Below are 60,948 nucleotides of genomic sequence, written 5' to 3'. Positions count from 1 at the left end.
GGATGCCGCCAGCCTACGTCGACCTCGTTAGCGACGACGACGACACCGGCGGCCAGTGAAGACGGCGACGACCACGGCACCGACGGGCGCGGCAGGAGCGCGCAGGATGCGTTTTTTTATTTTGTTTTTATATGTTAATTATGAAACTGGGCCTTTTAAGTGGCCGTGGAAACCGGACCATTTTGTGGCCGACCCCTATATATGTTTCATGTTTTTTTAAATACATTTATTTACTTTTTTAGTTATTTCATTCTAGTTTTTTAATTTTTTTATTCACGTCCACTCCGGACACGATTTGGGATACAACCGCGCGGTAGGCGCATGCACGACCCATCGGACAAAGCAGGACACGGGCGAACCCATCGGCGCCCCAAAGGGACAAAATCCGGCTAATCCGGACGTCTGTTTGGGATCGCCCGGTGGAGTTGGCCTCACGCATGCAAAGGGGTACAGAGCATGCACGCATGCACACATGCACAAAGCACCCAACAAAGCCAGCACTCACGCATTTACGCAAACAGGTTCTGGGCACGACAAGGAAAGTCACGACGACATCTCTTCCGAGCTCCAGATTGCAGCACGCATGAGAGAAGAGGATCAGCATTCGCTACCCCTGTTCGTGCAGCCGCCGGCACCCCAGTAAGTCACACGCCGGCCATACGCACGAAGAAGCAAGCACGTCAGGAGCCCTGCAAGCAAGCCATATGCACACATTCGGCCAACCTCAGCAAGCCGGAGCCCTTACCCGAGGGAGCGTGCATGCAGCACCAGCCTAGCAGCGCCGCTGGCTGCGCTGGTCGGTCTCTCCGCCGCGCGCTCTGGCCGGCCCCGCCGCTGCATCATGGCTCCGCCGCCCGACCACCCAACGTTCTATCTGGCTATGTCTGACTACTGCAGGCGCATCTTTAATCACGACTGCCACGAACCGCAGGCAATGCCGGCGCCGTCCACGGCTCATGTAGACGCACCATGTCCGGGTGGACGCCCAAGGCTGAGCCCGCCTCAACGCCGTGGAACATAACCACTCTGTACCCGCATTCGTGAATGATGAACTAACCAAAATATTGGAGCATACATCCCTAAACACATGGATAAACTGATTGCCTTTTTCTTTTTACTATAGTCAACATAGTCACACAATACACTAGGGGCAAAACGGTCTTTTCGCCTTACGCTTAACACCTTTAGTTTCTAAAATGAACGGAAGTGTCATATAAAGAACAAAAATTATTTTAGGTGTCAAATAAAGAAGGAAATTTTATTTTAGGCCAAATAGAAAACCAAAATTTAAGAAAGGGCCAAATATCGAATTCTCTCCGTTTTGGGGAGTAAATTGCTGAAAACCACCACATTTGTGGCAAAGATATTGCAAAACCACCACTTTTGTCAAAAATTTCAAAAAACCACCACTTCCTCGGCAAGTGAGTAACAAAAACCACTAAACGTGCTGTGAGCCGTGACTAACTGAGAATCTGACTTATCGGGCCCACCTGTCGGAGCCACGTGGCAAAGGGCAAACGGCAAAGCGGAAACGGCCGTTAGGACCCCTCTAGTTAAGCCCAGCGCGCCGGCCCTGGTGCTCTCATCCCCCTCCCTCTCTTCTCTGTTGCGCGCGCAACCATGGCAACTACTCCCTCCGGCGATGTCGAGGGTGGAGACGATGGCGGCTCCAGATCCAGACGGAGTCGCGGGCGGGACCTGCTTGGGGTCGACTATGAGTCCTCCTCCTCAGAGGACAGCCCGCTATCGCCGTGGCGCGGGCAGAGGGCGGGTGCGGCGGCTGCGGGGACGGCGGCGGCGCCTGCTGCTCCATTTGGATCCAGATCCATTCAAGCTGAAGGCGCGGGAGACCAACCCGATGAGGAAGAGCCGCCATCTTCTTGCCGTGCAGGCAAGGCTTCCGCTGCGGCGCGGTCGCCGTCTGATGCAGCAGTCGTCCCTACTAACATCGGCGACGACACATACGTCCTCTATCTCAAGCTCCTTCTGCCTCTGAATTTTCGTTCTTGAGGTTTAGGTCGATCTAGGGTTTTGTATTGCCTCTGAATTTAGTCCTGACTAGGGTTTGAGTACAGATTAGAACCTACAATTATCTTGCTCTACAATTGTTGTGCATATTTACATTGTTAGGATTGCAATGTACTTGTGTTGTACAAATTTAGGTAATTACACTATTAGGATTACATTCCAGTTGTACTATGTGTTGTTCAAATTTATGTTATAGTAACTTGTACATTTTAATTGGTATTGTAGGTCGAGCTATGAGAAGTGGGACGTGCATATTGATTTTGAAGGGATTAAATACATCAGGACAAAGTTCTTTAAGAAAGACATAAGATATTACAATCTTATGTATGTGCTGCTTGACAATGGGTATAGTTTTTCAGACTGCCTATATTACATGAGATGTGGTGGAATAGGATTGGATGGTTTTAAACTGCTTGACAGCCAGATTAAGGTGGATGAAATGCTTAAGCAATACCAGGACATCAGGAGGATAACATTGTCAGTTACTAAGGGCAAGAGGCAGCAGGCAATTGTTTTGTCTCCAGCAAAGAAGGGAAAGAGAAAGGCAGCAGAACCAATTCAAATATCTGATGAAGAATATAGCAGTGATCCTGATATAGTGTTTGCAGTCAGTGAAAATGGTGTGGCCCATAAGGAATTTGGTGATTATGTTGGTTCAAGTTCAGGCAGAGGCACAAATGAAAATTTGTTCCTGGCCACACAACAGAGTGTAAATTTCCAGCCCATCCAAACTATGCCACCTCCTGACAGGGCCAATTATGCAGACATGGATGACATGGATTTGGATTCAGAAAGTGAGGAGGAAAATAGCTCTAATGAAGATAGTGCAGACCTGCAGTCAACTGTAGCAGATATGAAGAAGGCAGCACTGCACTTTGAGGGTGACACAGAACCAGGGGACATCTATGATGTTCCTGAGGAGCAGGAAGAGGAAGAGCACAGTGAACAAGCTCCAAATGTAGCTGAAGAAGAACATTTGAATGAAGATGGAGTATTGCAGCAGCCTGTGCTTAAGATTGGAAAGAGAGTGGGCCCAACAACAAGAACACACTCATCAGCCAATGATCCAATTGAGCCTGACTGGTTTCCCTCAGGTGATGAGGATGAAAATCTTGGTTTTTTGGACTCAGAGGATGATGATGGCAATGAGCCTATGTCTTTTATTATTCCCTCAGGAAGGAAAACAAGAGCAGAGAAGGCAAAGCCAAGAAAATGGTATGATGAAAGCAGACTCAATCCAGAACAACAATTTTGTTTGAAGCTATGTTTCAAAGATGTGTACCAATTTAGGAGTGCTCTACTTAACTTTCACATCAAGCAGCTGAGGTCTTTCAGATATCACAGGAACTGCAAAGGCAGGGTCATTGCTTGGTGTGACCACAAGGACAAATGATGTCCTTTTTATATTGTTGCTTCTCAGATCAAGAATGAGCAAACATTTTGTGTAAAGAAGTTCAGAGCAGAACATACTTGCCCAACTAGTGACAAACATAGTAAAGTGAGCTCAAAGTGGCTAGGAAGCAGTATCTTAGAGACAATCAGATCAGACCCAAACACAACTGTGCCAGCATTGGTGGACAAGGCAAAGAGGAAATTTGGAATTGAAGTTCCAAAGATGATGGCATGGAGAGCTAAAAAGGTAGCAAAGGAAATTGTCCTAGGGGATCATAAGAAGCAATACCATAGGTTGTCTGATTACATTGAAACAGTTAAATTATGCAATCCAGGATCTAGATGCATTGTCACAACTGTCACTCCTAAAAGCACAAATGAAAACCCACATCTAGGTCCTAGGTTCCATGGTCTTTTCTTTTGTCTCAATGCACCTAGGGAGGGTTTTCTAAATGGATGTAGGCCTTTCATTGGTTTGGATGGATGCTTCATAAAGCTTACAACTGGAGCACAAATCCTAGCAGCTACTGGTAGGGATGCCAACAACAACATGTATCCCATTGCTTTTGGAATTGTAGGAGTGGAGGACACACCCAGTTGGAGTTGGTTTCTCACCCAACTTAAGTATGCTCTGGGAGGCACAGAAGAGGGGAAGTTTGGCAAATACACCATCATGTCAGATAGGCAGAAGGTCCGTGATCTATGTTCTCTTTCAAACCTACATATTATCTTTTGTGCCTTAAGTATGCTCTAATTTTTTACTAGTTAGTGATTGTTTGAACTTAAGATTGAAACCTAGTTAGTGATTGTTTGAAGTTAAGATTGAAACCTAGTTACTTTCTTTTCTGCCTTAAGTATGCTCAAATTGTTTTTGTTTATTAGTTAGTGATTGTTTGAACTTAAGATTGAAACCTAGTTACTTTATTTTTGGTTGAAATCAGGGCCTGCTTAATGCTGTCAATGCTGTATTTCCAAACTGGCCACAAAGATTTTGTTTAAGGCACATTTATGCACATTTTCAAAGAGCTGGATTTAGAGGTGAAGATCTGAAAAAATGCATGGACAGTGCTAGCTATTCCTACACAAAGCATGGTTTTGATGTAGCCATGGCCAATTTGAAGAATGAGTGTGAGGATGCATGGAGGTGGTTATCTGGTATTCCAGTACACACATGGGCTAGGCATGAAATGGACACAAATTGCAAAACAGACCTGGTGGTTAATAACATAAGTGAGGTCTTCAATAAATATATCTTGGATGTTAGAAACAAACCAATAGTGACAATGATTAATGGAATCAAAGACAAGTTGCTCGTCAGGTTTGATGGAAAAAGAGAAAGTGCAGCAGCTTCTAGATGGGAAATAGCTCCAACATATGCAGAGCAGCTGGAGATGAGCAAGAAGTTTCAAAGAGATTGCAAAGCAATTAGGGCAGGGCCTAACCTGTGGCAAGTAAGCAGTGGGCCAAAGACCTATGCTGTGAACCTTGAGGAGCACACTTGTGGACGCAGGAAGTGGGACATGTCAGGTTTGCCATGCAACCATGCTTGCAGTGCAATTTATAAGGCCAAGATGCAACCTGAGGATTTTGTAAGTCCTTTCTTGAGGAAAGCAATGTATTTGGAGGCATACAAACCAATAGTGTATCCGGTTCCTGGAGAAGATGCTTGGGTCAAGTCAGGAAAACCTGATATTGAGCCTCCTGTATTCCACAAAGAGGACCAGAGTGGAAGAAAAGAAGAAAAGAGGAAGAAGGGAAGGTTTGAAGTGCCTAAACCAAAAGATACCTCTAGGATGGCTACAATCAGATGTGGCAACTGTAGGTTAATGGGCCACAGGTTTACTAATTGTGGACAACCTTTGAGGCCTGATCTGCAGATGAGGAAAAATAGAAGCATGGTACATATTTTTTCATCATTGTATCTGATTTTGCTTATGTAGATTTTAATTTCTGTTTGTTTTAAAAACTGCAGGAAAAGAGAAGGCAAAAGGCAGAATCCTACACTCCACCTAATGCTACTGCGGCTCCTATGGCACCAAGAGCTGCTCCTATGGCATCAAGAGCTGCTCCTAGGGCACCAAGAGCTGCTCCTAGGGCACCAAGGGTTGCTTTCTTAGCACCAAGGCCAGCAGCTAGGCCTCCATGTGGAGAAGGGACTTCTTCTGCTGCTGGTACTTCTACATCTACATCAACTGTTGTTGCTGCTGCTAAAAAACAGAGGTCAGTGAGAGGTGGAAGAGTTGGTGGAGCATCAAATGCTACAACAGGTTCAAGGAAGAAACCTCAGAAATATGCAAGACTGAAGAGCTACTTCGCAGCAAGTGGAAATGTGTGAACTTTGATATCTGCCAGTGCTTGAAACTTTTGGGGCTATAACCCATGTATCTGTCTTGAGAAACTTGGATGTGTGATGATTTGAGTCCTTTGAACCTGTGTTTAAATTTGAGTCATGTGAACTTGTGTAATTTGAGTCATCTGAACCTATGTGGTAATTTCAGTCCTGTGAACCTATGTTTCAATTTGAGTCCTAAAAACCTATGTGGTATTTATGTTATGTGAACCTCTGTTATGTGTGATCAAGCCTTCATGCTGTTGTGGAGTTATGTTGATCTACCAGAATAGGGGTCATCGAACCCTCGACGACAACCAAAACAACCTTACCCTACATTTGGGGTCATCGAACCCTCGACGACAACCAAAACAACCTTACCCTACATTTGGGGTCATCGAACCCTCGACGACAACCAAAACAACCTTACCCTAGAATAGGGGTCATCGAACCCTCGACGACAACCTAAACTATCCTACCCTACATTTGGGGTCATCGAACCCTCGACGGCAACCTAAACTACCTTACCCTAGATTTGGGGTCATCGAACCCTCGACGACAACCTAAACTACCTACTCCCTAAACAAAAACAACCAAAACCACCTACTCCCTAAACAAAAAACAAGCAAAACCACCTACTCCCTAAACAATAACTAGTACTTCTAATTATACATCTACATCTACATCACCTGCTGATGATGCTAAAATACCTCAGAAATATGGAAGACCTGGAGTACATCTACATCTACATCAATAGCATTATCCAGTAACACAAATTAATCCAGCAACACAAAATAATAGCATTATCCAGCAACACAAATTAATCCAGCTTAAATTCAGTACAAATGTCCTGCACTTTTAGTGCCACAAATAGCAGATAGAGTACTCTAGCAGATACAACTACAATAACATTGAATCATTCATCAACTATCTCTTTGATCTTCCTGATCTTCCCCTTGGTGGCCTCCTTCTCTTTGAACAGATCACCTATAGTGTACTCCAGGTGCCTTTTCTCTTGCTTCCACTTCTCCTTCTCCTCCAACAACATGGCCCTCTCCTGCTTGATCTTGTCCATCTCCTGCACAAGCTTCACCTTCTCTTCCTTCTCTTGGTCTCTCTCTTCCTCTGCTTTGGCCCTCAGCACTTGATGAATGTTAGTGTCTGATTTGTCAGCCAAGTTCTTTCTCTCGATCTGTTCCTTTAGGTCATTAATAACCAACCTTGCATTGCCTAATTGGGTAATTGCATCCTCCTTGTCAGCCACCATTTTGGCAAAGTCAACTTTAAAAAACCTCAGGTCATTTTCCATCTTCCTCTTCTCTTCCATTACCTTCACTACTTCTTCAACATTAACAACATTCTGCCTCAACCTATTGGTCAACTCCTCCTCATGCATAGTCCAGATGGTATTTAAAGCTTGCTTCAATTGGACTGGCCACTCTGGGTCAATCCAGTCCACAAAGTTGCACTTGGGTACATCCTATGAATGTATGAACAAAGGAAATATAATTAAACCAATTTCTAAAAACATTAGTGATAAAAATAAAAAACAACAATCCATTAATTATCCATGTTTCTAGTACTGCATTGCCTACTCCTGGATAGCAAATATAGAGCTAAAATGATTTAAAAATAGAATGGCCACAACCATAAGAAATTGGAAACTGCCTAATCTCAGACTTAATGTACAAAAGTACTCCACTGCCTACTGCTATTGTATCAAGATTTATGGCCAGAGATATATACTTTACTGCCTAATTTCAAACTTATTGTGTCAGTCAACTCAGCACTTCAGTGGATTCACATATTTCAGACCAATTCTATCAATAATGAATTCACATGTTTCACAAAATCACTTCAACACTTCAAGAAGTAATTGAACTGGTCAGAAAATCACCTTTTCCCCACACCCCAGGAACCTCCTGCCACTGTCAGTCCATTCAAAGGCAACAAACTTCTCACAGGGCGCACGATGCTCACAACGTGCAGGATGATTCAAAGCAATGCCGCTCCATTCCGTGCACTCCATTTTGGCAGGTACCTAGGCAGAGGGAAAATGAAGTCAATTGCTATCGGGAAGAAATTCCCCTTTCTCCCTAACCCTAACCCTAGATGCACAAGAGCAGAATCTTACCTGGCTCACATCGTCAGAGGAAGAGTCGGAACAGTCGGAAGGCTCAGACCAAGAAACCATGTCTCCCCTCCCGTCAGCGGTGCGAAGCTGCTCGCGACCGCGGCGGCGGGAGGTGCGACGCGAGAAAGGAAGGAGCAGAGCAGAGAAGAGAGCGGTTGGGGAGGAATGCCCTAACGTGCGCGCGCTGGGCTTAACTAGCGGGGTCCTAACGGCCGTTTCCGCTTTGCTGTTTGCCCTTTGCCACGTGGCTCCGACAGGTGGGCCCGATAAGTCAGATTCTCAGTTAGTCGTGGCTCACAACACGTTTAGTGGTTTTTGTTACTCACTTGCTGAGGAAGTGGTGGTTTTTTGAAATTTTTGACAGAAGTGGTGATTTTACAGTATCCTTGCCACAAATGTGGTAGTTTTCAGCAATTTACTCCGTTTTGGGACGCAACCCGCAGTCCATCCTCTCTGTCGCTCGCTGGCTCTCGCCCCCGCCGCTTTGCTCCGGCTCGCCGCCGCCACGCTCTGCTTCGGGCCGCTGCCTCCGCGCTCTGCTTCATGTCGCCGCCGCCGCGCTATGCTCTGGCTCGCCGCCGCCGTGCTATGCTTCGGGTATCCGCCGCCTTGCGCTGTGCTCCATCTCGCCACCTAAAAGGCTCTCCTTTCGATCCAATAAGCCGATGAGTCACCGGATACGGCGTCAGCGAGGCTGTATACGTCGTCGGCGAGGTCGGACGCGCCGGATCCCGACCACCTTGCTGCTAAAAGCTCCCCTTTGCGAGCTCAAATGAGGAGTACGACGACGGCGATGTCCTGGAGCAGCACGGGTGACCTGGACAGGGAGGAGAGTAGCAGCAAGACGAGGGACACGACTGAGTCATCGACTACTACCACACCCTCCATGCCCCGGCGCTCACAAGGTATGCTTCCTCTATCTGAATCTCTCCCCGCCCTTTATCTGAATGTCCTGTTCCTCTATCTGAATCTGATATTCTGATTACAGATTTATTGTGTGTTCATTGTGCTTTATCTGAATCTGATCCTGTTCCTCAAGTTTGCTGTTCATTGAGTGTGGAAGATACAAGTGGAAAATACAGTCCACTTGGTTTGATTCAAATTCCTTCAAAAATACAGGGGCAGAGCTCTACTAAGAATTCAAATTCATTCAAAATACTGTTCGATTGTTTCCAAAAACTGCAGACAAATTCTAGTTACAGTACATCTAGCTGATACACATCTTGGCCTAATAATACGAGCCCTGCAAAACTAAGTGCAAGTACTCTTCAAGTCCCATTTGCTCTTTTGTAAATTCAGTTAACACATTTAACACTTGGTAAATTCAGTTAACTGAGCACTTTTGTACCAACAGTAAACTAATGCTTGTAAAGAAAAAACTTGCTGCACAAATTTGGCTGAGTTTGTACCAACAGTTAACTGAATTTGACTGAATTTTTGTATCAACAGTTGCACAAACTTGTCTGCAATTTTGGTGCTGCACATACTTGGGGCTGCACAAACTTGGGGCTGTACACTGTTAACTGAATTTGACTGAACACTTTCCAAACTTAGGAGCTGTTCTCTGTTAACTGAATTTGACTGAGCACTTCCAAAAGTCGGTTCTGAGTTTCTGCACAAATTTACGCACAACATGCTGCTACAATGAAGTTGATTGAACTGAACCTATCTTGGAACTGAAATTGATTGAACTAAAAAAATTTCAAATTTTCAGGACCAGTACCAGCTCGTAGAAGCAGCGATGGGGGCGGGGATCGAAGGCGGGGGCAGCCACCAGCTAACAGCAGAGATGGGGGCGGGGATCGGAGGGTGTCGGCGTCGCCCATCACCACCATCACGCGGCGGCCGAAGTGGACCTGCGCGTCAGCGGTGGGAAACGGAATCGGGACCGAAGTGGACCATCGCGGCGACCAGCGCGCCGGCGGTGGGCGGCGAAATCGGTGGCGGAGGTACCGCTCGTGGGTGGGCCGCGGAGGTCCTGCTCGTGGTGGGCGGCGCAGGGCCTGTTCGTGGGCGACGTCCTGGGCGGGCTCTTTGGCGACGCAGGACCGTCTCAGGCAACGGGCGGCTGGCCGTGGCGACGCGCGGGCGATGGGGGCTGGCCGTGGCGACGCCGGGCGATAGGCGGAGGTGGAAGAAGGAGACGGGGGCTTGTTTGTCAGAGCTCTGAAAGCACAATGGCGTTTTAGCAAAAACACGATTGTACTGCGCGCGCGACGAGAATTTCGGGACGGAGGGAGTATGAGATAGTCCAAACCAAAACAAGGAGTAAAATTTTACTCGAACAGCCAAGAAACTGTGCAACACAAATTCTGTAGTCAACAAAACTGAAACTGGAGTCAGTGCTTAGAACTGTAGGAGTAGTCAGTTTTCCTAATTTTACTAACAGCATATCAAAACTACATAAGTTTTGGCACCAACAAAACTGAGTACTCCATTGCTTCCATGTTCCATCACTTTAAAATTCTTGATGATGATTAAACTGAAACATCAGTATATTTTCCTGCTGCTGATTAAACTGTTTCAAATTACAGGAAGATGATTAAACTGAAACTGAGTATTGCTGATTAAACTGTTTCAAATTTTCCTGCACCAACAAAAACTACAGGAGGATGATTAAACTGAAGCTGGAGTACTGCATTACAAATTTTTGCATTAAATTAAAACCGAGTACTCTGAACAATTTTGGACTCTGGAGAAATGATAGGACAGGGCTGTTTTATATATAAAGCAGGGCGAAAGCTTTTTTTGGTAATGATAGGACGCCGACACAGACAAAATAACCATGTCATCACTGGAGTTTAACCTGCTTGTTCGCCCCAATATCCACCAACATGCAGCAGTAGTCCTTCCTCATATCAATCGGGAGTGCCACGAGAGATTGGTACCTGCGCCGATCGTCCGAGGCAAGAACGCCGTAGGCTCTCAACATCTCATCGTGAGTCAACCCGGGTATCTCAAGCAGCGCCGTCAAGACATCCTGATCAGGAGAGGCCACACACTTTGTCGCCGCCGGTGGCATGTCGACAGTGTCGTTGGCGCACCGGCTTTCGCTTGCCGGCAGCTTACGGTTGCCGCTGCCCGGCGAAGTGTTGAGGTAGCCCGAGACCTGGCTGGGAAGGAAAGCATTCCCCTGATAGTGTTTGTCCTTGGAGAGGATGGTAGTTCTGAGCAGCGTCTTCCTTCTCGTGTCGACCATGGCCACCCATGTTGTCTTATCGCCGTCGTGGTGGAGGTGATCGTGCTCGGACACCAGAAAGCAGACTACGTCGGGATCTTCGATGCTCACGACGGGGAAATCCATCGGCAGGCGAGGGAGAAGCCGGTAGGCGTCGAGGTCCCAGAGGTCGCTGCAGTCGACCACGGCGTCCTTCTCCCACCCCATGTCGCGACCCTTCGTCCTCCTCAGGGTCCAGGTGGTGACGGTGAATGCATGGCGAGAGAGCGCGCACTCGGTGGCGCCGGGGCCTCCGCAGCAGCAGCGAGGACAGACATGGACGAACTTCACCGTGGCGCCGCCGTCGGTGGCGGACACGCTCTGGGAGGACTCGGGCCTGTCCCAGTCCTCGCGTTGACGGACGACGGGCTCCACGGGCAGAGGCAGGTACCTCAGCTCGGGGGTCTCCTGTGACATGTCGGAGAAGACGATGCCCTTGTACAGGTCGACCCAGTAAAAGAAACGGTCGCCGACGGGGATGACCCTGTCAGTCTCCCAGTAGTCCCAACAACAGTAAGAAGTCACCTCGCCATTGTTGACGTCGTGGTGGACGCGAAGGCGCTTGATCTTCCTGTGCAGATCGCGGGACCGGAGCACGCGGAGGTCGGCTACCACCACCCCTGCCTCGCCATCATCAACAATTTTGATAAGACGGATCGCCGCCAATACAAAATCCCATAATTTTAAATAGCCGGCTATAGCTCCGTTATAGCTGTTTGAACATGTTGTCGCTAAATGATTTCATGTACAATTTGCCGCTATAGCCCCGCTATAGCCCAGCTATAGTTATTTTTAAGGGTCGCCGCTATATGCCATAGCCCGCTATTTAAAACATTGAAAATCCCCATCGCCGCGTCGCAGGATGCCTGTTGTTTTCCGATCCATATTCAGCTGCTCCCGGCGGCCATGGAACCACATCTCATCACTCATGTAACAAGGGGGGAGAAGCGACAACGACGGCGGTCGGGAGGGGTCGCCGGCATTGTAGACGAAGTAGTCGGTCGCGGTGTTCACGTACTGCTTGTCCTCCATGTGCAGACGTAAGAGTACAGAGTAGCCGTGGGCCGCGATGACGCTGGGGAAGATTCGCGCCCCGTCCGACAATAGGCCGTGGTGGAGGTTCAGGGGCGAAATCGCCAGCGGCATGGCGAGGTGGAAGGAGACGTGGACGGGGTAGCCGGTGGAGGTGCGAGCGTACGCCACAGTCCTGGAGTCAGCGGGGCTGGGGCAGGGCCCCGCTTTCCCGTGGCCATAGATAACGCCGCCATCGAACATCACCTAGCGAGGGTACTCGGCGGCGGCGACATTGTCACACCTAACCAGCGGATTAGTGTGTCCTAGAGCTGGCGGGTGGGCCCAGCCAGCTGGCCGACAAGTGGCTGCGTGCGTAATGATAAAGGGTGGCCGCCTGTGGCTGTGTGAGGATATGCGTATGTTGACAACTCTTGTACCCGAACCCTCCCTCTGCAATTCATCCCTCCTTCTTCCTCTCCAAGTCATCTCTTCCCCTCTCTCGCCCCGATCCGGACCCCCTTCTCTCCTTTCCCTTCCTGGGTGTTACAGTTGGTAATCAGAGCCATTCTCCGCCGAATTTTTTCTTCCTTGCTTGTTTGGGAGTCAGTAACATCCACCGCGCCGGTGTGGTTTGCTCCGGCGAGCCGCACGAAATCCGTCGCGGGGTTCGACGCCCTTTCGAGCAGGACAACGGCTCCTTCCAAGGCCTCGGTGATGACGCGGCAAGTTCTCGCCGCCATGGACGAGGGGAACACCAACATCACCAAGATGCTGGAGACGCTGCTCGCCAGAATCGACGACCAGAAGGTGGCGCATGAGAAACATATCGAGCTCCAGGCCGCCTTCAACGCGCAGATCTCGCAGGAGATGCGCGGCCTCTCGCGGCAGCTTGATCTGACCCAGGCAGACCTCGACCTCACGCGCAAGACGGTGGAAGGATCGGCCTCTCCGTCAGGCTCGGTCACCACGCATCTTCACCAGCCCGCGCAACAGCAGCAGCAACCTCCACCGCCCCTCCTCCTCCTCCGTCGTCGCGCCCCGTACCAGATCCGGCACGCCCGTCGTCTTCGCACGTGCGTCTGGGCAACCACCGCCCACCTCTCCTTCCCGTGCCACCACAGGGCGGATTCGTCACCGCGCCGACTGCGTCTCCGACGGGCTACAACACCAACGAGTACCACAAGCCCCCGAAGCACAATTTTCCCAAGTTCGACGGCACGGCGCCATACTTGTGGCTGGATCGTTGCCTCGCCTACTTCGAACTATACAAGGTGGCTGCCCACCAGTGGGTCGCCACCGCGGCGCTCTACATCGACGGCCAGGCCACGCACTGGCTTCAAGCGTTCCGCCAGACGCATCGCAACATCACATAGGACGTCTTCACATTGGCGATCCTGGAGGAGTTTGGCGCCGACGAGTTTGAGGTGGTGATGCACAAGCTGCTCCAGCTCCGCCAAATAGGCACCGTCGCCGAGTACCGCGCCGCGTTCGACGAGTAGATGTACCACTTGCTCGCGCTCGATCCGTCGATCAACACCAAGTTCTTCGTGACGCAGTTCCTCCTTGGCCTCAAGGACGACCTGCGTGCCCCGGTGCGTCTTCAGGCACCCTCAAGCATCACGCGCGCCTCGGTGCTCGCGCGCATCCAAGAGGAAGAGTTGGGCACGACCCACGCGCGACCCCGCATCACACCCGTGGGCCGACCACCACCAACGACAGCCGCAGCGGCACTGCCACACCGCACCTTGGCCGCGCCGGTTCGCGCCCAAGGAGACGAGTACGCGCGGGAGCGGCAACTACGCGATTTCCGTCGCGCGAACAATCTCTGTTTCAAGTGCGGCGATCGCTACTCCAGGGAACATCGCTGCGCCCAACCCGCGCAACTGCTCACAATCAACGTGGGAGACCACAGGGAGGTGCTCTCGGACGACACCATCCATGCCCTGCAGCTGCTCGACGACCCGGGCCCGATGGCGCAACCCCCTGCCTTGGCCGCGGACGCACCAGAGTGCTGTCTTCTCTCGTCGCAGGCGCTCGACGGCACGGACTCGGCGACGACGATCAGGTTGCGCGCACTGGTGGGAAACCAAGTCATGCTCCTGCTGCTCGACTCGGGCAACACCCACAATTTCGTCAACAAGGCGTTCGTTGATCGCCTCAGCCTCGCCACGGAGGAAATGCCGCCGACCGAGGTGCGAGTGGCCGACGATGACAAACTCAACTGCAACCGCATCGTGCCCGGCCTCAAATGGTGGATGCAGGGCCACACCTTCGAGACGCCCATATGTGAGCTGGAGATCGGCGCGTACGATGGCATTTTGGGCATGGACTGGCTCGCCCAGCACAGCCCCATGACATGCCACTGGCAAGACAAGTGGGTGAAATTTCTGCACGACGGCGAAGAGGTCACGCTCCATGGTGTTCCAACCAAACCGGCCACCACACTCATGGCAGTCAGTCCGGAGGAGCTGCGCAAGATGATCGCCGGCAACGATGTCTAGGCCATGGCCATGGTGGACACCTGCGGCCCTCCAGTGCGCCAGGTTTGCAACGGCCCAAGTCAAACACCACTGGCAGATCTGCTAGAGGAATTCGCCGACGTGTTTGCGGCACCGCAAGGGCTCCCTCCCCATCGCCAGTACGACCACGCCGTCACACTGGTGGAGGGCGCGATTCTCGCGAACACGCGCTCGTACCGCTACTCGCCGCTTCAGAAGGACGAGATCGACCGTCAGGTCAAGGAGATGCTGGACTCCGGCATGATCACGCACAACGTCAGTCCCTACGCCGCGCCAGTGTTGCTCGTGAAGAAGAAGGACGGCACCTGGCGATTCTGCGTCGACTACCGTCGCCTCAACAATGCCACTGTCAAGAACAAATTTCCCCTCTCCATCATCGATGAGCTGCTGGACGAGCTGGCCGGCACCGCGGTGTTTTCCAAACTGGACTTGCGGGCGGGCTACCATCAGATCAGGATGCGGGAAGAAGATGAGTCCAAGACGGCGTTCAAGACACATCATGGGCATTTCCAGTTCAGGGTCATGCCGTTCGGCCTCACAAACGCACCCGCCACCTTTCAGTGTCTGATGAACGCCATCTTCGGTAAGTATGTCCGCAAGTTCGTCATCATATTCTTGGATGACATCTTGGTCTTCAGCGAGACGATGGAGGAGCACCTAGAGCACTCGCGCATCGTCTTCGAGCTGCTCCGGGCGCACCAGCTGTATGTCAAGGAATCCAAGTGCACGTTCTCCTACGATCACATCGACTACCTCGGCCATGTGATATCCAAGGAGGGCGTGGCCACGGACAAGGAGAAGACGCAGGCCATGGAGCAGTGGCCAACGCCGACGAACGCCACGGAGTTGCGCGGGTTTTTGGGCCTCACTGGCTATTACAGAAAATCCGTGCCGCACTACGGCATCATCGCCAAGCCGCTCACGCAGCTGCTCACCAAGAAGGGCTTCTCCTGGACCGAGCAGGCGCAAGCGGCATTCGACATGCTCAAGAGCGCCATGGTCACCACACCAGTCCTGGCGCTGCCCAACTTCGAGCGCCCGTTCACGATCGAGATGGACGCCTGCGACACGGGGGTTGGCGCAGTGCTGGCGCAAGATGGCCACCCGGTGGCCTACTTCAGCAAGGCGTTGGGCGTGCGCAACCAGAAGCTCTCCACTTACGAGAAAGAGTTCCTCGCCGTGATGATGGCCGTTGACAAGTGGCGCCAGTACTTGCAGCGCGGCCCCTTCGACATCGTCACAGACCACAAGTCCCTCTGCAATCTTGGGGAGCAGCACCTGGAAACCGAGCTCCAGCGCAAGGCCATGGCAAAGCTGGTGGGACTCCAGTTTCGTTTCCAATACAGACGCGGGCTGGACAATGGCGCCGCCGACGCGCTCTCCCGCGTGGGCAAGCAATTTGAGGTGGCCGCGCTCTCGGCGTGCCAGCCCGTGGATCCACGAGGTGGTCAACTCCTACGCCACCGACGCGGACGCTCAAGAGCGGCTGCAACAGCTCGCCCTGCACAGGCCCGACGAGCATGGCTACGAGCTCTACCGTGGCACCATCTGACGCCAAGGTCGCCTCTGGATCGGTGCCAATGCCGCTCTGCGCACCAAGCTCATCGCCACGCTGCACTGCAGCACCGTGGGAGGCCATTCTGGCAGCACCACCACCTACCAGCGCGTGCGCAAACACTTCGACTGGCGCGGCCTCAAGCGCGACGTCGACGAGTTTGTGCAGCAGTGCGCGGTGTGCCAGCAGGCCAAGCACGAGCACATCAAGTTGCCGGGGCTCCTGGCCCCGCTGCCAATTCCGGCCGTGCCTTGGGAGGATCTCACCATGGACTTCGTCGAGGGCTTACCGCGCTCGGAGGGCTGCGACACGATCATGGCGGTCGTCGACCGCTTCACCAAATTCGCGCACTTCGTCCCTCTCGGCCACCCATTCAACGCCACACAAGTAGCGCAGGCATTCTGGGACAACATGGTGAAGCTGCACGACATCCCCTCCTCCATCGTCTCCGACCACGACAAGATCTTCACCAGTCACCTCTGACGCGAGCTGCTCGCCGGAGCTGGTACTAAACTGCTCTACTCGACGGCCTACCACCCCCAGACGGACGGCCAGAGTGAGCGCGTGAACCAGTGCATGGAGATGTACCTCCGTTGCACGGTCCATGACTCGCGGCACAAATGGCGCCACTGGCTGCCCATGGCAGAGTTTTGGTACAACTCGACATTCCACGCTTCTCTTCAGGGTACGCCCTTCAAGGCCCTCTACAGCAAGGAAGCAAATCTGGGCACAATGGCATCCTGGGAGGCATCGACAACCACCGGCGAGGAGATGGACTGGGTGGCGCACAATGCGCACATCCGCGCCCAGTTGGAGCGCGCGCAGCGCCAGTTCAAGAAGAACGCGGATCGCAACCGCACCGAGCGCCACTTCCAGGCAGGGGAGCAAGTGCTGCTCAAGCTCCAGCCTTACGCGCAACGCTCAGTGGTCAATCGCCCGTGCGCCAAGCTTGCGTTCAAGTTCTTCGGGCCCTACAAGATCATCGAGAAGATTGGCTCGCTCGCGTACAAGCTCGACTTGCCACCAGAGAGCCAGATCCACCCTGTCTTCCATGTCTCACAATTGAAGCCCTTCACACCTGACTTCACGCCGGTGTTCAGCGAACTGCCCAAGGTGCCCGACCTCTCCACCACCGGCCTCTCTCCCACTCGCATCCTGGACCGGTGCATGATGAAGCTGGGGAACACGCCGATGGTACAGATCAAGGTTCAATGGGGAGCAGGGGACTCCGCACCAACGACGTGGGAGAATTACGACGTTCTTCGTCAGCGCTTTCCATCTGCGGAGCTCTGGGAGGAAGAAGACACTGGGGACGATGTTGAAGACGAAGATGACGACGCACAGTCTTAAGGAGGGAGGAATGTCACACCTAACCAGCGGATTAGTGTGTCCTAGAGCTGGTGGGTGGGCCCAGCCAGCTAGCCGACAAGTGGCTGCGTGTGTAACGATAAAGGGTGGCCGCCTGTGGCTGTGTGAGGATATGCGTATGTTGACAACTCTTGTACCCGAACCCTCCCTCTGCAATTCATCCCTCCTTCTTCCTCTCCAAGTCACCTCTTCCCCTCTCTCGCCCCGATCCGGATCCCCTTCTCTCCTCTCCCTTCCTGGGTGTTACAGACAGACGGGTCGGCGGCGGAGGCCTGGAAGGTTTCCATGTGGCAACGGCGAGATCGATTGCTGAGATCGCGATTCGACCAGCCTTTAATTCTCAGAGGATCAGTAGATTTGTTACAAAAAATGGGCGACAACATATCGACCGCCGTTGGACTTTTTTTCTTTAACACAAAAGTATACATACCCTATCCCTATGAGCACATTAAAAGATCAAGTCAATATATCATCTAGAGATTGATAGCCGCTATGGATGCCTTTGTAGTTGACGGGAACATCTCCACCCGCTGAATGCACATCATCAATAGGCCTAAAACAAATACAGAAAATGCGAGCATCAATCAACTTTAAGACTTCAACTCCGGTGGCTGAGGATACCCGTGTCCTCATAATCGTTCAACCATAGATTGGTTTGCCACTGGATTTTATCTGGGGCAGCGCGTCATTATATGCGCCTGCCACACCGTGCATTGTACAGCTAATGAAGACAACGTGTGCAAATGTTTCCTCAGCATACTGATTTATGCATCAGTGATACAAAGCTGACTACCGCTAGTCACTACAGAAAAGGCATTTCTTGAGAAGTTGCGGGATAAGAATCAGAGAACTTGGTAAATTCGGACCCCAATACGCCCGCGGGCGCGTTCAGAGACAGTATCAGGCGATCTCTCATTTGGGTTGCCGTACATCCACACACCTCAAGTGTGGATCCTTAGATCCATGCGATCCATGCAGGTCGATCATACGATGCAAATTCATCACAATTCAATAGTTCGAAACAAATACGATAAAGCAAAACTAATCATAGTTTGTCGATGCAATGATTTGCCTCCTTATGTTTTGGAGATTGTTGTCATAAACAGTGAGGGATTGATGTGTTTGCTAGTACACACAACATAATAGGTCCTGAAGTCATGTGAAGTTTGACACAAACTTTGAAGAAATCTCCTGCGTAGCAGCGAGGATTATCACCAAGATTATGTTGTCGAGAGTGACCCCCAAAAATTGTTGATGCAAAGTAATTGGTTCGGTGTTCGTCCGTAGAAATTGACTGCAGTCGAGAAGTTGAAGATGAAGTAAAGACATAACATTTATTTAGTTCTTCTTTCTCTTTATGGAGTCATAGGACCACCGTAATATTAAGAGGGGTATCGTGTTCGAAGCTTTGATTCTATGATGCTAAACCCAATCCTACGTGAATTGAGAGAAAAATCACTTTGTGCTCCGAATAAATACTCGCCAGCCAGAGACGTTGTTCTTCTTCGCTGCATGAGATTTGATTCGAACCTAACATTACTTGTTCCTCAAGTAATGTTACCGTTGGAATTTTCTTCTCCTTCCTATTTGTAAATGAATGATCCATGATTTAATTCATGCCACATTCATTAATATTTGTATGTCTTCCTAATATAGAAAATAATAGTAGCCACTCGCCAGTGTATTTTATTTAACAAAGGAAGACCGTTAGCATTGAGATTCATGGCCCACTATATACAGAACAATAGACTTTCTTAGTAACCTCTAATTTTACCTCATCCAGTCTTGTTTATCTCGTGTTCCCTATTTTACCGAGAATATATTTTTCCGGATTTTCCAGCATGAATTAAATTTAAACATGGGGCACCAGTACTTAAACATCATGTTCTGGTTTTTAAGTTGTCCTTTTGTCTAATGCAAATATCATGCCTTCTGATGCCTCCATGCATTATCCTGTTGCTCTAGTTGTTTCTGCCATGTACCCATCTAAGGCATGTAATTATCTGGGCATATTTATTCAAAATTGCTACAATATACTTTCTCTTGTGGTAGTTTTTTCTCCTATTGTACACATGCTGTATTGCATAGGCTTATATTTTTCAGCACGGCTGAAACTACTCCCTCCGTTCCGAATTACTTGTCTTAGATTTGTCTAGATACGAAAGTATCTAGCACTAAAATGAGTCTAGATACATCCGTATCTAGACAAATCCAAGACAAGTAATTCGGAACGGAGGGAGTACATACTAGATACTTCACGTGATTTGTTTTTTTCGAAAAGGAGGCATAGCCCCGGCCTCTGCATCTCTTGATGCACACAACCATTTATTAAAAATAAGTAACTCGAAGGTTCCAACCAGAAGTCTCAACAGGAAATAAAGGTCTTACTAAACAAAGAAAATCCACAAGCAGCCAAAAATAAAAATCATCACCGGCGCCAAAAAGACTAGGAGACTAAACGCCTATCATATTATTGGACCGCCATCCAAACCGGTTGTATGTATCCCGTGCAACCATCTCCCATCGGCTGCACCCAATATCCATATGTTTCCTATGGTCCGCACGGCTGAATAATGAACACGTACGGATCCAAGTAGACGCTCTGAAGATGACCTGCAAAAAGTTGGTAATGGTTTGTCTGTAAAGGCAACGTCATTGCGACAATTCCATAAAGACCAAAGTAATGCACATGCTCCCACTAGGATATGTGCCGCGGACTTTGGCTCCACTCCAGCCAACCAGTTATCAAAGAAATGTGATATCGTGAGAGGTGGAGTTATGTTGAATGTAACATGGATAGTTCTCCAAAGCAGTTTAGCAAGCGGGCATTTGATAAATAGATGTTCTATTGTTTCATCCTGATTACAAAAGCAATATCTTTTACTTCCTTCCCACTTACGCTTAGCTAAGTTATCTTTAGTAAGAATGACACCCTTATGCACAAACCACATAAATACTTTTATCTTCAAGGGCACCTTAACTTTCCAATATGTACCGTCCTCGGGATAGTCCCGGTATTAATCAAATCCATGTACATGGATTTAACCGAGAAGATACCTGACCTGGAAAGCTTCCATTGCATAGTGTCTGGTACATCCGAAAGGTTAACCTCCATTAACCTACGCACAAGATGTACCCACCTAGTCCAACGATCACCAATAACAGACCGCCTAAACTGTATGTTAAGCGGAATAGTACCCAACACTGTAGCAACGGAAACCTCTTTCTGTTGTGCAATGTTGTATAGGGATGGATACTGCAAGGCCAGCGGCGAATCTCCTAACCACGTATCCTCTCAAAATTGAGTATCCCGTCCATTCCCGACGATAAATTTAGTCCTGTTGAAGAAAGCTACTTTCGTCCTCATAATCCCTTTTCAGAATGGTGAGTCAGACGCTTTTGCCGTAACCTGGGCTAGTGTTTTGGCATAGAGATATTTGTTACGCAATAGTTGAGCCCAAACTCCATCTCTTTCTATGGATAGACGGTACAGTCATTTGCTGAGTAAACACCTATTTTTCACCTCCAAGTTTTCAATTCCCAAGCCTCCCTGGTCCTTTGGTCTACAAATTACATCCCATTTTGCCAATCGATACTTATTTTTGTTCTCATCAATTTGCCAGAAAAATCTAGATCGATAAAAATCCAATCTTTTTCGTACCCCAACCGAGACTTCAAAGAAAGAGAGGAGGAACATGGGCATACTTGTAAGTACAAAATTAATAAGCACCAATCTTCCTTCATAAGACAAAAGTTTGCCCTTCCAGCAACTCAGCCTCTTTTCGAACCGATCCTCAATACATTTCCATTCTTTATTAGTGAGCTTGCGGTGATGAATCGGAATCCCTAGATACGTGAAAGGTAACGTACCTATTTCACATCCAAACAACTGCTTGTAAGTTTCTTGTTCTTCTCTGGCGCGTCCAAAGCAAAACAAATCACTTTTATTAAAATTAATCTTCAACCCTGATAGTTGTTCGAAAAGGCAAAGCAGTAACTTCATGTTTCTGGCTTTAACAAGGTCATGTTCCATGAAAATTATGGTATCATCGGCATATTGAAGAATGGACACCCCACCCTCAACCAGATGTGGGATAAGACCACCTACTTGACTGTCTTGTTTTGCTCTATTAACAAGAACAGCCAACATGTCAACCACAACATTAAAGAAAATCGGTGACATCGGGTCTCCCTATCTCAATCCTTTTAGCGTCTGGAAGTACTGACCAATGTCGTCATTTACTTTGATGCCGACACTACCTCCTTGTACAAATGATTCAACCTGCTTCCTCCAAGCCTCATCGAATCCTTTCATACGTAAGGCCTACTGTAAGAATGAACATTTCACTTTATCGTATGCCTTTTCAAAATCCACTTTGAAGACCACTCCATCGAGCTTCTTCGAGTGAATTTCGTGTAAGGTCTCATGAAGAACGACCACTCCCTCGAGAATGTGTCGACCTGGCATGAAGGCAGTCTGGGTTGGCTGTACGACCGAATGAGCAATCTGAGTCAGACGGTTTGTGCCAACCTTTGTGAAAATTTTGAAGCTCACATTGAGCAAACATATCGGCCTGAATTGCTCAATGCGAAGCACTCCCGCCTTCTTTGGTAACAACATGATAGCCCCAAAGTTAAGCTTAAAAAGCTGAAGGTGGCCATTAAACAGATCCTGGAACATGGGCATCAAGTCGCCTTTAATAATACCCCAACATTTCTTATAGAACTTAGCTGGGAATCCATCCGGACCAGGTGCCTTATTATTTTCCATTTGGGATATCACGTCAAACACCTCCTTCTCAGAAAAAGGTGCAGTGATCACTTCGTTCTCTTCATCCTTCAGTTGAGGAATGTCGTCCACCATGCTCTCATCGAGGGCGACATAATTCTCAGCTGGGGCCCCAAAAAGCTTTTTATAATAGTTGGTAATATACATTTTAAGATTTTCATGACTAACAATCGTACCCTCATCTTGTTCAAGTTGAATGATTCTCTTCTTCCTATGTTTCCCATTGGCAATCATATGGAAAAATTGAGTGTTATTATCCCCTTGAACAACCTGGCACACTTTCGCTCTACGTGCCCACTTCAATTCCTCTTCTCTAAGAAGCTTTGCCAGACTAACCTCAGCTTCTCTTTTAGACACTCGCTCATCCATATCCAGCGCAGTGCTTTCAGCTTTTATGTCAAGGTCATTGATAACCTTTAACAATCTTTCTCTCTTTTCTATAAACATCGCTATTGTTCTTAGCCCATCCTCTCAAGAACTGTCTAAGATGTCTAATCTTATACTGCCACCGATCAATATTGGACTCTCCCCTTTGTTCCGCCGCCCATTCCCTTGTGATCAACTCAAGGAAATACTCTCTCTCGAACCACGCAGTTTCGAAAGAGAAAACATCTTGTTTCCTTGGTGAGCCGCCTCACCAGAGTCTACAAGAAGGGGTGTATGATCAGATATTCCCCTCTGTAACGCTTGCACCGTCACAAGAGGGAATTTTTGTTCCCACTCTATACTTGTGAGTACTCTATCAAGTTTTTCATACGTCGGATTTGGAAGATTATTTGCCCACGTAAATTGCCTCCCTGTGAGATCAATCTCTCGCAGGTCCAGGCTTTCAATAATCGCATTAAACATGAATGACCATCTGCCATCAAAATTGTCATTATTTTTCTCTTCTCGTCTTCTAATAATGTTAAAGTCACCACCAACGAGAATAGGTAAGTTTTCATCCCCACAAATCCTAACTAAATCTGCGAGGAAGTCCGATTTTAGCTCAGGCTATGCCGCCCCATACACAGCCACTAAAGCCCACCTGAACCCGTCAGCTTTCGACCGCACATGGAACTTAACTACAAATTCCCTCCAGAATACATCTAGCACTTCCAGAGACTCGCAGTTGACACCTAGGAGGATCCCGCGAGATCTTCCCCGAGGTGGCAAACGGTGCCAATCAAAGTCAAGACCACCTGAGATCGTTCCAAGAAACTATGAAGTAAAATTATTCCTACCAGTCTCTAGCAACGCAATAAAATCAAGTTTGTAATCCCGAGATGCATCCGCCAAAAACCTACGCTTAGCCAAGTCCCTTAGACCTCTGCTATTCCAAAAAATGCCTCTCATGAATCATCGTGAAATTTCTTCCTAAACTTAAGCCTAGCACTTCGATGCACCGCAGAAAGGCCATACACCTTTTTTGCCGTTTACGCGTTGGTGCCTGAGGGAGGATCAAACAATCCGCATGACTAGTGTCCTCGGCAAGACCTACAGGTGAAGACAGAGTGGCCGCATGCCCCTCCTCTTCCAATGTCTCCTCATGTAGAAGGTTCCCAGGAACTAGATCCTCGCATAAACCCTCCAACTCTCACATACCCAACTCATTAATCTCACTTTCTTGCATCGGTTTGACCGCCGCTAAATTTGTAAGCATTACCATTGCTCTATCAGTTTCTAAATCAAGAAGCTCATTGATAGAAGTAACTACTTCGCGCTTGTTATCACCTAAAGAAATACCCAATTTATCCGCCCTATGCATGATATCATTTTCAGAAAAAATGTAAAACTGAAATATTGGTATTTAAAGACAAACCTGTAGAAGCCTCCGTGTCGCGGATCTTGGCCATCTGCATGGCGCGACCGAGCTGAAACTCATCCGCATCCGGCTGCTCCTGAATACGCTGGCTGGAACGCCTTCCTCCCTACGCCGGGTCTGAGATACCCCCAAAGGCCACCACCTCTGGGATAGAAAAGTCCATCCGCCGTCCAGTGTGAGCCGTGGGAGGTGACACCGAAACACCCACCACCGGCACCGGTTCCTGAACCGTTCCCATAGAAGGCGCCTCCACCGCCGTCGCCTCCTACGACACCTGTGTAGAAGTCGTGTCCCCCTGCGGAGTCGGAGTGGAAGAAAGCCCAGCCCCCTCCACCACAACCTCTGCCTCCTGCGGTCGTTGAGGTGAAGGAATAGCACGTCGACATGTGACGCCCGGATACGCCGCCGCCACGATGGAAGACTCCACAAACTCCGCCGAAGAGGGAAGAACTAAGGCCGCCTGCCTCGAGTCGCTTCCCTTAGGTGACACCGGCACCGCCAAAGCATCACCACCCTCAAAGAAAGAAAACCGGACTAGAGATAACGGAGGTAAGTCATGCTCAATGGGGTCATCTCTCTCCATCCGACCCCCCCACAGGCGCCCAGGTGCCGAGACAGCACCAAAGGACCCAAAGCGAAGTCCTGTCTTGGGCACTGATGCAGGGGCGTGGTTCGTGCTCCTCGGAGCCGTAGGGATGTGGTCATCATCCTCCAGACCAGTTCTGTGAAGCCGAGTTGGTGTCATGTAACGCCCCGGATGTAATTTACCATATTTGTATTCCAACTCTTGCCATTTTCGGCTCTAAGTTATGATATTCCCTCGTGGTTGGGTTTTGTCTTCGTTTTGCATTTTGTCCATGTCATGCATTTCATATCATATCATCATGTGCATCGCATTTGCATACTTGTTCGTCTCATGCATCCGAGCATTTTCCCCGTTGTCCGTTTTGCATTCTGGCACTCCTATGTCCTCCGGCGCCCCTTTTGCCTCTTTTCATGTGCAGGTGTTAAACGTTCTTGGATTGGACCGAGTTTTGCCAAGAGGCCTTGGTACACCACTGGTAGACCGCCTGTCAAGTTTCATGTCATTTGGAGTTCGTTTGATACTCCAACGGTTAACCGGGGAACCGTAAAGGCCTCGTGTGTGTTGCAGCCCAACAACCCTCCAAAGTGCCCAAAACCCATCCAAACCCCCTCCATCCTCTCGGTCGTTCAATCACGATCGCGTGGCCGAAAACCGCACCTCATTTGGACTCCCCTAGCTCCCAGAATCTATAAAGAGCCCCCCCTCCGAAATTCGCGGGTGAAACCCTAGTCCTCCCTCTTCCTCCGCGCCGGACACATCCGGACGGCGCCGGACGCGTCCGCCGCCGCGCCCCGTCCACGCACGCGCCGCCACATGTCGCCTCCGTCGCCTCCCTCCACCGCGGCCCGCGTGGCCCGGAGCAGGCCCGCGCGAGCCCGCGGGACCCGCCGCCGCCAGCGCTCACTTTCCTCCGCCCGCGCTTCCACCCGGGAGCCGCGCGCCGCCCACGAGCTCCCCACCGTGCTGCAATGCCTCGCCCAGCACCGGCCCGCCCCGCCGCCGCCGACGAACGTACCGCGCGCGCCGCCCAAGGCCGCCGCGCCGCCTCCACCGGATCCGGCGAGCTCCGGCCTCCCCGTCCCTCCTCGCCGGCGCCCTGTCTTCCTCCAGCTCCGGTGAGCCCACTCCGGTGATCCTCGGAATCCGCGCCCAGATCCAGATCCACTAGGGTTGACCCCTGTTTTTTCCTCTAAGTCTTTTATTTTGTATCCTGTAGCACTTTTCTTCATACCATATCTCATCATCCGTAGCTGCGTGTTGCGCGTGTGATATATCAAAATGTTCGTTAGGATGTCCTCTTCATTTTGTTCCATTGCACCATGCCTGTTTGAGTCCATCTTGATGCCCAAATGGCTGTTGCAAGAGTGCTTCATAATGTTAGTTTCTGTTTCTTAGCAGATTATGAGCTTTTGCCATCTTTGCCATGTTTATTGTGTGCTGCATATGAACTTGAGCCCTACATGTGTTTTGGGCTATGCCATGCCATCTTTACAGGGGTGTATGCCATGTATTTTTTTGATCAATGTGGTGACTAGCACATGCATGAAAAGTAGCTCTCGTAATATTGCTGATTTCAGGGACTTAGAATTTCACTAAGATTTCACTAAGTCTTTTCCCTGATGTTATTTTTATGCCATGTATTCATGTTGCTACAGAGTGATTCATGACTCTTTTTGAGTATGTTTAGTAAGGATGATTTGGGAATATGGTTATGCTCTATCCATCCATGTCTTTGTTTGCATTTATGGAGTACCCTAGCATGACTCAATCTTGCTCTACTTTTGCTATAAAATGTTCCTGGCAGATTGTTTACGTGTTAATCAATTTTGCCAAGGTTTTTGTAGTTGATCCATGCATGCTATGAGATGGTTCTTGCCATGGTTAGCTTCTTGAACATGTCTTCTTGCTGGTAGTATGCTTAGCTTGTCATGCAATGCCTTGTGTTGAGTGAATCGAGCTCGCAAACATGCCTACATAACTCTGTTTTTGCCATATCCAGTTTTCTGCTAAGTCTGAATCTGTTAACGAAACTTGCTATGTTTACATGGGTGCCATCATATTTTCTGATCCTTTTTGGCTTATGGTCAGTAAGGGACTTTTGTTATATGCTATGAGTAGATTCATGCCATGCATTGTTTTGCCATGATATGTTCCTGTAGCATGTTGTTATCTTGCTCTAAACATTGCTTCCTGATGTTAAATCCTGACATGTTGTTATTTTCACTAAGTCTGTGATGCTGTTATCTTTTGCACTTTTGCCATGCTTGTTTAAACCTGTTATTGTGTGATTTAGCCATAGCTCAGTGTTCATCTTTTGTCAAGCATCTTGAGTAGATCACTTCCATGTGCTTTGTTGCTATGTTGGAGTGCAGTAGCTTAGTTTCTTGTGGTATTCTAGATGGCATCATGCTGTAAATCGCAGAATTGTGCCATTATTGTTTTGCTTGCCATTTGCAAACCATGCATCCGATTCCGGTGATCTTTATACCGATTTCGACCGAAATCATCTCATCTTTCCAGCGGCGCTCTTGGTTTGCCATGTTGAGGCCTGATTCAATCTTTTCCTTCCGGAGCACGCATATGCATTGCATAGCACATCCCGCATATCATGCCATGTTTTGCATCATGTTGCTTGCGCATTGCACCGTGGTTGATTGTGGTTTCCTTTGCTTGTGTTCTTGCCTTGGATAGAGCCGGGAGACGAGTACGTGATCGAGGAACCCGTTGAGTACGCTTATGAGGATCAAGCTTACGTCAACTCGGAGAACTTTGCAGGCAAGATGACCATACCCTCGAAATCACTTCTATCTTTGCTTGCTAGTTGCTCGCTCTTTTGCTGTGCCGCGATACCTACCACATGCTTTATCATGCCTCCCATATTTCCATTTCAAACCTCTAACCCACCTTGTCCTAGCAAACCGTTGTTTGGCTATGTTACCGCTTTGCTCAGCCCCTCTTATAGCGTTGCTAGTTGCAGGTGAAGATTGGAGTTTGTTCCTTGTTGGAACATGATTATTATTGGGATATCATTATTATATCTTGTTTACTTTAATGCACTTATATACTTGGTAAAGGGTGGAAGGCTCGGCCTTATGCCTGGTGTTTTTCTCCACTCTTGCCGCCCAAGTTTCCGTCATACCGGTGTTATGTTCCTTGATTTTGCGTTCCTTACGCGGTTGGGTTATAATGGGAACCCCTTGAAAGTTCGCCTTGAATAAAACTCCTCCAGCAAGGCCCAACCTTGGTTTTACCATTTGCCACCTAAGCCTTTTTCGCTTGGGTTCCGCGGACTCAAGGGTCATCTTTATTTTAAACCCCCGGGCCAGTGCTCCTCTGAGTGTTGGTCCAACCTAGAGCCCCTTGCAGCGCCACCTCGGGGAAACTCGAGGGTTGGTATTAGTTGTACGGATTGCTTATCCAGTGTGCCCTGAGAACGAGATATGTGCAGTTCCTATCGGGATTTGTCGGCACATTCGGGTGGCTTTGCTGGTCTTGTTTTACCATTGTCGAGATGTCTTGTAACTAGGATTCTGAATCTGACCAGGTCTTCCTGGGAGAAGGAATATCCTTCATTGACCGCGAGAGCTTGTGATGGGCTAAGTTGGGACACCCCTGCAGGGTTTTGAACTTTCGAAAGCCATGCCCGCGGTTATGGGCAGATGGGAATTTGTTAATATCCGGTTGTAGAAAACCTGACACTTAACTTAATTAAAATGAATCAACAGCGTGTGTAGCCGTGATGGTCTCTTTTCGGCGGAGTCCGGGAAGAGAACACAGTCTCGTATTACGCTTGAACGTAAGTAGTTTTCAGGATCACTTCTTGATCTTTGTAGCTTCTCGACCGTGCTTTGCCTTCTCTTTTCGCTCTCTTTTGCGTAAGGTAGCCACCATATATGTTAGTGCTTGCTGCAGCTCCACCTCACTACCTTTTCCTACCTATAAGCTTAAATAGTCTTGATCGCGAGCTGTGAGATTGCTGAGTCCTCGTGACTCATAGATTACTTCCAAAACCAGATGCAGGTGCCGATGATGCCAGCCCAGGGGATGCAACCAGACTCAAGTGGGAGTTCGACGAGGATTCATGACGTTACTATGTTTCCTTTCCAGACGATTAGTAGTGGAGCCCAATTGGGGCGATCGGGGATCTTATGCATTTGGGGTTGTCTTTATTTTGGTTCCGTAGTCGGACCTTGATTGTATTCTGGATGATGTAATGCTATATTTATGTATTGTGTGAAGTGGTGATTGTAAGACAACTCTTTATCTCTTTCTGATTCAGTACATGGGATGTGTAAAGATTACCCCTCTCGCGACATGCCTACAATGCGGTTATGCCTCTAAGCCGTGCTCCGACACGTGGGAGATATAGCCGCATCGTGGGTGTTACAAGTTGGTAATCAGAGCCAGGCCCGACTTAGGAGCCCCCTGCTTGATCGAATCGCTGGCGTTGTTGAGTCTAGAAAATGTTTTGAGTCTTATACGATTATATATATCGGAGAGTAGGATTCTTTTTACTCCTCAGTCCATTCGTCGCTCTAGTGAGGCATCCTGACGTAGAGTTTTGACTCTTCTCTTCTCAAATTTCATGAATTTTTTTAGGATCACGCGGGTATCTTGGAATCGTTCCGATGGTTTTGTGAAGAGAACATTGTTCTTGGTGCCTCCTGACATTTAGGGGTTGTGGCAGTGTCCCGGGGAGTTGAGCTCCGAGGTGTTGTCGTCACAATTTTATCGTTGCAGTTCTGGAATACCTGAGTTTCGCCGACATCGAAAATCTCTTTTATGCAGTTGTTGGTGAGATAACCTCGACGCCATCCAGTACTGGGGCGGGAGTTCAGGAGTATTGCCATAACTCGTATAACGGATGCTTTTCGAAGGTTGAGGTAAATGCTTTCCGAAGGTTTCTTGGTTATGTGTTGAAGGATGGATACAGCTGGATGTAGGATTTGCTAGTTTTGGGTGAGCTATTATGCTTCCCCTGTATCCCCAACACCTGATTGCATAACCAGAAAGTTTCGGGAGTTTCATAGGTGGGAATTCACGTAGCTCTAGTATTTCTTCCCGTAGATATTTGGTTTGTGATTGGGTAATCCTTACCAATTATTCCCTCATATCCGTACCTTGTTGTTTTAGTCATCTATCTTTATCTAAGTGGCTTCTCAATTTATGGAAGTGTGATGATTTACTTTGGAATTCATTCGTTCATTCGTGTTCGAATGTTAATACTATATTTTGCAATTTCGATCCATTGATTCATCTTGAATATATGTCTTTCAAGATGCTAACGGATGTCACCCTCTTCAGGATGGCTCCTCCAATGCGTCAGAATCCGGAACCTCCGCCACCACCTCCACCTCCGGAGGCATGGCAAGCTGTGATGGCCGCCACCAACACCAACATGCAGATGCTTATGCAACTCTTGCAAGAGCGCAACCAAGGAAATCAAGGCCATGGCAACAATCAATCTCAGTTTGCTACCCTCAACCAGTTCCTCGCAAACCAGCCGAAGTCTTTCAGTAACTGTGTCGAGGCCACAGACGCTGACGATTGGCTCGTGGATATCTGCAAACATTTTGAGTGTAGCAACGTCAGGCCTGAGGACTTTGTCAAGTTTGCTTCGTTTCAACTCAAAGACCAAGATGCTGAGTGGTATCAACAATACAAAGATTCCAGAGGAGGTCGTGTGATTACCTGGGATGATTTCCGCTGAGACTTCAAAGCTCACCACATTCCTTAGAGTGTTGTTGAGAGTAAGCGTGAGGAGTTCCGCAATCTGAAGCAAGGTAGTTTGTCTGTTTACCAATACAACATCCTGTTCTAGAGGCTCGCTCGCTTCGCCAAACAAGACGTCCCTGACGAGAAGATCATGATTTATCAATTCAGAGGTGGCCTCAGAGAAGATCTACAACTAGCTCTCGTGCTTTTTAAGCCGAAACAGTATGATGAGTTCTACAACATGGCACTAAAGCAAGAAGCCGCTCAGCTCAAGTGTGATGCTTCCAAGAAGAGAGTCAGGGATGTAACTCCTTCTTCTTCTTCAACTCAAGAGGCAGCTAAGCAGCAAAAGTACTGGTTGCCTCCTCCTCCTCCGTTCCGTCAGCCTTATCAGCAGAAGAGTAAAGGTGGCAATGGATCTTCCCACCCACCCAACCCAGGCTTTCAGAACAAAGCTTCGTCTCATGCTCCAAGGTCAAGTGCTCTGTATCACCGGCCGCTCTCAGAGGTTACGTGCAACAAGTGTCAGCAGAAGGTTCACTATGCAAACAAATGCTTCAACCAGAGGCATCTTCCGCCTCCTCCTCCTGTGAGATCTGCCAGCAATGCAGTGGTCAAGCATAATCCCAAGTTTGCAAAGGTCAACATGATTAACGCATCTCAGGCAGAGGACTCTTCAGAAGTGATCATGGGTAACCTTCCTGTTAATGATATTCCTGCAAAAGTTCTTTTTGATACTTGTGCATCACATTCTTTCATTTCAAGACCTTTTGTGGCTATGCATGATTTGGTTACTCAAGTATTGCCGAGACCTCTGTCTATTGTTTCTCCGGCCCGACAAATGACTTATCGAGTATTCGTTCCGGATGTGTCTATCAAGATGGGCGACTACAAATTTCTGGCTTCTCCAATTGTTCTTGGTGACTCGGATATTGATCTAATTCTCGGCATGGACTGGCTTTCTAAGCACAAGGCTTAGCTTGATTGTGCTGCCAGGCAGATTCAATTGACACACTCATCTAAGGATGTGATCATCTATGCCACTCGTGATGATACCATTCGAATGTTTTCTCTCAATGAGAAGGGCGAGTTGAATGCCATCTCTCAGATTCCAGTCGTTTGTGAATATCAAGACGTCTTTCCAGAAGAGCTTCCAGGAATGCCTCCTCATCGGCCAGTTGAATTCATCATTGATCTTGAGCCTGGCACGGAACCTGTTTGCAAACATCCTTACAAGCTTGGACCAGAAGAGTTGAAGGAGCTGAAGAAACAACTCGATATACAAGAGCGTATGGGTCTGATCCGACCAAGTTCTTCTTCTTGGGGTTGTGGTGTTCTTTTTTTCAAGAAGAAGGATGGCACGGACCGACTCTGCGTCGACTACCGTCTATTTAACAAGAAGACCATAAAGAATAAGTACCCACTTCCCAACATCAATGAGCTATTCGAACAACTCAAAGGTGCTCAAGTATTCTCCAAGGTTGACCTCCGTATGGGTTATCATCAGATTTGCATTCGTGAACAAGATACCCCAAGACAGCTTTCAGAACAAGCTATGGTTCTTATGAATATACTGTCATATCTTTCGGCCTTGTCAATGCTCCTCCAGCGTTCTCTCGCATGATGAACTTCATCTTCAACCCTTACTCAAATGACTTCGTCTTGGTGTATCTCGATGATATTTTGGTCTTTTCCAAGAACAAAGAGGATCACGCCAAGCACTTGAGATTGGTGTTGGACAAACTCAGAGAACATCAGTTCTATGCGAAGTTTTCAAAGTGCGAGGTTTGGATCGATGAGTTTCTCTACCTTGGGCATATCATCTCCTCCAATGGCATAGCTGTTAATCCTGAGAAGGTGTCTACAATTGTGAATTGGGAACCGCCTCAGAATGTCAAGCAGCTCCGCAGCTTTCTTGGGCTCGCAAGCTATTGTCGAAGATTCGTTGAGAATTTCTCTAAAATCGCGAAGCCTCTTTCCAACCTCCTCCAGAAGCATGTGAAGTATGTCTGGACGCCTGAATGTGACATCGCTTTCAACACCCTCAAAGAGAAGTTAGTCACAGCTCCAGTTCTGACTCCTCCTGATGAATCCAAACCATTCGAAGTTTTCTGTGATGCTTCCCTTCAAGGTCTCGGTGCCGTGTTAATGCAAGAGAAGAAAGTTGTGGCCTATACCTCTCGCGAGTTGAAGCCCAACGAAAAGAACTACCCCACTCATGACCTGGAGTTGGCGGCAGTTGTCCATGCTCTTTTAACATGGAGACATCTCTTGTTGGGAAGGAAAGTGGAAATCTTCACTGATCATAAGAGTCTCAAGTACATCTTCACTCAACCCAACCTCAACCTTAGGCAGACTCGCCGGGTCGAAATGATTCAAGAGTATAATCCGAGTATTGAATATACTCCAGGCAAGGCCAATGTCATTGCAGACGCTTTGAGCAGGAAGGCTTACTGCAACAGTTTGATTCTCAAGCCCTTCCAACTGGATCTTTGTGAAGCTTTCCGCAAACTTAATCTCCAAGTTGTTCCTCAAGGATCCTTGGCAACCTCCAAGTCTCTCCTACTTTGGAAGATCAGATTTGTGAGGCTCAACTTCTTGACGCAATGGTGAAGAAGGTGAAGATTGGGATTGCCAAGAGCCAACCCAAGTACAAGTGCTATCGCCTTGATGACAAAGATACTCTATTCTTCGAGGATCACATTGTTGTTCCTAAGGGTGACCTTCGTAAAGTCATTATGAACGAGGCTCACAATTCACTCCTATCTATTCATCCTGGAAGTACAAAGATGTAAAATGACCTCAAGCAGTCGTATTGGTGGACTCCAATGAAGCAAGAGATTGCTCAGTTCGTGAATGAATGTGATGTCTGTAGAAGAGTGAAAGCAGAACACCAACGGCCAGCTGGTCTCCTCCAACCTCTTGCCATTCTAGAATGGAAGTTTGACCATATTGAGATGGACTTCGTAACTGGTTTTCCCAAGTCCAAGCGTGGCAATGATGCTATCTTTGTTATCATTGACAAGCTTACAAAAGTGGCTCATTTTCTTCCTATCAAAGAATCTATCACAGCAGCTCAGTTGGTAGAGCTATATACCTCCAGGATTGTCTCTTTGCACAACATTCCGTAGTTGATATCTTCAGATCGTGGAAGCATCTTTACCTCTAAGTTCTGGGATTCCTTTCAGAAGGCTATGGGCACCAGCATTCGCTTCAGCATAGCCTTTCATCCTCAAACTAGTGGACAAGTCGAGCGACTAAATCAAATCTTGAAGATATGCTCAGGACTTGTGTCATTTCTTTCGGTATGAAGTGGGAAGATTGTCTTCCATATGCCGAGTTATCCTACAACAACAGCTTCCAAGCGAGTTCGGGCAAGGCCCCATTCGAGATTCTCTATGGCAGAAAGTGCCATACTCCTCTTAATTGGCCAGAGACTGGTGAACGCCAACTTCTTGGCAATGACTTGATCACAGAGGCTGAAGAAATGTGCAAAGTCATTCATGAAAATCTCAAAGCCGCGCAATCGCGCCAGAAGAGTTACTATGATAGCAAGCATCGTGACTTGGCTTTCGAGATCGGAGACCATGTCTACCTCCGTGTCTCTCCAACGAAAGTTACTCATCGCTTTGGTATCAAAGGGAAGCTTGCCCCTAGATATGTGGGTCCTTTCAAGATCATTGGCAAAAGAGGCGACCTTGCCTATCAACTTGAGCTTCCGTCCAATTTTGCAAATGTGCACGACGTGTTTCATGTGTCTCAGCTTCGCAAGTGTTTCAAGACTCCTGACTGCACCATCAACTTCAAAGAGATTGATCTCCAAGAAGACCTGTCTTATCATGAGCATCCCGTTGCTATTCTTAAAGAAACCGAGCGCAAGACTCACAACAAGTCTATCAAATTCCTGAAAGTGAAGTGGTCACATCATTCCGACCGAGAAGCCACCTGGGAACGCGAGGACCACCTCCGTTCCGAATATCCGGAGTTCTTTCAGTCCTAGATCTCGGGACGAGATCCTTTCGTAGTGGTGGAGTGTTGTAACGCCCCGGATGTAATTTACCATATTTGTATTCCAACTCTTGCCATTTTCGGCTCTAAGTTATGGTATTCCATCGTGGTTGGGTTTTGTCTTCGTTTTGCATTTTGTCCATGTCATGCATTTCATATCATGTCATCATGTGCATCACATTTGCATACATGTTCGTCTCATGCATCCGAGCATTTTCCCCGTTGTTCGTTTTGCATTCCGGCACTCCTATGTCCTCCGGCGCCCCCTTTTTGCCTCTTTTCGTGTGCGAGTGTTAAACGTTCTCGGATTGGACCGAGTTTTGCCAAGAGGCCTTGGTACACCACCGATAGACCGCCTGTCAAGTTTCGTGTCATTTGGAGTTCGTTTGATACTCCAACGGTTAACCGGGGAACCGTAAAGGCCTCGTGTGTGTTGCAGCCCAACACCCCTCCAAAGTGGCCCAAAACCCATCCAAGCCCCCTCCATCCTCTCGGTCGTTCGATCACAATCGCGTGGCCAAAAACCGCACCTTATTTGGACTCTCCTAGCTCCCAGAATATATAAAGAGGCCTCCCCCTCCGAAATTCATGGGTGAAACCCTAGTCCTCCCTCTTCCTCCGCGCCGGACACGTCCGGACGGCGTCGGACGCGTCCGCCGCCGCGCCCCATCCACTCATGCACCACCACCTGTCGCCTCCGCCGCCTCCCTCCACCGCGGCCCGTGGGGCCCGGAGCAGGCCCGCGCGAGCCCGCGGGAGCCGCTGCCGCCAGCGCCCGCTTCCCTCCGCCCGCGCCGCCACCAGGGAGCCGCGCGCCGCTCGCGAGCTCCCCACCGCGCCGCAACACCTCGCCCAGCACCGGCCGGCCTCGCCGCCGCCGACGAACGTACCGCGCGCGCCGCCCAAGGCCACCGCGCCGCCTCCACCGGATCCGGCGAGGTCCGGCCTCCCCGTCCCTCCTCGCCGGCGCCCCGTCTTCCTCCAGCTCCGGCCACCTCCTCCCGCAGCTGCGGCGAGCCCACTCCGGCGATCCTCAGAATCCGCGCCCAGATCCAGATCCACTAGGGTTGACTAATACGTCCCCAACATATCTGTAATTTTTGATTGCTCCATGCTATATTATCTACTGTTTTGGACTATATTGGGCTTTATTTTCCACTTTTATATTATTTTTGGGACTAACCTATTAACCGGAGGCCCAGCCCAGAATTGATGTTTTTTTTGCCTATTTCAATGTTTCGAAGAAACGGAATATCAAACGGAGTCCGAACGGAATAAAATCTTCGAGAACGTGATTTTCTGACCGAACGTGATCCAGGAGACTTGGACCCTGCTCCAAGGAACAAAAGAGGTGGTCACGAGGGTGGGGGGCGCGCCCCCCCTAGGGCGCGCCCCCTGCTTCATGGGCCCCTCGTTGCTCCTCCGGCGTACTTCTTCCTCCTATATATACACACGTACCACCAAACGATCAGAAGAAGAGCAAAAAACCTAATTCCACCGCCGCAACTTTCTGTATCCACGAGATCCCATCTTGGGGCCTGTTCCGGAGCTCCGCCGGAAGAGGGCCGTCATCACAGAGGGCTTCTACATCATCCTAGCCTCTCCGATGAAGTGTGAGTAGTTTACCTCAGACCTTCGGGTCCATAGTTAGTAGCTAGATGGCTTCTTCTCTCTCTTTGAATCTCAGTACAAAGTTCTCCCCCTCTCTTGTGGAGATCTATTCGATGTAATCTTCTTTTTGCCGTGTGTTTGTTGAGACCGATGAATTGTGGGTTTATGATCAAGTCTATCTATGAATAATATTTGAATCTTCTCTGAATTCTTTTATGTATGATTGGTTATCTTTGCAAGTCTCTTCGAATTATCCGTTTGGTTTGGCCAACTAGATTGGTAGTTCTTGCCATGGGAGAAGTGCTTAGCTTTGGGTTCGATCTTGCGGTGTCCTTTCCCAGTGACAGAAGGGGCAGCAAGGCACGTATTGCATCGTTGCCATCGAGGATAACAAGATGGGGTTTATTTCATATTGCATGAATTTATCTCTCTACATCATGTCATCTTGCTTAAGGCGCTACTCTGTTTTTAACTTAATAATCTAGATGCATGCTGGATAGTGGTCGATGAGTGGAGTAATAGTAGTAGATGCAGAATCGTTTCGGTCTACTTGTCACGGACATGATGCCTATATACATGATCATGCCTAGATATTCTCATAACTATGCTCAATTCTGTCAATTGCTCAACAATAATTTGTTCACCCACCGTAGAATACTTATGCTCTTGAGAGAAGCCACTAGTGAAACCTATGGCCCCCGGGTCTATTCTCATCATATCAATCTCCATCACTTTAATATTGCTTTGCTTTTTTACTTTGCCTTTACTTTTTACTTTGCATCTTTATATCAAAAATACCAAAAATATTATATCTATCAGATCTCACTCTCGTAAGTGACCCTGAAGGGCTTGACAACCCCTAATCGCGTTGGTTGCGAGTAGCTATCGTTTTGTGCAGGTACGAGGGACTTGAGCGTGGCCTCCTACTGGATTGATACCTTGGTTCTCAAAAACTGAGGGAAATACTTACGCTACTCTGCTGCATCATCCCTTCCTCTTCGGGGAAAACCAACACAAGCTCAAGACGTAGCAAGAAGGATTTCTGGTGCCGTTGCCGGGGAGTCTATGCAAAAAGTCAACATACCAAGTACCCATCGCAATCCCTATCTCTCGCATTACATTATTTGCCATTTTCCTCTCGTTTTCCTCTCCCCCACTTCACCTTTGCCGTTTTATTCGCCCTCTCTCTCTCTATCCTCCCTCTCCTTTCCGCTCGTGTGCTAGTTTGTTTGCTTGTCGTCATGACTAGTCTCATATCTTCTCCGTTGTCTCCCGAGAGTGAAGTTCTAAATTTTAAACAAAGGGAGGGAGAAAATCTAAAAGATGCTTGGTATAGAATTTGCAATGCTCAAAATAGATCTACTAGGAAGCAATCTAACTTAGTTCTTCTCCGCAATTTTTATGTAGGTGTTAATCCTTGGTATAGATATATCCTCGATACCATTACCGGAGGGAACTTCTTGGGTAGCCATACTTTTTTGATTCCTATAATGCTATGCTAAATTTAATTGGCTCACCACCTCTTTTGGTTAATGGAACCATGTTAACTTTGGAGCATTGATGACCCACAAGTATAGGTGATCTATCGTAGTCCTTTCGGTAGGTAAGAGTGTCAAACCAAAGAGGAGCAGAAGGAAATGATAAGCGGTTTTCAGCAAGGTATTCTCTGCAAGTACTGAAATAAGTGGTAACAGATAGTTTTGTGATAAGATAGATTGTAACGAGCAATAAGTAACAAAAGTAAATAAAGTGCAGCAAGGTGGCCCAATCCTTTTGTAGCAAAGGACAAGCCGGAACAAACTCTTATACTAGGAAAAGCGCTCCCGAGGACACATGGGAATATCGTCAAGCTAGTTTTCATCACGTTCATATGATTCGCGTTCGATACTTTGATAATTTGATATGTGGGTGGACCGGTGCTTGGGTGCTTTTCTTACTTGAACAAGCATCCCACTTATGATTAACCTATATTGCAAGAATCCGCAACTACAACAAAACTATTAAGGTAAACCTAACCATAGCATGAGACATATGGATCCAAATCAGCCCCTTACGAAGCAACACATAAACTAGGGTTTAAGCTTCTGTCACTCTAGCAACCCATCATCTACTTATTACTTCCCAATACCTTCCTCTAGGCCCAAATAATGGTGAAGTGTTATGTAGTCGACGTTCACATAACACCACTAGAGGTTAGACAACATACATCTTATCAAAATATCAAACGAATACCAGATTCACATGACTACTCATAGCAAGACTTCTCCCTTGTCCTCAGGAACGAACGTAAGTACTCACAAAGCATATTCATGTTCATAATCAGAGGGGTAATAATATGCATATAGGATCTAAACATATGATCTTCCACCAAATAAACCAATTAGCATCAACTACAAGGAGTAATCAACACTACTAGCAACCTACTAGCACCAATCCCGGACTTTGAGACAAGAATTGGATACAAGAGATGAACTAGGGTTTGGAGATGTGATGGTGCTGGTGAAGATGTTGATGGAGATTGCCCTCTCCCGATGAGAGGAGCGTTGGTGATGACGATGGTGATGATTTCCCCCTCCGGGAGGGAAGTATCCCCGGCAGAACAGCTCTGTCGGATCTCTAGATTGGATCCGCCATGGTTCCGCCTCGTGGTGGCGGAGTCTTGTCCCGAAAAGTTCCTCCTTATTTTTTTCTCATCGAAAGACCTCATATAGGAGAAGATGGGCATCGGAGAGCCACCAGGGGGCCCACGAGGTAGGGGGCGCACCCTAGGGGGGGCACCCTCGTGAGAAGGGTGTGGGCCCCCCTGACCTTCATCTTTGGCGAGGATTTTTCTTTATTTATTTTAAGACGTTCCGTGGAGTTTCGGGACTTTTGGAGTTGCGCAGAATAGGTCTCTAATATTTGCTCCTTTTCCAGCCCAGAATTCCAGCTGCCGACATTCTCCCTCCTTATGTAAACCTTGTAAAATAAGAGAGAATAGCCATAAGTATTGTGACATAAAGTGAAATAACAGTCCATAATGCAATAAATATCGATATAAAAGCATGATGCAAAATGGACGTATCAAGCATGTTATGCAAAGACTTGAAATTATTGAAAATAAAGTTGCTACTATTGAATCAATTGAAAATCTAGATAAAAAGATCCACAATCAAATTACTCAATATGGATCTAAGGTAGGAATGACTGAAAAATCTTAAGGAAAAGGAACCCGTAGTTAATGAGAAGATAAACCTAGATTCTACTAGAATTGATAAACTTGAGGGTATCATTAAAAATTTGGGAACCGCTTTTTCTTCCGTAAAGAATAATCCTAGTCCTCCTACTAAAATTGCCAAGCTTATGTATGTTCCTAAAAATAAGGGTGAATCATCTAGTAAGGAAACTGCTGATCTTAAATCTATAAGTATTCATCCCAATCTTTTTGCTATCATTAAGGAACCATTTATTACAAATGAATTTTTCGATCTTGTGCCAAAAAGTTTGATAATTAATAAAAAGAAAGAAATTCCTCAAGATGGTAGATGCCTAATTGAAGAATTGCCTACTAAAGATGGCAATACCTAGATCTATCCTCGCTTTTATGCCCAGCTAGGGGCGTTAAACGATATCGCTTGTTGGGAGGCAACCCAATTTTATTTTTATTCCTTGCTTTTTGATCCTGTTTAGTAATAAATAAATTATATAGCCTCTGTTTTGGTTGTGTTTTTTGTGTTTAATTAGTGTTTGTGCCAAGTAGAACCGTTGGAAGACTTGGGGAAAGTCTTGTTGAACTTGCTGTAAAAAACAGAAACTTTAGCGCTCACGAGAACTGCTGTCATTTTTATTTGGAGAGTTCTATTTAGATAATTATTTTTGCAGATGATTAATAGATAAATTCCTCACGTCAAGGAATTTATTTTAGAATTTTCGGGGTTCCAGATCTTGCGCTAGCTACAGATTACTACAGACTGTTCTGTTTTTGACAGATTCTGTTTTTCATGTGTTGTTTGCTTATTTTGATGAATCTATGGCTAGTAAAATAGTTTATAATACATAGAGAAGTTGGAATACAGTAGGTTTAACACCAATATAAATAAATAATGAGTTAATTACATTACCTTTAAGTGGTCTTTTGTTTTCTTTCGCTAACGGAGCTCACGAGTTTTCTTCTTTGAGTTTTGTGCTGTGAAGTTTTCAAGTTTTGGGTGAATTCTTTTGATGGATCATGGAACAAGGAGTGGAAAGAGCCTAAGCTTGGGGATTCCCATGGAACCCCCAAGATAATCCAAGTACACCAAAAAGTCAAAGCTTGGGGATTCCCCGGAAGGCATCCCCTCTTTCGTCCACTTCCATCGGTAATTTACTTGGAGCTATATTTTTATTCACCAACATGATATGTGTTTTGCTTGGAGCGTATTGTATTATTTGTGTCTTTGTGTCTTAGTATGCCACAATCATACTTGCTGTACACACCTTTTGAGAGAGCCATACATGAATTAAAATTTGATAGAATACTATATGTGCTTCACTTATATCTTTTGAGCTAAGTAGTTTTGCTCTATGTGCTTCACTTATATCTTTTGAGCATTATAATTTTTCTCTATGTGCTTCACTTAGATCTTTTAGAGCACGATGGTGGATTTGTTTTAAAGAAACTATTGATCTCTCATGCTTCACTTAAATTATTTTGAGAGTCTCTTAATAGCATGGTAATTTGCTTAATAATAATATGCTTGGTATTCAAGATTTGTGAAACTTTCTTTTGAGTGTGTTGAATACTAAGAAAAGATTGAAGCATGATAATTGTTTTGAGATATGGAGGTGATAATATTAAAGTCATGCTAGTAGAGTAGTTGTGAATTTAAAGAATACTTGTGTTAAAGTTTGTGATTCCCGTAGCATGCACATATGGTGAACCGTTATGTGATGAAGTCGGAGCATGATTTATTTATTGATTGTCTTCCTTATGAGTGGCGGTCGGGGACGAGCGATGGTATTTTCCTACCAATCTATCCCCCTAGGAGCATGCGTGTAATACTTTGCTTTGATAACTTCTAGATTTTTGCAATAAGTATATGAGTTCTTTATGACTAATGCTGAGTCCATGGATTATACACACTCTCACCCTTCCACCTTTGCTAGCCTCTCTAATACCGCGCACCTTTCACCGGTATCATACACCTACCATATACCTTCCTCAAAACAGCCACCATACCTACCTATTATGGCATTTCCATAGCCATTCCGAGATATATTGCTATGCAACTTTCCACCATCTAGTTCATCATGACACATTCATCATTGTCATATTGCATATCCCGGTACACCGCCGGATGCATTCACATAGAGTCATATTTTGTTCTAAGTGTCGAGTTGTAATTGTTGAGTTGTAAGAAAAATAAAAGTGTGATGATCATCATTATTAGAGCATTGTCCCAGTGAGGAAAGAATGATGGAGACTATGATTCCCCCACAAGTCGGGATGAGACTCCAGACGAAAAATAAATAAAAGAGGCCAAAGAAGCCCAAATAAAAAGAGGCCATAAAAAATAGAAAAGGCCCGAATAAAAAAATAATATATAAAAAAATGAGAGAAAAAGAGAGAAATGACAATGCTACTATCCTCTTACCACACTTGTGCTTCAAAGTAGCACCATGATCTTCATAGTAGAGAGTCTCTCATGTTATCACTTTCATATACTAGTGGGAATTTTACATTATAGAACTTGGCTTGTATATTCCAATGATGGGTTCCTCAAATTGCCCTAGGTCTTCATGAGCAAGCAAGTTGGATGCACACCCACTTAGTTTCTTTTTGAGCTTTCATATACTTATAGCTCCAGTGCATCCGTTGCATGGCAATCCCTACTCACTCACATTGATATCTATTGATGGGCATCTCCATAGCCCGTTGATACGCCTAGTTGATGTGAGACTATCTTCTCCTTTTTTTCTTCTCCACAACCACCATTCTATTCCACCTATAGTGCTATATCCATGGCTCACGCTCATGTATTGCGTGAAGATTGAAAAAGTTTTGAAAAAGTTAGAGTATGAAACAATTGCTTGACTTGTCATCGGGGTTGTGCATGATTTAAATACTTTGTGTGGTGAAGATAGAGCATAGCCAGACTATATGATTTTGTAGGGATAACTTTCTTTGGCCATGTTATTTTGAGAAGACATAATTGCTTTGTTAGTATGCTTGAAGTATTATTATTTTTTTATGTCAATACAAAATTTTGTCTTGAATCTTTCGAATATGAATATTCATACCACAATTAAGAAGATTTGCATTGAAATTATGCCAAGTAGCACTCCGCATCAAAAATTCTCTTTTTATCATTTACCTACTCGAGGACGAGTAGGAATTAAGCTTGGGGATGCCTGATACGTCCCCAACGTATCTAATTTTTGATTGCTCCATGCTATATTATCTACTGTTTTGGACTATATTGGGCTTTATTTTCCACTTTTATATTATTTTTGGGACTAACCTATTAACCGGAGGCCCAACCCAGAATTGCTCTTTTTTTTTGCCTATTTCAGTGTTTCGAAGAAATGGAATATCAAACGGAGTCCAAACGGAATAAAATTTTCGGGAACGTGATTTTCTCATCTAACGTGATCCAGGAGACTTGGACCCTGCTCCAAGGAACAAAAGAGGCGGTCACGAGGGTGGGGGGCGCGCCCCCCCTAGGGCGCGCCCCCTGCCTCATGGGCCCCTCGTTGCTCCTCTGGCGTACTTCTTCCTCCTATATATACACACGTACCCCCAAACGATCAGAAGAAGAGCAAAAAACCTAATTACACCGCCGCAACTTTGTGTATCCACGAGATCCCATCTTGGGGCCTGTTCTGGAGCTCCGCCGGAAGAGGGCCGTCATCACGGAGGGCTTCTACATCATCCTAGCCCCTCCGATGAAGTGTGAGTAGTTTACCTCAGACCTTCGGGTCCATAGTTAGTAGTTAGATGGCTTCTTCTTTCTCTTTGAATCTCAATACAAAGTTCTCCCCCTCTCTTGTGGAGATCTATTCGATGAATTGTGGGTTTATGATCAAGTCTATCTATGAATAATATTTGAATCTTCTCTGAATTCTTTTATGTTTGATTGGTTATCTTTGCAAGTCTCTTCGAATTATCCGTTTGGTTTGGCCAACTAGATTGGTAGTTCTTGCCATGGGAGAAGTGCTTAGCTTTGGGTTCGATCTTGCGGTGTCCTTTCCCAATGACAGAAGGGGCAGCAAGGCACGTATTGCATCGTTGCCATCGAGGATAGCAAGATGGGGTTTATTTCATATTGCATGAATTTATCTCTCTACATCATGTCATCTTGCTTAAGGCGCTACTCTGTTTTTTAACTTAATACTCTAGATGCATGCTGGATAGTGGTCGATGAGTGGAGTAATAGTAGTAGATGCAGAATCGTTTCGGTCTACTTGTCACGGACATGATGCCTATATACATGATCATGCCTAGATATTCTCATAACTATGCTCAGTTCTGTCAATTGCTCAACAGTAATTTGTTCACCCACCGTAGAATAGTTATGCTCTTGAGAGAAGCCACTAGTGAAACCTATGGCCCCCGGGTCTATTCTCATCATATCAATCTCCATCACTTTAATATTGCTTTGCTTTTTTACTTTGCCTTTACCTTTTACTTTGCAACTTTATATCAAAAATACCAATAATATTATATCTATCAGATCTCACTCTCGTAAGTGACCGTGAAGGGCTTGACAACCCCTAATCGCGTTGGTTGCGAGTAGCTATCGTTTTGTGCAGGTACGAGGGACTTGAGCGTGGCCTCCTACTGGATTGATACCTTGGTTCTCAAAAACTGAGGGAAATACTTACGCTACTCTGCTACATCATCCCTTCCTCTTCGGGGAAAACCAACGCAAGCTCAAGACGTAGCATTGACCCCTGTTTTTCCTTCTAATTATTTTATTTTGCATCCTGTAGCACTTTTCTTCATACCATATCTCATCATCAGTAGCTCCGTTTTGCGCATGTGATATATCAAAATGTTCGTTAGGATGCCCTCTTCATTTTATTCCATTTCACCATGATTGTTTGAGTCCATCTTGATGCCCAAATGGCTGTTGCAAGAGTGCTTCATAATGTTAGTTTTTGTTTCTTAACAGATTATGAGCTTTTGTCATTTTTGCCATGTTTATTGTGTGCTGCATATGAACTTGAGCCCTACATGTGTTTTGGGCTATGCCATGCCATCTTTACAGGGGTGTATGCCATGTATTTTTTTTGATCAATGTGGTGATTTCAGGGACTTAGAATTTCACTAAGTCTTTTCCCTGATGTTATTTTTATGCCATGTATTCATGTTGCTACAGAGTGATCCATGACTCTTTTGAGTATGTCCAGTAAGGATGATTTGGGCATATGGTTATGCTCTATCCATCCATGTGTTTGTTTGCATTTATGGAGTACCCTAGCATGAATCATTCTTGCTCTAATTTTGCTATAAAATGTTCCTGGCAGATTGTTTACGTGTTAATCAATTTTGCCAAGGTTGTTATAGTTGATCCATGCATGCTATGAGATGGTTCTTGCCATGGTTAGCTTCTTGAACATGTCTTCTTGCTGGTAGTATGCTTAGCTTGTCATGCAATGCCTTGTGTTGAGTGCATCGAGCTCACAAACATGCCTACGTAACTCTGTTTTTGCCATGTCCAGTTTTCTGCTAAGTCTGAATCTGTTAACGAAACTTGCTATGTTTACATGGGTGCCATCATATTTTTTGATCCTTTTTGGCTTATGGTCAGTAAGGGACTTTTGTTATATGATTTGAGTAGATTCATGCCATGGTTTTTTTTGCCATGATATGTTCCTGTAGCATGTTTTTATCTTGCTCTAAACATTGCTTCCTAATGTTAAATCCTGACATGTTATTTTCACTAAGTCTGTGATGCTGTTATCTTTTGCACTTTTGCTTTGCTTGTTTGAACCTGTTATTGTGTGATTTAGCCGTAGCTCAATGTTCATCTTTTGTCAAGCATCTTGAGTAGATCACTGCCATGTGCTTTGTTGCTATGTTGGAGTGCAGTAGCTTAGTTTCTTGTGGTATTCTAGATGGCATCGTGCTGTTAATCGTAGAATTATGCCATTATTGTTTTGCTAGCCATTTGCAAACCGTGCATCCGATTCCGGTGATCTTTAATTTGATTTCGACCAAAATCAACTCATCTTTCCAGCGGTGCTCTTGGTTTTCCTAGTTGAGGCCTGATTCAATCTTTTCCTTCCGGAGCACGCATATGCATTGCATAGCACATCCCTCATATCATGCCATGTTTTGCATCATGTTGCTTGCGCATTGTACCATGGTTGATTGTGGTTTCCTTTTCTTGTGTTCTTTCCTTGGTAGAGCCGGGAGACGAGTACATGATCGAGGAACCCGTTGAGTACGCTTACGAGGATCAAGCTTACGTCAACTCGGAGAACTTTGCAGGCAAGATGACCATACCCTGAAGATTGGAGTTTGTTCCTTGTTGGAACATGATTATTGTTGGGATATCATTATTATATCTTGTTTACTTTAATGCACTTATATACTTGGTAAAGGGTGGAAGGCTCGGCCTTATGCCTGGTGTTTTGTTCCACTCTTGCCGCCCAAGTTTCCGTCATACCGGTGTTATGTTCCTTGATTTTGCGTTCCTTATGCGGTTGGGTTATAATGGGAACCCCTTGACAGTTCGCCTTGAATAAAACTCCTCCAGCAAGGCCTAACCTTGGTTTTACCATTTGCCACCTAAGCCTTTTTCCCTTGGGTTCCCTGGACTCAAGGGTCATCTTTATTTTAAACCCCCGGGCCAGTGCTCCTCTGAGTGTTGGTCCAAACTAGAGCCCCTTGCAGCGCCACCTCGGGGAAACTCGAGGGTTGGTTTTAGTTGTACGGATTGCTTATCTGGTGTGCCTTGAGAATGAGATATGTGCAGCTCCTATCGGGATTTGTTGGCACATTCGGGTGGCTTTGCTGGTCTTATTTTACCATTGTTGAGATGTCTTATAACCTGGATTCCGAGTCTGATCGGTTCTTCCTGGGAGAAGGAATATCCTTCATTGACCATGAGAGCTTGTGATGGGCTAAGTTGGGACACCCCTGCAGGGTTTTGAACTTTCTAAAGCCATGCCCACAATTATGGGAAGATGGGAATTTGTTAATACCCAGTTGTAGAAAACCTGACACTTAACTTAATTAAAATGAATCAACAGCGTGTGTAGCCATGATGGTCTCTTTTCGGCGGAGTCCGGGAAGAGAACACGGTCTCGTGTTATGCTTGAACGTAAGTAGTTTTCAAGATCACTTCTTGATCTTTGTAGCGTATTGACCATGCTTTGCCTTCTCTTCTCGCTCTCTTTTGCGTAAGGTAGTCACCATATATGCTAGTGCTTGTTGCAGCTCCACCTCACTACCTTTTCCTACCTATAAGCTTAAATAGTCTTGATCGCGAGGGTGTGAGATTGCCGAGTCCCCGTGACTCACAGATTACTTCCAAAACCAGATGCAGGTGCCGATGATGCCAGCCCAGGGGATGTGACTGGACTCAAGTGGGAGTTCAACGAGGATTCAGGACGTTACTATGTTTCCTTTCCAGACAATTAGTAGTGGAGCCCAGTTGGGGCGATCTAGGATCTTATGCATTTGGGGTTGTCTTTATTTTGGTTCCGTAGTCGGACCTTGATTGTATTCTGGATGATGTAATGCTATATTTATGTATTGTGTGAAGTGGCGGATGTAAGCCAACTCTTTATCTCTTTCCAATTCAGTACATGGGATGTGTAAAGATTACTCCTCTTGCGACATGCCTACAATGCGGTTATGCCTCTAAGTCATGCTCCGACACATGGGAGATATAGCCGTATCGTGGGTGTTACATGTCACCATCGCATCCAGTGCATCATGGCGAAGCCCTGCTATAGGCGCAGAATTAGAGTTCTTGCCCACTGGGGCCTCGGACTCCTTACCCTGCCCCCCGGGAGCATCAAATTGGTTAGCTGGCTGATCATGGTCCATGAGATCATCTTGCCTGCCGTCCCCACCATCAGTCCCACCATCCGTACCCATGCTGTAAGGACATATTTATCCCTAAGTGTTTTGGTGATTGATGACAATGCATTTGCGGACTAATCGTGTGCCATGAGTATTCCAGACACTTCTTTGCTAGGCACAAGACGATTGGGTGCCCCTCGAAGACTGACGAAGACGACGTCTTTTCTACGTTTCTTTTTGGTGGATTTGAGTCGTAGGAAAGCCGTACTATTAAGAGGGGGTCCGCGTTGGGAAGGTTTGGGTGGAATCATCACGTACACGTCTCCTTCTTATCCCCTCCTTCTTCCTTGGTGCTTCCTTTGTTTTCTTGCCTCCCTTGTCTGGGTGCCGTTGTTGGTTGCGGTAGTACTGCTCCCAGGTCAACGGTAGTACCGTAGGCATCCGCGATAGTACCACGCGGTGGCGCGGTAGTACCGCAGGTGCCCACGGTAGTACCGCTCCCCTGGAGCCGCACTACTTCTGCCGACCAGGCTAGTGCCGCCCCTTTGCGGTAGTAGGAGCGGATGTAATTTCTTACATCCGCACCTACCGCGGTAATACCGTTTTCGCCGAGCGGTAGTACCGCGCTATGCAGTCAGGCAGTAGTACCGCCCCTCGGCAGTACTACTGTGTCGGGTTTTTGCTACTTCCGTTTCTTTGCGGAAGTAGGCACGGAAGTTTCCCTTCTCCCCTGGCTGGGATTTTTGCCTCGCGGTAGTACCGCATGGGGGGCGCGGTAGTACCGCGCGTGCGGAAGTACCGCCCCCAGCTTCTGTGCATCTGTTTATCGGTTTTGTGCTGGGGTTGCGGCAGTACCATGGGTCGGTACGGTAGTACCGCACAGCCGTGCGGTAGTACCGCTTGGTTGCAAGTAGTAGTACCGCGCGGGCCTTGCGGTAGTACCGCTGGCCAGGCGCGGTAGTACCGCTGGCCACGGGCTGGTTGGTGGGTAACGGTTGGATCTTTTCCACACACTATATAAGGGGTCCCCTTCTTCCCGTTGACTCACCTCTTCCACCACTAAGCTCCATTATTTCTCCAAGCTCCATTTTCGCCCGATCTCACTCCCTAGCCAACCAAACTTGTTGATTTGCTCGGGAGTGGTTGAGAAGGCCCCGATCTACACTTCCACCAAGAGATATTTGATTCCCCCACTAATCCCTTGCGGATCTTGTTACTCTTGGGTGTTTGAGCATCCTAGACGGTTGAGGTCACCGCGAAGCCATAGTCCATTGTGGTGAAGCTTCGTGGTGTCGTTGGGAGCCTCCAATTGAGTTGTGGAGATTGCCCTAACCTTGTTTATAAAGGTTCGGTCGCCGCCTCCAAGGGCACTGAAAGTGCAACTATCCCTAGGTGGTTTTGGTAATTCATAACAACATATAGCTCATTGAGCTAATGCTATTCCAAGATGATTATTTCAGGAAAGCTCAATGATTGGCATGGCATGGATGTGAAAGTGGAACCCTCAAAATGCTAAGGACAAAGGATTGGCTCAAGCTCAAAAGCTCAAGACTCTTCATTTTATATTTTAGTGATCCAAGATCACATTGAGTCTTTAGGAAAAGCCAATACTATTAAGGAGGGATGAGGTGTTGCTTAATGAGCCTCTTGCTTCATGTGCTTAGTGATATGCTCCAAAACCCTCAACTACTTTCCCATATCCACATATGACCTAAACCCTAAGCCAAACTCGGTTCTACCGATTCTTCCTATCCGGCGTCACCGAGTTTCACTTGTCATTAGCCACTGCCAAACCCTAGCAATTCGGTTCTACCGATAAGGATCTCGGTCTCACCGAGATGGGGTTGCAAACTCTCTGTTTCCCTTTCGTAACTTTTCGGTCTTACCGAAAGAGCAAATCGGTCCCACCGAGATTGCAATGTAAACTCAGTGTTTCCCCTTTGTAACTTTTCGGTCTCACCGAGTTCCACTCGGTCTCACCGAAAGAGCAAATCGGTCCCACCGAGTTTGCCTGACCAACTCTCTGGTTAGCTAATTACCAAATTCGGTCTCACCGAGTTTGTGTAATCGGTCTCACCGAGATTACGTTATGCCCAAACCCTAACCATATCGGTCCTACCGAGTTGCATGTCAGTCCCACCGAAAATCACTAACGGTCACTAGGTTTACATTTTCGGTCCGACCGAGCTTATTGATTCGGTCCCACCGAGATTGGAAAACTGTGTAACGGTTGGATTTTGTGTGGAGGCTATATATACCCCTCCACCTCCTTCTCATTCAGTGAGAGAGCTATCAGAACACACACACCATTCCAACTCATATGTTCTGAGAGAGAACCACCTACTCATGTGTTGAGACCAAGACATTCCATTCCTACCATATGAATCTTGATCTCTTGCCTTCCCAAGTTGCTTTCCACTCAAATCTTCTTTCCGCCAAATCCAAATCCTATGAGAGAGAGTTGAGTGTTGGGGAGACTATCATTTGAAGCACAAGAGCAAGGAGTTCATTACCTACACACCATTTGTTACTTCTTGGAGAGTGGTGTCTCCTAGATTGGCTAGGTGTCACTTGGGAGCCTCCGACAAGATTGTGGAGTTGAACCAAGGAGTTTGTAAGGGCAAGGAGATCGCCTACTTCGTGAAGATCTACCGCTAGTGAGGCAAGTCCTGTGTGGGGATGGCCATGGTGGGATAGACAAGGTTGCTTCTTCGGGGACCCTTTGTGGGTGGTTGCTTCTTCGTGGACCCTTCATGGGTGGAGCCCTGTGTGGACTCGCGCAACCGTTACCCTTGGGTGGAGCCCTGTGTGGACTCGCGCAACCGTTACCCTTCGTGGGTTGAAGTCTCCATCAACGTGGATGTAGGATAGCACCACCTATCCGAACCACGGGAAAAACATCCGTGTCTCCAATTGCGTTTGAATCCTCCAAACCCTTCCCTTTACATTCTTGCAAGTTGCATGCTTTACTTTCCGCTGCCAATATACTCTTTGCATGCTTGCTTGAATTGTGTGATGATTGCTTGACTTGTCCTACAATAGCTAAAATCTGCCAAGAACTAAATTTGGGAAATGGTTAAGTTTTTATTTGGTCAAGTAGTCTAATCACCCCCCCTCTAGACATACTTTCGATCCTACAGGCACCAATAGTGGAATCATGGCATCTCGCATTGTGTGAGGGCGTGAGGAGATTACGGTGGCCCTAGTGGCTTCTTGGGGAGCATTGTGCCTCCACACCGCTCCAACGGAGACGTACTTCCTCTCAAAGGGAAGGAACTTCGGCAACACATCCTCGTCTCCACCTTCTCCACTCTTGGTTATCTCGTGCCTTTACTTGTGGAAGCTTATTTGTTTCATATATCTTGCTTGCTTGTGTTCCTATCCGTGTTGCATCATATAGGTTGCTCACCTAGTTGCATATCTAGACAACCTACTTTGATGCAAAGTTTAAATTGCTAAAGAAAAGCTAAAAATTGTTAGTTGCCTATTCACCCCCCTCTAGTCAACCATATCGATCCTTTCAGATGCCTTTGTCTGCATCTTGGATCATCGGAACTCCCTCAATCTCAATCCTCAGATCATAACTCATACCCTCGTAAACCCAACCTAAGAAGCACGGTACCGCGTCCACATCCAGAACTCCCACACGCATACGTGCAATGCCATGCATACGAGTAAAAGGCATATCGACCTCCAGAGTCTTTCCAATAAGAGATCCTAGGCTCCAAGTCTCCAAGAAGTCATTAAGCGGTTCCGGGGGTAGCCCAAAAAGTCTGACCCAAATCTGAACAAGTGGAACTCCCACCGGATCATTGCGCTTCCACTCATCAAACTCTAGAATACAAGCACTGCCAGGAACTTTACACATGCCAAACTCATTAATCTTGTCTAGATCAAATTTCATGGGATAGTCAACCTTAAACGTCGTCTCATCATATCAGAGCCTCGTATCTTTATTAAGGACTTTACCGTCCAAAGAGTATGGTTGATACTATAGACGGTGTGGAGGAACACTCCGGTGTGAATCCGATCTCGTCTACGGGCGATGGGGGAACCTTGGTCTCTCGTGAGGAGTTCAATGTGGCCTTGGAGACATTGAAAACCTCCATGACGACCGAAGTTGAAAGCATGTTTACTAAATTTCTTGAGGGGCTTAAACTATCCACCGCACCGTTGAAAGTGGGTGACCCCGCCAACAAGGTGACGGATGCTATCCCCGACAAGGGGGAAGCTAGTAGTGAAAAGGCTCCTTCTTCTAGTGGTAATAATGGCACCGGCATATTTGCCCATGTGGAACCACCACTTGTTTATGGTGGACCGGTTCCTTCCACTCATTTGAATCATGTCGGTCCTCCCCTAAGATTGTGAAAAATGAGGACTTTGATTCTTGGGTTTACCGCTTTAAACGTCATTTAAATCATGTGAACACCAACCTTTGGAGAATCATTGAAGAAGGTTTTTATCCGCATGATCCAAGCAACTTCACTCCTCGAGAAGCCGCGGATAATCAATTCAATGAGAATGCTCTCTTCATCATTCAAGATGCAATTCCACCCGAAGACCTACCTCATCTTCGTCCCTTCGCCTTGGCCAAAGATGCATGGCATTGTGTTGTCTCTCTCTACCGGGGAAGCGCAAGCATTCAACGCTCCAATTATGAAGTGGTACAAGATGAGGCCGATGAGTTTGCAATGAAATAAGATGAAGAACCTCGTGAGCTTTATCGGAGAGTAACCAAACTCGCGGTCTCACTACGAGATCATGGGAGCAAGGACACAGATGACAATTGGATCAAGCGCAAATTCCTCAAGGCAATGATGCCCTATCAGAAGGCCATGTCCTCCGTCATTCGTCAAAGACCGGACTTCCACACTTTGACCTCAAGCGAAGTGTTGGATGAGTTTGTGGCCATGAACATTTTGGACAAGACCGCCGACAATGCGGTGCTCCGTTCTCAATGGGCAAAGAAGCCTAACCTTGCATTGAAGGCCAAGCTCACCGTGGAAGAAGAAGAAGAGGAAGAAGAGGAGAGCAACCCCGAAGATACGAAGTATGCATATCATGAACACATGGAACTTGCTTCAAGGCAATTTTGGAGCAAGAAAAACTCGAGGCCAAACTTTAGCAAAAGCAACTCGAGTGGCACAAGGGGCAAGAAACGTGTAAGGACTTGCTACAATTGCGGCAACGTGAGTCATTTCGTTGCGGAATGCCCGTATGAGAAGAGGGAAGACAATGGTGGCAAGCTCATCCGAAAGGACAAGGCCAAGTCGTTTCCCAACAAGAACAACTTCACCAAGAAGACTCCTCCCAAGGCTTTGGTTGTGCAAGAAGAGTACAATGAGGATGATGACGATGATGAAGATGGTGAGTCGGTTGCCATGGCCTCCGTTGCCATTGCAACAACGTCACGGGTGTCTCTCTTCGACTCACCCAACGAGAGCATCACCGCCAAGTGCCTCATGGCTAAAGCCACCAACAAGGTAACCTCCAACATCAAAACTACCATCATTAATCATCCTTCCCCGACGGATAGCATTAATGAACTTGAGGGAGCAAATGTGGAGGCTAACGAGTTTGAGGCCTTTATGGGCAAACTCAAGGGAAAATCCAAGAAGCACTTTGTTGATCTCTTGGAACAACTTGGTGAAGCCAATGACATGATCGAGGCTCACGAAGACACCATCTCTAAGATGGAAGGGCATAGTCGTGACTATGCCGATGAGACTTCGGATCTTTTCAATGCTCTTGAGGAAGAGCGTGGTCTTCGTTTGGCTCTTGAGGAGTCACACAACGTTGATCATGCTAAGTTAAAGAAAGATTATGATCATGTCCTCATTGTTTCTCGTGTGCTAAATTCCGAGAAGGCCAAACTCGGGGTTGATCTTGCTAGACTCAAAGAGGAGTTTGATATACTTGACAAGGCTCACAAGGCCTTGAAGGGTATTCACGCTAGTCTCAAGGAGTCTCATGATCAACTCCAAGTGAAGCTAACTAAGGAGAAAGCAACTTTTCCTCATATGGTTTTAATTGATAATGCAAATGCTACTAACCCGTGTTGTGAGCATATACATCTTGTTGAGGAAAATGCGAAGTTGAAGGAGCAACTTGAGAGAGGTCTTGCGACTTGCATACAAGGCAAGAAGAACCTCAACGATCTCTTGATCAACCAAAAGGGAGGTGTGTCCAAGGAAGGGGTTGGGTACGTGCCCGACTCCAAGAACATGAAGAAGAATGACAAGACCAAACGACCTCCTCCCCTCATGCAAACCTTTGTGAGGGAGGGAGAGAGTGCCCCCGAGGAGAAGAAGAAGAACAATGTCAAGAAGGGCAATGTCACCCCTCTCAACAAAGCCGGCGATTTTAACCCTTCTTATGTGTTATGTCGTGCTAGTGATGGGCATGTTTATGCCAAATTTGTTGGTTCTCTTCATGAGTACATTGAATGGTCTATTTGGGTTCCTAAGACCCTTGTTACTAACATCAAAGGACCCATTACAAAATGGGTACCTAAAACCAAGCATTGATCTCTTGTAGGTGTTTGCTTCCGGTGGTGGATCATGGTTGCTCGATAGCGGAGCTACAAATCATATGACCGAAAGCAAGGACTTGGTGGTGGACGTGCACAAATTTCCATCTATGCCCACCAATGTCGAGTGGGGTGACGCCTCATCTTCTAAGGTATTGGGACTTGGCAAAGTGGTCATCTCTCATGATCTCACGATCGAGAAGGTCATGCTTGTTGAGTCCCTTGCATACAATTTACTTTCTGTTCGTCAACTTGCTATCATGGGCTTTGCCACTTTCTTTGATATCGATACCGTGGCCCTCTTGTGGAGCAAGACTCTTAAAGTAGCTTTTGTTGGGCATGTCGAGAACGGTCTCTATGTGATTAACTTTTCGGAGCGACCCACTAAGACCGCGACATGCCTAATGGCTAAAGTTGATGTGGGATGGCTTTGGCATCGCCGTTTAGCCCATGGCAATATGAGATCTTTGCAAAGTTGATGTGGACTAACGAATGTTAGTTTTGCTAAAGATCGTGCTTGCAGTGCCTGTATCGAAGGAAAGCTACATGAGAAGGCTCACCCTCCCACGACTATCATTTATTCAAAGAGGCCTTTGGAGCTCCTTCACATGGATCTCTTTGGGCCTCCATCCTTCGATAGTCTTGGAGGTAGGAAGTATTGCTTGGTGATTGTGGATGACTACTCAAGGTACACGTGGGTGTATTTCTTCAAGAGGAAGAGCGAGACCCAACAAACCGTCATTGACTTAGCAAATGAAGCACAACGTCAACACAATGCAAAGATCTTGACAATAAGAAGTGACAACGGCACTGAGTTCAAGAACTACACCTTGGATGAGTTTCTTAGTGATGTGGGAATCAAGCATCAATATTGTAACGCCCGGGTAATTAAGCTACAGTAATCCCACGCTAATGGAGCCACGTTACCTACGTTACTGTTGCTAATCGATCGTTAGATCAAAACCGGACCAAAATTCAAATTCAAACTTTGGTAAATAATAAAAGTTTTCAAACATTGAAATAAAAATGTTCGGTTTGTACTAAATATTACATAGATAATTGTGGCGTAGGAGACCCAGTTTTTATAAAATGCATAAATATTTTAAACTGAATTGAAACACAAGAGAAAATAAATAAAAGAAAGAAAATACAAAAAAGGACAAAAAAAAGAGAAACCCCCTGCCCCCTGGGCTTCGGCCCGGCAGGCCGCAAGCCCCCCCTCCTTGGGCCTCAGCCCAACCTGGCTAAGGCCAACCGGCCAGCCCACCCCCGCTCCCTTATCCTCCCACCTACCGAAACCCTAGCGACACCCCGCACGATCCGCCCCACTCGCTTCCCCCTCGTCTCTCTCCCCCTCCCGGTCCGATCTGGATCGGGGGCTCGACCCACACCACACCCCGCCGCCTTGCGACACGACGACGGCGCCCGTCGCCGGCGCCGCCCTGCTGCCGTCGCCTCTTCTCCCTCCAGGCGCCTTTGGATCGGGGGAATCGATCCCCGCCGCTAGACGTGTGACGCTGCCCCGCCTCTGACGCCGCTGAACCTCGTGGCCACCTCGCTGGACCTCTCCATCGGACTGCTGCCTCTCCGTCCCCGTCGTCTCCATATCATCCCCGCGCACCGCTGCCTTGTCCCTGCACTGAACGGTGAGGCCCCGGCCTCCTCTCTCCCTCGCCCTGCATCCTCTCATGGCCACACCGGAGCTCTGCTCCTATGCGCGCACTCGCACCGCGCCGCCACATCGTCCGCCCCGCGCGGCCCAGCACGGGCCCTCGCGCACGCGAGCGGCCGCGCCCCCGCCCAGCCGCCAGCCTCGCGCATCACTGCCGCACACGCATACACGCCTCGCACCGGCACTCGCTCTGCTCCAGCTCGCCGGCCCCGCCGCTTGCCGCCCTCTCGCTCCGCTGCTATGGCCTCACCGGCCGCGCGCCCCCGTCGCCGCACCCCTTGCCCGACCATGCCCCGCTACATCTACTCGCCGCGGTCCCCCCTGCTTCACCCGGACACAGCCCATCGGAGCTCCATGCCGGTGCGCTGACCAGCTCCTGCTCCCCGTGGCCACGCCCGGCGCCCCCTGGCCACCCTGGCCGGCGCCTGCGGCCAACCGGGTTACGCCCGTAACCACTGGCGCCCGTTGCCCGGCTCTGCTGGCGCCCGCGCCCGCTAAGACCATGAGCCACTGGACAACGGGGCCCACGCCCCAGGACGAAATTAAAAAAAAAGATTTAAAAAGAAATAAAGAAATAAATACTAATTAAATTAATTAATTAATTATTCAATTAACTAAATAATTAACTTAATTAATTCTGATTAGATTAACTAATTATGACTAATTAACCTAATTAACCCTAGTTAATTAACCTAAACCCTAATTAGGCTAAGCAAAGAATGACAGGTGGGTCCAACTGGACCCACACGTGAGGTTGACCAGGTCAAACGGTCAACGTTGACTGCTGATGTCAGCAGGACATCATGCTGATGTCATTAACTCATTTTTAAATTAATTTAAATAATTAATTAAATACCAGAAATTAATAAAATCTTTAGAAAATCATATCTTTTAATCCGTAACTCGGATGAAAAAGTTTTCTACATGAAAGCTGCTCAGAACGATGAGACGAATCCGGATACGCGGTTTGTTCGTCCTCCACGCATCCCTAGCATAGTGAACATGCAACTTTCCCCCTCTGTTTCATCTTTCCGAAAACGCGAAACACCGGGGATACTCTCTCGGATGTTTCCCCTCTTCACCGGTATCACCTCATACCGCGATAGGGCACCCCTAGCACCGATACTTGTCATGTCATGCAACGTCATGCATTTGTTTGCATTATATTTATTGTTTCTTCCCCCTCTTCTCTCGCTAGACATCGAGACCGACGCCGCTGCTACCCAGTACGACTACGGAGTTGACGACCCTTCTCTCTTGCCAGAGCAACCAGGCAAGCCCCCCCTTTTTGATCACCAGATATCGCCTACTCTCCTCTATATTGCTTGCATTAGAGTAGTGTAGCATGTTACTGTTTTCGTTATTCCTATCCTGATGCATAGCCTGTCCTTGCTACTACTGTTGATACCTTTACCTGCAATCCTACTTGCTTAGTATAGGATGCTAGTTTTTCCATCTGTGGCCCTACATTCTTGTCCGTCTGCTGTGCTATACTATCGGGCCGTGATCACTCGGGAGGTGATCACGGGTATATTCTATTTACTTTATACATGATACATGTGGTGATTAAAGACGGGTCGGCTCGTAGGAGCACCCGCGAGTGGATCTTTGAGGCGGAGCGACAGGGCAGGTTCCGACCACCTAGGAGAGAGGTGGGCCTGGCCCTGGTCGGCGTTCGCGGATACTTAACACGCTTAACGAGATCTGGGTATTTGATCTGAGTTTGGCCATTTGGTCTATACGCACTAACCATCTACGCGGGAGTAGTTATGGGTATCCCGGCGTCGTGGTATCAACCGAAGCCTTTGTGACGTCAGCGACTGAGTGGCGCGCGCCAGATTGGAACGTAAGCCTGCTCTTGTATTAAGGGGGCTAGTTCTGCTTCCGGCCGCGTTCGCAACGTGCAGGTGTGCTAAGGGCGATGGGCCTAGACCCCTGGGCGCTTAGGTTTAGACCGGCGTGCTGACCTCTCTGTTGGTCTAGGTGGGGCTGCGACGTGTTGATCTTCCGAGGCCGGGCATGACCCAGGAAAGTGTGTCCAGCCAAATGGGATCAAGCGTGTTGGGGAATGTGGTGCACCCCTGCAGGGAAGTTAATCTATTCGAATAGCCGTGATCTTCGGTAACAGGACGACTTGGAGTTGTACCTTGACCTTATGACAAATAGAACCGGATACTTAATAAAACACACCCTTCCAAGTGCCAGATACAACCGGTGATCGCTCTCTCACAGGGCGACGAGGGGAGGATCATCGGTTAGGATTATGCTATGCGATGCTACTTGGAGGACTTCAGTCTATTCTCTTCTGCATGCTGCAAGACAGAGGCTGCCAGAAGCGTAGTCTTCGAAAGGACTAGCTATCCCCCTCTTATTCCGGCTTTCTGCAGTTCAGTCCACATATGATAGCCTTAATCCATTTGATACCACTGCATACATATGTAGTGTAGCTCCTTGCTTGCGAGTACTTTGGATGAGTACTCACGGTTGCTTTCTCCCTCTTTTCCCCCTATCCCTTCTACCTGGTTGTCGCAACCAGATGTTGGATCCCAGGAGCCAGACGCCACCTTCGACGACGACTCCTACTACACCGGAGGTGCCTACTACTACGTGCTGCCCGCTGACGACGACCAGGAGTAGTTTAGGAGGATCCCAGGCAGGAGGCCTGCGCCTCTTTCGATCTGTATCCCAGTTTGTGCTAGCCTTCTTAAGGCAAACTTGTTTAAATTATGTCTGTACTCAGATATTGTTGCTTTCGCTGACTCGTCTATGATCGAGCTCTTGTATTCGAGCCCTCGAGGCCCCTGGCTTGTAATATGATGCTTGTATGACTTATTTTATTTGTAGAGTTGTGTTGTGATATCTACCCGTGAGTCCTTGATCTTGATCGTACACATTTACGTGCATGATTAGTGTACGGTCAAATCGGGGGCGTCACAAGTTGGTATCAGAGCCGACTGCCTGTAGGAACCCCCCTTCCACACTCCTTGGCCGAAGTCGAGTCTAGACATTGCAAAACTTTTACTAACTTGGCTGTGTGCCTTACGGGCCCACGTCGCCATCGGGTGGTACTAGGATCTTTTACTCCTCGACCTTTACCCCTAGGACTCTGAACTCTCTTCTACTCGGGTTAAACGATTTTACTAACTCTAACACTAGGATCCCGTGACCACGTTCACCCCAAAGTTGGATAAGCCCTAGTTATTCTTTAGAGTAGTACTTGAACATTATCCACATTGTCATTTGACTCCTGTGAAAACATCTTTGTTTTTAGATGGAACCCACGAGGTAGGTTGTGCGCCACACGATGGCCATTGGTGCCTCAGGATCACCTGCTGTGTTAGTTGAGATGATGACCTATCTGGGTTATCGCTGGCACCCGGAGTACACCGTCTATGAGGAGTATCAGGACTTCAACCAGGAGCAGTACCGTGCCATCGTCCACCTCTACTCTCGGGAGTATGACTCCACTACCGTGCTGCACACTGCTCATGGTGTTGGGGTGACTATCGATATGGCGGTCCACGATGTTGCTTATGCTGCTCTGACACGTCTTCGTGGAGAGTATCAGGAGTTGGACACCTCCCCCTTCAGGCACATTGCTATCGCATCCGATGTTGGTGCGGAGGGATACTACACTGCTGCCTACTCCACTGTCACCCGAGAGCCCTTCTACCATCAGAACCTGGTTCTGCATGCTGATGGGCTGGATAGAGCTAACCGAGCTCTTCGCCACGAGTTGTACACCACCCGTCAGCACCTGTATCATGCTCTGACGCTGTTGCACCCCTCTGTCCGCTCTGGTGATCTGTCGCGTTCTGCGATCTACCCTGCCCGGACCGTGATGCCCCAGGGCGTCGGCTGGCCAGATGTGGGAGGCTACTCTCCTACATTGGGTCCTCTCCTGCCACCTGCGCATCGAGTTCCGCACCAGAGTATCCGCGGACCCCAGGCTACTCGCGTGGAGGTCTTCCCTTCGCGTCACTACCAGCTGTCGGGCTACACCTACCTCCGCAGTACTGCATGGGACTGACGTAGACTTGCTTATTAGTGTTAGCTGCATTCGCCGCGAGCCTGTGTGCCGCCTATGATGTCTTAGCCTATGTACCGAACTCCGTGTAACGAACTCTATGCTGATCTCTTTTGTAAGATATGCCGACTACTATGTAGTATCTATCGTGCTACGTTCGTTGTGCATGTTTCATCATGAATGATTCTTGTTTTTTGCAATTCCTCAATGCTGAACTACCCCTATTAAATATTAGCAGGATGGTTAGACCAGGTGGTCGTGGTCGTGGTGGCAACGCCCCACCACCGCCTGAGTACATGGCTGGGATGATGCAACAGTTTGAGCTGAATCGTCAGTTCATGGAGAATATTATGGCTCAGTTTCCTCGCCCCAATATGAACCAGCAGCCAACCCAAGTGACTCTGCAGGATTTCATGCACCTCAACCCAACCGTGTACCGCAGCTCAACTCAGCCTCTGGATGCTGATGACTGGCTCCGTGACATCACCTATGAGATGGAGTCTGCTGATGTAGCCCTTGCCAGCTATGTCACCTTTGCTTCCTTCTTTCTGAAAGGACCCACAGCTCAATGGTGGGACAGCCACAGGCGTACTCTGCCAGCTGGAACAATCATCACCTGGCCAGACTTCCAAGCTGCCTTCCGTGCTCGCTTCATTCCTCAGGGAGTCATGGACCGAAAGAAGCGTGAGTTCCGCAACCTCACCCAAGGCAACAAAACTGTGGAAGCTTATCAGCGGGAGTTTCTGGACTTGTCCCGCTATGCTGAAGAAGACATTGCAACTAATGCACGCAGACAGGAGAAGTTCCATGATGGCCTTCAAGCTGACATCAAGCTCGCACTTCTAGTGCATGACTTTACTGATTTCGCCACCTTGGTGAACAAAGCCATCAACGTCGAAACTGGTCTGCAGGAATACCAGAGCTCTCACAGGCGCAGCCGTGACACGGGCTCATCTTCGGGCCCGTCCTCGCAGAAGCGCAAGATATGGATCCCCAACAACATGTACCAGCCGAATGCACCTGCCCCAAGGCAGTCCTATGCTGCACCTCGTCTGCCTGCTCCTCCAACTAGGCAGACAAGACTTCCAGCTCCACCACCACAAGCTCTTGTTCGCACTCCCAATAATGGCCTCTGCTACAAGTGTGGTCAGCCAGGTCACCGTGCTAGGGATTGCAATCAAAACCAGAATCAACTGGCCCTCCCAGCAACTGGCCGTGGAAGCAACCAGCCTCGCAACAACAGTGCCAAGTCTTATGGTCGTGTTCATGCCAACCATTTTGATCTCAATGAAGTTCTAGACCAGCCTGCTACCGTGATGGGTACACTCCTCGTAAATTCAGTACCAGCATCTGTTTTATTTGATACAGGAGAATCACATTCATTCATATCAGCTGAGTTTGCATTCATGCATGGCATTAAATACGAAGAGATGAACACTGCGATTGTGGTACACACTCCTGCGGGCTAGTGTCAAACCTCTATGGTTAGTCACGATGTTCCCATTGAAATTGAAGGGCTGGAATTCCTTGCCTCTCCCATCGTACTGAAGTCCTGTAGCATCGACCTCATTCTGGGAATGGATTGGTTGAAAGCGCATACTGCTTCTATAGTTTGCGCCACTAAGGTCGTCCATCTGCTACACCCTTCTGACGAA

General features: G+C 47.6%; 3 protein-coding genes and 1 pseudogene across 3 annotated transcripts; 3 read left to right on the top strand and 1 right to left on the bottom strand.

Annotated features, from left to right (window-relative positions):
* The first annotated feature begins 2,401 nt into the window (after positions 1–2,401).
* On the top strand, positions 2,402–3,421 carry LOC147975013 (uncharacterized). Its single transcript, XM_087520234.1, has one exon. It carries the CDS (start codon positions 2,402–2,404, stop codon positions 3,419–3,421), a length of 1,020 nt encoding a protein of 339 aa, XP_087376360.1.
* A 3,159-nt stretch (positions 3,422–6,580) lies between these two features.
* Positions 6,581–8,060, bottom strand: LOC147975012 (uncharacterized). Its single transcript, XM_087519586.1, has 3 exons — positions 7,884–8,060; positions 7,647–7,790; positions 6,581–7,229 (listed from the first exon to the last, which is right to left on the bottom strand). The coding sequence occupies exons 1-3, from the start codon at positions 7,941–7,943 to the stop codon at positions 6,666–6,668; spliced, it is 768 nt and encodes a 255-aa protein (XP_087375712.1). The 5' UTR covers positions 7,944–8,060; the 3' UTR covers positions 6,581–6,665.
* Positions 8,061–8,302: 242 nt separating this feature from the next.
* LOC125553644 (uncharacterized) lies at positions 8,303–10,405 on the top strand. The gene is made up of 2 exons (XM_048717400.2): positions 8,303–8,788; positions 9,598–10,405. Exons 1-2 carry the CDS (start codon positions 8,656–8,658, stop codon positions 10,005–10,007), a joined length of 543 nt encoding a protein of 180 aa, XP_048573357.1. The 5' UTR covers positions 8,303–8,655; the 3' UTR covers positions 10,008–10,405.
* A 3,139-nt stretch (positions 10,406–13,544) lies between these two features.
* LOC147975011 (uncharacterized) lies at positions 13,545–14,615 on the top strand (annotated as a pseudogene).
* The last annotated feature ends 46,333 nt before the right edge of the window (positions 14,616–60,948 follow it).

This window comes from Triticum urartu, chromosome 4A, assembly GCF_056163025.1.
Source record: "Triticum urartu cultivar PI428250 chromosome 4A, HENAU_Tu73, whole genome shotgun sequence".
NCBI classification, from domain to species: Eukaryota; Viridiplantae; Streptophyta; class Magnoliopsida; order Poales; family Poaceae; genus Triticum; species Triticum urartu.
Note: the sequence above shows the minus strand (reverse complement) of the source record. Positions and strands in the feature narration are given on the sequence as shown.

Bases quoted from the DNA above. Each gene is read 5' to 3' on its own strand.
- LOC147975012 (XM_087519586.1), bottom strand. From the start codon at position 7,943: ATGGTTTCTTGGTCTGAGCCTTCCGACTGTTCCGACTCTTCCTCTGAC. The intron at 7,791-7,883 runs GTAAGATTCTGC...CCCTCTGCCTAG, and splicing joins CCTCTGACGATGTGAGCCAG to GTACCTGCCAAAATGGAGTG. The intron at 7,230-7,646 runs GTGATTTTCTGA...ATACATTCATAG, and splicing joins TCCTGGGGTGTGGGGAAAAG to GATGTACCCAAGTGCAACTT.
- LOC147975013 (XM_087520234.1), top strand. From the start codon at position 2,402: ATGAGATGTGGTGGAATAGGATTGGATGGTTTTAAACTGCTTGACAGC.
- LOC125553644 (XM_048717400.2), top strand. From the start codon at position 8,656: ATGAGGAGTACGACGACGGCGATGTCCTGGAGCAGCACGGGTGACCTG. The intron at 8,789-9,597 runs GTATGCTTCCTC...TCAAATTTTCAG, and splicing joins CATGCCCCGGCGCTCACAAG to GACCAGTACCAGCTCGTAGA.